This window comes from Podarcis pityusensis, assembly GCF_964106645.2.
Source record: "Podarcis pityusensis genome assembly, chromosome: 16".
NCBI classification, from domain to species: Eukaryota; Metazoa; Chordata; class Lepidosauria; order Squamata; family Lacertidae; genus Podarcis; species Podarcis pityusensis.
This window is the reverse complement of record NC_138041.1, coordinates 1,675,852-1,747,940: the sequence shown is the minus strand read 5'-3', so window position 1 is coordinate 1,747,940 and position 72,089 is coordinate 1,675,852. Positions and strand designations below refer to the sequence as shown.

At 43.5% G+C, this 72,089-nt stretch overlaps 2 protein-coding genes and 1 pseudogene across 3 annotated transcripts in view; all 3 read left to right on the top strand.

Moving 5' to 3' along the window:
- Positions 1–2,074: 2,074 nt before the first annotated feature.
- LOC308465819 (uncharacterized protein) lies at positions 2,075–8,797 on the top strand (the record flags this gene model as incomplete). Its single annotated transcript, XM_080986112.1, has 5 exons — positions 2,075–2,138; positions 2,252–2,338; positions 3,630–3,932; positions 5,525–5,673; positions 6,824–8,797. The coding sequence occupies 5 exons, from the start codon at positions 2,075–2,077 to the stop codon at positions 7,016–7,018; spliced, it is 798 nt and encodes a 265-aa protein (XP_080842238.1). The 3' UTR covers positions 7,019–8,797.
- A 3,207-nt stretch (positions 8,798–12,004) lies between these two features.
- Positions 12,005–21,459, top strand: LOC308464798 (vomeronasal type-2 receptor 26-like; annotated as a pseudogene). The gene is made up of 6 exons: positions 12,005–12,207; positions 13,271–13,562; positions 14,507–15,361; positions 18,081–18,308; positions 19,282–19,408; positions 20,575–21,459. The product of its transcript is annotated as a vomeronasal type-2 receptor 26-like (transcript).
- Positions 21,460–58,355: 36,896 nt separating this feature from the next.
- LOC308464797 (vomeronasal type-2 receptor 26-like) overlaps positions 58,356–72,089 on the top strand; it is a gene marked incomplete at both ends in the record, with an annotated part of 14,652 nt that continues 918 nt past the window's right edge. The window contains 5 exons of the mRNA XM_080984387.1: positions 58,356–58,570; positions 59,788–60,079; positions 62,569–63,432; positions 70,395–70,622; positions 71,800–71,926. Of these exons, the coding sequence (XP_080840513.1) occupies positions 58,356–58,570; positions 59,788–60,079; positions 62,569–63,432; positions 70,395–70,622; positions 71,800–71,926 (1,726 nt within the window). The remainder of the gene's footprint in view (positions 58,571–59,787; positions 60,080–62,568; positions 63,433–70,394; positions 70,623–71,799; positions 71,927–72,089) is intronic.

Below are 72,089 nucleotides of genomic sequence, written 5' to 3'. Positions count from 1 at the left end.
GCCCTTTTCTGGAGATGCCATCAGGGGTTGAGCCTGTAAACTTCATCCATTGAGCTATGGCCCTCACCCCTTCTCCTCCCCATCTCCCTCCCCCATTCACATAAATAAAGACAAATGAATTTGTAAAAAATAAATATTGCAGGAAGATACTCACACTCTGTCCACCACTGCTCTCTCTCTCTCTCTAAAAAAGAAGCTGTTCAAACTAGCACCCTTCTTTTCTTCTAGCTACAAAGAATGTGATTTGAGGTGTGGCCTTCAAGGAAGCAGCTCTGAGCGGATTGCGGACTCAGCTACATTCGTCACAATAATGTGATTTGAATGCGTTTTAAACATGCAACAGCAGATGGCGCCAGAAAGCAAGTATTGCTTGAAATTGGATTTCTCGTTGTATTTCTTTTCTTTTGATAAAAACGATCCAATTTCTGACTCCAGCATTTCTCCGATGAAAGTAGTGACGTCCCATTCCATAATGATAATTTTACAATTTATACCCCACACATCTTACCAGGTTGCCTTAATTCACAAAGTCATTGGGTCCAGGATACCGTAAGAGCTTCCTGAACCCTTATCTTTGAGGTCTTGGGGGGGGGGTCTCTTGTTCGTGCCCCCCCAATGGCTCAGAAACACAACTTGTCTCCGCCATCGGCCATTTGCATCCAGTACTGTGGGCTGATTCTGTGGAATTCCGTCCTGGCTGAGAGCAGACAGGCTCCCTCCCTCCCTCCCTGGTGAGGAACTTTTATTTCAGCAAGGTCCCATTCCCCCCATTTTCATAGTTAGTTTTAAGAGACATCACCTTGCCAACAAAGGTCTGAATAGTTAAAGCTATGGTTTTCCCAGTAGTGATGTATGGAAGTGAGAGCTGGACCATAAAGAAGTCTGATCGCCGAAGAATTGATGCTTTTGAATTCTGGTGCTGGAGGAGACTCTTGAGAGTCCCATGGACTGCAAGAAGATCAAACCTCTCCATTCTGAAGGAAATCAGCCCTGGGTGCTGACTGGAAGGACAGATCCTGAAGCTGAGGCTCCAAGACTTTGGCCACCGCATGAGAAGAGAAGAATCCCTGGAAAAGACCCTTTGGTCAAACTCATGCTAGTAGCTTTGAGAACACTGTCCCACCATGTCGTCCTCTGTCGTCCCCTTTTCCTTGTGTCCTCCATCTTTCCCAACATCAGGGTCTTTTCCAGGGAGTCTTCTCTTCTCATGAGGTGGCCAAAGTCTTGGAGTCCCAGCTTTAGGATCTGTCCTTCCAGTGAGCATTCAGGGCTGATTTCCTTCAGAATGGAGAGGTTTGATCTTAGTGGCAGTTAAAAAAAATAAAATCTCGATCATTAAAATATAACCTAAAATTATCATTTAAAACCTTAATCATTTTGGAAGTACAGCTTGTTCCCTAAGTTTTATGGCAATCGCACAGAATTTGGCCACCCTTAGCATAATCTCTAGATCCTTGTCCTCTACCAGGAGTTTTAGACATTTAAGTTAGGACCCATTTGGAGATTTTTGTATAACAGGAGTGATAAATACTGAGTGTCTATCCCCGTAGAAACGGCAGCGTAACGAGACATGAGAGACAGTTTCTACCTCCATCAAGCCGAGGGGCAGACTCGTTCCATGTATGGTTTACCCTCGAATCTGCCCTGCAATAAGGCAGATACATGAATAAGTGATAATGCCAGAGGTTAAAACAGGACAGAAACATACATAGTGTCACTGAATAGGACTAGCGAGAGAGAGCGCACAGATCTAAAGAACTCATTTTGTTCATAGGATAGCGAGCCTGACTATAATTTAGGTGTTATTTAATCTTGACTCATACTTTTAAATACTTGTAAAGTGATTTTATGGGAGAGCAAGTATGTCACATGGTTCATTTTTATGGCTTCCCAGTCATTAGCCTTACATTTATTTGCAACGGCTTGGCGGATGTTTCTCCGTTGGCACCTGTTCTGTGTTGTAGTTTGCAGATAGCAAAGGGGTGGACTGCAACTGGGGTAAGCCAACCTCTCTTTCCCCCTCCCCTCTCCAGGAAACACTGAAAGCTCACTTCATTCCCAGAGAGAACCGGCCATGAAAGTCACTTACAGAAGCTTCCTAATCCTTCTTGACTTCCATCTGATCTTCTCCGCCTTTGGTAAATCCTTCAGCACTGGCAGGGAGGGAGGGAGAAATTCAGTTCGCAAAAGCAATAGGGGACCTGAAACAGAGCCCTGAACAATATTTCCCACCCTCTTTGTCTCCCTAAAGGCACTTTAAGTCAAGCAGCAGAGAATCCAATCCATCGGGTGAAGAGAGTCCAGGGAGGAAGAGTGGACGTCATTCATCCCAGAAATGGTAAGCTTTGTGAGTCCAGAGATGGGGAAATTGGAGAATCTAGATATCATCTACTGGATATCAGGAGGAGATTGTTAAGGACATGTCAAGGGTGGGGGGAAATTTCAGCTGCAAGCACACACAGTAGTTAAACTATGGAACTCATTCCCAGAGGTGACTGTGATGGCCACCTACCTTCACCACTCCATACTTGGTGGCAGTAATGCTTCTGGACACCAGTTGCTGGAAACCACAGGAGGGGAGAGTGCTGTTGCGCTTGTCGGTTTCCCAAAGTGTGAGGACAGTATGTTGGACTAGATGGGCCACTGGTCTGATCCAGCAGACTCTTCTTATGTCAAGGAGTGACTGAAGATTTCAGGCACTGGTTTGGACATCAGTTTGTGGTTGTGATGGCCTGGGACTCGGGCTCGGACTAGGAACCAGAGGAGTCTCAGTCCGCACCAGTTCCTTTGTCTCAGGCGGCATCTGGACCAAGTCTGGGGCCTGATCCTGCACAGGTTCCGCTGCAACAAACACCAGCTGGGCCAAGTCAGGGGCCTGAGTCTGCCCTGGCTTCAGATGCGGGGATGACCTCGTTGCCTTCAGCTGGACCATCACTTACAGCTGTTCCACTACTGGTTGGGTCAGGGGGGCTGTGGCAGCCCCTGGGTCTAGTAACCCACTGACATCTCCTGAGCTGCAGAGTCTAAGGTCTGGGAGAAGAAGAGACCTGAGTACTCGCAGAAGGAGTGCTCACCTTCGGGTGAGACAGGGAGGTGAGTCACTGGGGGATCAGGACCGGCCGTTACCCTGACAAAGATAAAAGGCTGTCGGACCCCGCCCCAGGTTGTGTGAGCAATATTGCTGTTTGCCAGAACCTGCCTGTGATCCTGTACCTGACCTTGCCTGGTTTCCTGCCTCGTGTCCTGCCTTGGCCCTGTTGAACTGACTCCTTGCAGAACCCATGGATTCGGGACCAGACCTGGACCGCGTTGCTTGGGTTAACCCCCTGGGCCCAGCACAGTGGTGGATCTGATCACACATTCTGAGGCCCACGTTTCTTCCAGGCCAAAGGCAAAATTTGGCAGAGCAACAAATGTGCCTTCTACCTTTGTTGAAGGAAACATCCCAGAAAGGCAAAAGGCACTTGTGTGGGGGCATGGAGCAGAGGGTGTACATGGGTGCAGACTTGAAAGAGTCTCAAGGGCCAACTAGAGAGAACGAGGGCATGAGGTCCCCTTTCACTGCCTTACACAGTTAGTGGCAGCCACTGAAGCACAAACTTCATGTAACTTTTGTTTGTATTGAACAGAGCCAGTGCCAGCGCCTCAGATACTCCCCAAAAACATCTCCAAGACTCCAGAAGGCTGCAATGTGACCCTGCAGTGCATTGCATCCACAGAAGAAAAGTTTGTTATCTCCTGGGGAAAAGGGAATCCCCCAAGGACCTTAGCTGGAGGTTCAAGTGAATACCAGCTTTCCCACAACGGTAGGGATCTCCACGTCTCCTGGCGAAAAGGTTCCAATGACTCCACGTTCACCTGCATGGTCAGCAGTTCTTCAGATCAAAAGGAAACCTCAATTGACATGCTCGAAATCTGCGCAAGTGATAGAGGTGAGAAATTGAGTCTCTCTCTCTCTCTCTCTCTCTCTCTCTCTCTCTCTCACACACACACACAAACACATTTCTGAGAGGTGTTGCTTGGGGTGGTGAATACTTGGGGTATCTCTAAAAAGCAGGGAAACAAGAATAACTGTGTGGGCACACAGAGCATTTGTGGTTTTTGAAACTAAATGGAAACAGGAATGGAAAAGCTCCATACTTCTGCTGGAAGTTGTAACAAGCACAGAAAAGACCCACCATTTCTCAGCTACTCAGGAAACTGCCTTACATGACGTCAAACCATCTAGTTCACTATTGTCTACACTGACTGGTAGTGGATTTGCAAGGTTTAAGGCTGAGAATCACTCCCAGCCCTTTTCTGGAGATGCCAATCAGGGGTTGAGCCTGTGAACTTCATCCATTGAGCTATGGCCCTCACCCCTTCTCCTCCCCATCTCCCTCCCCATTCACGTAAATAAAGACAAATGAATTTGTAGTGATAAATATTGCAGGAAGATACTCACACTTTCTGTCCGCCACTGCTCTCTCTCTGGAAAAAAACTAAGCTGTTCAAACTAACACCCACACCCTTCTTTTTTCTAGTTACAAAGGAAGTGATTTGAGGTGTGGCCTTCAAGGAAGTGGCTCTGGGCAGGCAGTGAATAATAGAAGGGAGGCGGAGTCAGCTCCTGCCTCCATTGAAAGTATCTGGTTGGCCAGTGAGAGGCATGCAGTTGGACTGGATGGGCCCCCTGTGGCCTCTTCTTCTGTTCTTCTGGAACCTCCAGGGTCTGATCTACACCCATGACCTTTAACATTAAGGAAGGGTTTGTTGAAACAAAATATTTAAAAAATCCTTCCAGTAGCACCTTTTGTTCTTGTTGTTGTTTAGTCGTTTAGTCATGTCCGCCTCCTCGTGACCCCCTGGACCAGAGCACGCCAGGCACTCCTGTCTTCCACTGTCTCCCGCAGTTTGGTCAAACTCATGCTGGTAGCACTGTCCCACCATCTGGTCCTCTGTCATCCCCTTCTCCTTGTGCCCTCCATCTTTCCCAACATCAAGGTCTTTTCCAGGGAGGCTTCTCTTCTCATGAGGTGGCCAAAGTCTTGGAGCCTCAGCTTCAGGATCTGTCCTTCCAGTGAGCACTCAGGGCTGATTTCCTTCAGAATGGAGAGGTTTGATCTTCTTGCAGTCCATGGGACTCTCAAGAGTCTCCTCCAGCACCATAATTCAAAAGCATCAATTCTTCGGCGATCAGACTTCTTTATGGTCCAGCTCTCACTTCCATACATCACTACTGGGAAAACCAGAGCTTTAACTATACGGACCTTAGTAGCACCTTAGGGACCAACTAAGTTTGTTATTGGTATGAGCTTTCATGTGCATGCACACTTCTTCAGATACACAAAAGCTTATACCCAGCTTATGCACATGAAAGCTTATACACAGAACAAACTTACTTGGTTTCTAAGGTGCTACTGGACAATTTTCAGTTTTGACAATGTGGTATTGCCAAGTCTTTTTTATCGCTTATTCCACAATCTTTTTTATGCTGTAGTTTTCATTAAAGTATATTCCAAGAGACTCTTATTGTACATTGCAGGTGGCCTTGGACAAATTATACGTTGGGAGTTCATGTTAATTCTTCTTCTCCCCGTCGTTGCCTGTTTATTGGTGGTCACAATAATCATAGTGAAGAAAAGAAAATCCAGGAAAAGAGAGAGAGATGGAGCCACCTATGTTGATCCCCAGGTGAGATGTGCAACCTCTATTAAGTCTGACTCCTGTCCTTGCTCAGGGCTGGGACATCTGCTTGTTTGCACCTGTTCCTCATCCTCCTGACTCCCAGCTTCCACTTTTCCTCACCTCTCCTCCTCCTCTGGACTGTGCCCTGTCTCCCACCACCACCAACCTGGGTCCAAACTGTCCTCTCCTGAACTTTCCTTGGAGGCCACTTGGTCAGGCAATCTCCAGCACTCCTCCTTATCTATCCCTACAATCGTATGGATCTGTGCAGCCTACTAGCAATTAAGAAATATATGGAATTTGTCAGGTTTTTGTCAGTCCAATAGGTAAAAAAGGTAAAGGACCCCTGGACGGTTAAGTCCAGTCAAAGACGACTATGGGATTGTGGGGCTCATCTTGCTTTCAGGCTGAGGGAGCCAGTGTTTGTTCACAGACAGCTTTCCAGGGCATGTGGCCAGCATAACTAATCTGCTTCTGGCGCAACAGAACACCATGACAGAAACCAGAGCACACAGAAACACCGTTTACCTTCCTGTTACAGCAGTACCTATTTATCTACTTGCACTGGTGTGCTTTCGAACTGCTAGGTTGGCAGGAGCTGGGACAGAGCAATGGGAACTCACCCCACTGTGGGGATTCGAACCGCCAACCTTCTGACTGGCAAGCCCATGAGGCTCAGTAGTTTAGACCACAGTGCCACCCACGTCCAATAATGTTGTTTGAAGGATAGGGGGCCCAGATGTTGCCACAACTGCCAGAACAGATGACCCTGCTTCTCTGCATCCCAAGGCAGTTGAAACCAATGACATGTGCAGTGGGAAAGGAGGGGTCCAGGTAAGCACAGTAAATGATTCCAATACAGCAATTATGCATTCTGAACTTTCAGCAGTTTATAAGCCAACCTTCAGATGTGGAACAACGTCGCCTATGCAGATGGGTGATCTAGCAGTCAGTAGAAGCAAACTCCCCAAATACTTGAACTAAGCAGTATAGTTAAGCTGTCTGCCCTTCTCAGATCAAACTGGGCCTGGCCAGGGCTTAATCCACATCCAGGGTTTAGGTGGCCTCCAGTGCTCAGAAACTCTTTTAGGAGCTGCACCCCAGAGTCTACTGCATTGTGTTGTTTAGCTGTTTCTCTTTCTCTCTGAACCTGCAGGTTGACTGGAACAGAGAGGGCTGTTCAGTGAGGCCATCCTGTGAATCCCGAGAACGAGGCCTTGTGTGTTGTCCCCTACACAACGGTTTCGGCAGGAATCGCGAGGATCGTTGGGACTATGGGATGCACTGGTCGTTCGGGGACGAAGGGGGCCCTGAGTTATGCTGCTGCTTTGGGGTTCGAATGGGTCCCTAGCGGAACCTCCAAGCATCCCTATTTTCCAGCAACAGTCCTCGATTTACAGAAGCCATCCCAGTTTCTGATTTGATCCTGGAATGTGCGGCTTTTCCATAGGATGTCCCTATTTTCATCAGAGAAATGTTGGAGAGTATGGAGTTATGTGACTCCTGAGGCAAGGAGATAAGTAAATGTACAGCCTCTAGAAGACATCTGAAGTCAGCCCTGCATAGGGATGTTTGTTAAAGTTTAATGTTTTTTTATGTTTATATATATATTAGAACCCACCCAGAGTTGCTGGGGCAACCCAGTCAGATGGGTGGGATAGAAATGAATGAATGAATGAATGAATGAGAAAGATGTCCCTGTTTTCATCAGAGAAAATGTTGGAAGGTGTGCCCTAGAGCCAGAGCTGATAGTCTTTCAGTGGACCTTCAGAAAAGAAACTCCTGGAAAGCCCCCATTGCCTACAGAAACATTGGTATAAAAAGGTTCCAGACCAGGCTGAAGAATGAAGAGAGTGGCTTTCCTCTGAATCACTGCTAATCACCCATCCTGTTGCCAATGAAGCAAAACATCACCATGGATATTTGAATGGTTTTGGGCAGGGCCATTTAACCAATATTTTCTGCTCCAAGGTGAGTTGTTACACCAACCACTGCTCCCCCATGTTTTGCCACTTGCAGGTGGAATTACAAAGTAGCAATCAAAATCTAAACATATACCGTTCAACAACTTTTCCTGCTTTTTTGTAAATTCTAACCCCCTGAAAGTACTAAGAACCAAATAAAACGTTTAGGTAAATGTCTTTTGGTTGGGAATTTCAAAGCTGAGAAGCATCCAACTATAACTCCTGGATGTCACATTTTAGATTGCCGTGTCCCATTATTCCCAAAGATCACAACTTTTCTCTTGTCTTTTTTTCCACGCTCTTGCTTCATGAAGGCAACGAGATATGAACCAAGCCTAACTCTGCTAAAATGCACAAAGCATCCAGCAAGCCCCTTGCGTTATTTCTTCAGCGACCTGTGTAAAGACTAGGCTTAATTTTCATGCTTTTGTGGTGTAATCAGATGATGAAAGTATTGTCGGGGAAATAGTGTGGTTCAAGCCCAATACCTGTAGAATCCAGACACCACTCTGTGTCCCATGTGCATCATTGCGCCTAGAAGCTAATCTTCCCTCGGTAGAATTATGGATCTGGTGTAGGACACTTAACTATTGGCTTCGCCTAAACTCAAATCGCCCCGGTCTAATATCCCTAGTGCTGCAAGATTGTCACTAGAGCGCCTGAACTAAAATTGTCTAGCAAAAACTTCACTCTTGTGGTTTATCACCACAACAGCTACTCACTTTGGGTTTTAGTAAAGCAAACAGTCTCATTTGTCAGCGCCTAAATGATATCGAGCATCAGAACAACTTGGCCACAATAAGGAAATTTTGCCCATGGTATGACTTTTTCCCACCTTCCCATTTCGACTCTCTGGCACCATATCTGCATAACCTAGCAATTCTAAAATATAGGCACATTTTTACCCTCACAAGATTGAATGGATTGCCCTCGGCTGTACTAGAGGGACAATTCCAACAGATTCCACACGAAAAATGCTTATGTCCCTGTGGAGATGGCACTTGCAAATCGGTGGTACATGCCCTTCTGGCTTGCACTCTTTATAAAGACTTGAGGAATGAGATTATCACCCCTCTTTTATTGTCCATTCCAGCCACTGCCACAGTGTCCTTTCTCTTGGCAGATCAGGAAGAGCAGGTGACAGGAAAGGTTGCAAGGTTTTTAGCTGGGGCATTCAGAATAAGAGCCACTATTTGACTGTTGATTAAAAACCCTAAACTGTATTTTATATAATTGACTTTTTATTTCTATTCTGTGTATGTCGTATTGTCTTTTATTGCTGTGGCCGATGGCTGACACAAATAAAGATTCATTCATTCAGACACCAAATGTCAGCAAGCCTCCAGACTCACTAAGATTTGCTTTTACTAAGCTCTGTTTTCAAGCTATGCCCTCCGTTGTCCTAGATGGACAATATAAGAAACAAGATTTACCAACTATCGAAGAATGGCAGATGAAGATAATGGACTATATGGAACTTGCCGAACTGACTGGGAGACTCCGAGACCAGAGAGAAGAGACGGTGAAAGAAGACTGGAAGAAGTTTAAGGAATATTTGAAGGGAAAAAAATTAAATCTTAGAATAGCTTTGGATGTGGAAATAGGCTGTAGGGTTAGAAGTAGAAGATAGTGTATTTTAAAATAGTGTTATTCGTAAGTGATAAAATGTGAAGTTATTTTAAGTGTGATAAAAAAAGGTGGTTAGAAACTATGATATATGTAAACTGCTAAAGATGAAGTAAAATGAAAATCAGATAGGGGGGACTTGGGGAAGCCCACTTAACAATGTTTAGAAAAATAAGGATATGACAAGAATTTGTTTGTATTGTTTGTTTTTCTGTTTGTGTTCTTTATTTGTGTTATAAAATGAATAAAAAAATTTGAGGGGGGGAGATGGACAATATAACAGGGTACTACTATACAAAGACTGACTCTGTATATGTGGGCAACCGCAGGTAGAAGACACCTTGTACTATTTTCTATATGGCTCAGTATACATTGGACCCATGAGGCAATTCCCCACCCTACCATCCATGCAAGAAGGATGTCTCTCCTTGGCAGAGAAGGTCCTATGGCTTCTTAGCAATGCAAATGCTTCAGTGACTCCCAGAGTTGCCCTTTTTGCTCTGGTGGCCAAAAAGATCACAAAGAAGACCTTGGGCAATATAGCATTGAACTGTAAGGGAGACACAGAGATCTAAATAGAGACTATTATTTTTGGCTTGACACCCCTTTTGCTGGTATTTCTTTTTGATTCAGATTTGTCATGGCCAGTGGCTAGTACAATAAAGTTATTCGGATTGGGCTGGAAATGTCAGCAACACAACCTCAACCGGCAAGTAGTTGAAGGGTGGCACAGCAAATATAAAAGCTGCACAAGCAGTTATACCCTTACAATCAAGTGGGAGCAAAGGATCAGTTATGTCTGTGTATGTCAATGCTTCCTTCCACTAGTTTATACTGCTTTAATCATGAGGCATGTCAACTTTCTTATCTTTGCCTTCCTCCTTCTTTCTCAACAGTTAAAGCAACAGCTCCTTTGCATGTTTTGTTCTGTCCCCCTTTCATGGTTCTCTTGCAAACACAAGCTTCACATTCCAACCTTCACTTGCTCAGCCCTTCTCACACAAATTTCAATTTAAAAAAAATATTTTATTTTATTCTCCTTCCACAGTATCACTCTCATCTCTCCTGACCTCTAAATTTATACTTTGCTTCCGTCTTTTATTGTGGACTAGATTATCCCCATCATTGTAGCTACATGTTTCCTGTTCAGTGCCTCACATGCTTTTTTCATCATACTGATACCTTGTCACAGTAATCCGTATGATTGCCTTTCCACAACAATCCATGCTCTGGTAACCTTCCAATTAGATTTCCATAGCACCCTCTTTTTGAGGCTACCTTTGAAGACAAACTGGAAGTTGCAGCTATTGTCAAATGTGTCTGCTAGCATTTTATGTTTGGTGAGGTGCAACCATATAACTGTTAGAATTCCTGCTCCATGATTGCAGTTATGGGATTGTTGTCTATCACATGAAGGTGTATGTTTTGACTCCACAGAGTGGGAAGTGATGGAAACAGGATATTTGTGTTACTGTGTTCCGTCAAGTCGGACTATTGACCTTTGTTCTTTCTGTTTGCTGTCTGATGCTAGAGAGAGAGGGAGCCATGTTGCAGTGCTCCGTGTGTGTTTATATGTAAATAAAGTAGATTAGCCAAAATGCTGAGTTGCAGAGGTCTGCTATGTGAACTGCGAAGACTCTGCAGATCCCTAAGTGTGCCGATGTCTGTTGGCATCGGTCGCTGTGATGTTTGCACTGAAGAAAGCTTTTGAAGCTCCCGAACAATCGAGCAGGAGGGAGAGAACATGCCAGTTGGGTCCTACTCAAGTGTAGGACGAGCTCCTGACTATGCACTGATTGCATATACATTAGCAACATCCAGTGCTTTTTTTTTTTTCTTTAAAAAAATGTTTAGGGTACTCTCATTTTTCTACACATATTGAAATACCGCCAAACAACGAGGCCAAGCTTAGATTCAAAAAATGTTTAGGGGTATGTGTACCCATCATTCCAAGTACTGATTGTAGCATGTAAAGCTGTAATCGTTTTGATATCTATATATCAAGTTTAACTCCCTTTATGGGCATGCCAATCAGTTAAGACTGGAAGAAGCCTTTCTTGTTTTCCCAATGTCTGGAGAAGCTCGTTCTGAGGTGAAATAGGATGTGGCCTTCTCTGTGGTGCTGTCTAGGTTGTGGAAATCCCCACCAAATATATTACTGGCATGAACACTGGTTATTTTTTTAGTATTAAATTTCACACAGCTCTTTGCAGAGTTTGGACAATCTTCTGTCTTGAAGTAATGAGCCTGTGATTTCAGCACCAACAAGGCTGAACTAGAACAGACAAATTGGCTCAATTTGCGACATGCACCTACAAATACAGATGTCTCATTATCTTGAGAATCTTTTCTTGATGTCAGTCATTGCACTGTCAGGAGGAGGTCTGGGAGCAAATTTTGCTGAGGTGTGATAAGCATATTTTCTTCAGCAACGTCTCATAGAAACAGCAAGAGATTATTATCTACCCTATAATTTTATGACTGGTGATTATTATCCTCTGTCTTCTTCAGCAAAGCAACAGAACTAAAGGATATTTATAATATCCCCTGCATCACTCCAAGTTGGAGCTAGAGATATCGCCACTCAGTCAGTCTGATCACTGAGACACAGTCTGAAACTTAGATAAACCAGGCCACCGCTTATATAAGGATGTGCTATTCAACATCGGAATCAGAGAAGGATAATGTATTGGCAAGTGTATTGGAATGCAGAAGGGGTTGTTTTATGCAAGATAGTGGCGTTTGTAATGTTGGTGCTGGTGTTTTTGCCTCAAGTGGTATCTAAGGTTCCCAGCATCAAATGTGATGTCAGTGACCCTCTTTCTATTCTCCACAAGCATTACCAATCAGGAGACCTCATTATTGCTGGTATTATGTCTCATATATACAGATTCTCCAACTCTATAAGTTTCAGAGAACGTCCCTCTAATGACCTCTTTGATGGCACCCTGTAAGTTTCCTTCAATGTTTTTCCATGACAAGTTTGTCCTTATTAAGTCCAGTGGATAGGTGGAGTTCACAGCCAATCCATCTTTCCTTTCTTTAATGAATGGCACACCTTCCCTAACTAAATACCACATCATCTCCATCGTGTTCCCGTTTTTATTATAGTAATTCCAGACAAGGATCCAGTATCACAAGCCTCCTTCTGGAAGAATTTTCTAATTAAAAAGAGCTAGCAAATGTTAGTCCTGCTCCAGCCCTACTCATCTAGGTGTTAGATCAGCGAGTGGCCCTTGGCGGGGTGGGGTGGGGGACTGTTATAAAATATTTCATTTCAGTGCTCATTGGCTTTGGGGGAAGAATATTAGGTTACCCCAGATTGTTAATTTTTGCAGCTGGACATGGTCACTGATAGCCAATTGCACAAAATGCCATAAAATAAATGAAGTGGCGACCACCCTTGTGAGCCACCTTAATTTCTACCCATTTGGTAAAAAAGCCTATCCACAGAACCTATTTATGGGATAGCAATGCTTCTAGAGGAGTAACAGTGCTCTGATTTTTGTGTTATCAACTGTGCCTGCATCTGAGCTCTAACTGCTTTGTCAAAGACTGTATATTTCCATTTCTTTGCCATTTAACTATAACTTCTACATTTTCCCTGTGTGTGCGCGCTCACACAAGCTATATACATCACACATACTATTGGCATCCATTCTACTCACATTCTACTCACCTCCTACCCCCACCCCACCAATTTCCCTATGTCTGAAATGTTTGCAAATGTGTACAAAATCCCGAAATAATAATATTTTTGTTCAAAAAGGGGGAGGATGTTAAATTCTAGATATATCGGTCCCATTTTAGAAAGAACACAAAGTAATTCGACTCTCCAGAATTTGGGGAGAAATGTTACAATCCTATAGAGAAACTGGAATGAAGAGAATTTCTTTTAGAGATCCTTCTGTTAACTGCTAACTTTCAAAGCAGAAACTGGTAGTGCTCTTGTAAACAAATATGACAAATATCCCCCTCTGCATGACAGCATTTCTTTATATTTCTGATTACAGGTCAATGATTCAGATCTACCAACATATTCTAGCCTCAATATTTGCTGTAAAGGAGCTTAACGGAAATCCTAAGATTTTGCCTAATCTCACCCTGGGCGTCCATATCTACAATAGCTATTTCAATCCAAGATGGACCTATCAAGCCTCACTGGAGGTCTTCTCCACCCAGGGCAGATTCATTCCTAACTACAAATGTGATACTATCAACAACCCAGTAGCTGTCATTGGGGGACCCACCTCTGAAGTTTGTCTCCACATGGCAGACATCCTGTGCATTTACAAGATTCCACAGGTAATACATGTGTGTGGAACTGGAGAGTTTATGAGAGCATCAGCCACATCCCTTGGTTTCAGATATTGATTTGTACATTGAAGATAGGAATTGCTTCCAAAATACCATATTTAACAGTGGAAGATTTGACAGGTTTTCCCTTTAAATGTTTGAAGGGGTGAATCTTTATTGAGAGAATACAGTGGTTGGGAGCATTTGGGGGGTTGTTGGTGTGTGTGTGTTATAGTGCTTTGCGAAGACTTGTTGACGCACTTGTGGCCATGCTTATGGTTGCACTAGCATACCAGTATCTAGTCTTATCTGCAAGATCTGCCATTAGATCCCAATGTACTTTCTGTCCACCTCGCTATAAGACCTATAGGATTACCCAATATAGGATTAGCCAATGTGGTGTCTTCCACTTATGAAAAGCATGTAGGTTATGGGTGATAGCCAATTAAGTCAGACAAAGGATCACCTCTGTGTATGACTTGTGCTATATGTCAGAAACACTTAACATTCCATCGGCAAACAATCAAAGGAATCTCCAAAGAAGATTCCTTTAACACGATCTGGTCTCCCTTTTTCTCTTTTATTGAAGAAGAACAGGATATTTTAATGCCACCATCATCACTGAGGTTTCTGTGGAGGGGACATATTCCTTGGAAATACCTGGTATTGTAACTGTATTGTAACTTTTGAATAAATGTGTTTTTTTAAAAAAAAAATAGAAACATTTAAGTTAACTAAGATCAGTTATTTTTGAATTCAGAAGGCTGTATTTCCTTAAAATGAATACAATCCTTAGATCAGGCACAGCCAAAATGTTTGCCCTCTAAAAATTGTGGACTACAATTCTCACAGTCTCTGACCATTGGCCATGTTGACTGGGACTTATGGGAACTGGAGTCCAAAAACATCCCATCTAACCCTAAATTACACTGATTTCCCCCTATTTTCCTTAGTTCATCTATGGCACTGCTCCAGTGGTAAATAAGAAAAGTCAGACTGTCCTCTACCACCAGATGTTTCCAGATGTGGATCATCAATATAAAAGGATTCTTCAGTTACTGCTTCATTTCAGGTGGACATGGATTGGGGTGGTATCTGCACATGACAACGGAGAGAAATTCATACATACAGTGGTTCCCATGTTTGCTCAGAGAGACATCTGCTTTGACTTCATTTTATCAATGCCCCAAATATCTTACTCCAATGACTTTGATAAGAAAATTGATGAGTTGATTAAAACATGCAATGTTATCAGGAATAGCACTGTTAATGCAATGATCGTTCATGGTGAAATTGATACCATGGTAGGTTTGAGAATGTTGCCTGTTTATACTGACTGGGGTAGATCAACAAATGACAAAGGTAAAATCTGGATTATGACATCCCAGATGGGTTTCACATCAGTTTCCTTTCAAAGAAATTGGGACATAGATTTCCTTCATGGTTCTATCTCCATTGCCGTTCACTCTAAGGAGGTAATAGGATTCCAGAAATTTCTTCAGATGATAAAACCTTCTTCAGGAAACCAATATGCCTTTATCAGAGAGTTTTGGGGAGACACATTTGAATGTTCTTTCCTCAATCCCATGACAGACATAGACAATGGAAAAATCTGCACTGGAAGGGAGAAACTGGAGACTCTGCCTGCCTCTGTTTTTGAAATGAGCATGACAGGCCACAGCTACAGTGTTTACACTGCTGTCTTTGCTGTGGCACATGCATTGCATGCCATGCATTCATCAAGGTTCAAGCACAGAGCAATGGTGGATAAAGGAAGAATGAAGATTCTGAGTCAACAGCTGTGGAAGGTAATGTTCTGAGCACACTAAGAATGTAGGAAAGTAAGAGCATAGAATCATAGAATTATAGAGTTTGTAGAGACCTGAAGAGTCATCTAGTCTAACACCCAGGAATCTCAGCTAAAGCTTCCGGGTTAGCGCGATCGGCTAATGGCGGATTCCCTCCGAGCTCCGGAGGGAATCGGCTTGACAGGGGCTGGGTCTTGCCGTGCCGGCGACACGGGGACCCTCAAAAACCACGGGCATAGGAGCCCGTGGACATGGTGACTCGGCGGGCATCGTTAAGCGCCCTCCCGACTCGCGAAGGAGCCTTTTTAAAGGCTACGGAACGGGTGCCGGGGAGCGGCGTGGTGCTGTGAGTCTTCTGCTTCCCCTGCCGAGCGAAGCCGCATGCCATTTGTCGGAGAGAGCTGACTTCTTCCTATTAAAATTTGGACTTAAAATCAAGAACAACAACCCGTGAGTAATTGGGAAATTGGATTACAAATAATTTGATTATGAATTTGGCACGAGCGGGGGAGGTGAAAAAAAGGGAAGTCCGCCCCCCCCTTATTGTAAACAGTTTGAAGCAAGGAGCTGTCAACTAAGGTTGCGTGAAGAATTGGGGTAATTCGATAAAAGATATAAATTCCACAGATTTAAAGGACTAAGCTAGTGTGCCGGAGGACAAAAGTTTAATTATTTGGACTAAGTACCACCTTTCTCAAGCCCGGGAGTAACCCGTGAAAAGAGCCTGCAGAGGATTTATAGAAAGCTTTTGACAGCTGTCAAATTAGCTGTCAAAGCCGGAAAAATCAAAGCTTAAATTCTAACCGGCTATACTGCTACAAAATATTGAAAGTAAAGAAAGACTGATACAAATAAACTTGATTTTTGGATTGGAAGGGAAAAGAAATACTAAGTAACTAGAATCCCTCTAGAGGGGATTCTTGGATATTACAAGAATGGAACTAGGTCGGGAAATACGAGCTGACTTGCAAGAGCTTATTTTTCTCATGGGAAAGCTGCAAGAGAGGATAGAGCAAGGCCATGTTTTGTCTACAAGTCCTACGAAACCGAAGTCAACAGAAAATATACTTACTGAGTTGGAAAGGGACTTGATGCTCAAAACACAGGCAGCTGGACAAGAAAAGAAACCAAAGACTAAGACATCAGCTGAACAGGAGGAGCAGAAAGAAGGGGTGGCTGAAAAGTTACAGAAGATAAAAGAGAGCCGGAGACCTGCCAAGAAGAATTCCAATTCGACTAAGATGAAAACTGGATTATTTGGGACATATAGACTTAAGAAACAGAGTTGGAGCTCCACCTCTAAACAAGTAGGCCTTGCTGGAAGAAATATGGTTAACATGGAGAAGGTACTTCCCCGACCTGGGGCGTTCAATATGAAAGATTTTCGGAGAAGCCGGCGGAAAGGGACTGAGAGAGATCCGAGAGCCTCGGACGTAAGGTCACCAGGCTAAAAAGATGGACTAATTGGACTTTGGTTTGGGACTGAAACCGGGAAGAGAAGGGTGGGGTTTAGAAGTCCAAAGGGGGCCTGATTTTTATTTTGCAGTGTAAAATTATATGCTCTTTATTATTATAAGAATGGGGAATCTGTGGATGGGAATTAGGGACAATCTTAGGGAAGGTATCTTATTATTTGTTTTTATATCTCTTTTTTTTTATCTTTTTTTATGTATGATTAAGGTATATATTCTAAAAATTGCTAAATAATCTAAATTAATGGATAATAATGAATTAAGGTTTAAAATTATTATAAAGAATCACATTAGTAATTTATGGTTAAGTAAATTAATAAATTATGATTAGGACATTAAGGATAAAAACTTGCTTGAATAAACAATCGGAGTTGGAATACAATAAGGGGAGGCGTGGGGAAGTCATGAAAAGAAGTTATTGAAAATGAGACTTAAAAGGTGGAATTCTTTTTTTTTTTTTATGTCGTGTTTTGTGTTATTTTTGTGTGTGTTTTTGTTTTGTTCTTTTTTTGTAACCTTTTGAAACTTTAATAAAGATTATTTTTTAAAAAAAAAAAAGGAATCTCAGCTAAAGCATCGATGACAGATGGCCATCCAACCTCTGCTTAAAAATCTCCAAGGAAGGAGAGTCCACAACTTCCCAAGGGAGACCATTCCACAACTGAACAGCCCTTGCTGTCAGAAAGTTCTTCCTGATGTTTAGTCAGAATCTCCTTTAATGTAACTTGAAGTCATTTGTTCAGGTCCTACCCTCCAGAAAAGGAGAAAACAACCTTGCTCCATTTTCCATTAGACAGCCGTTAAGATACTTGAAGATGGCCATCAGTCTCCTCTTTTCCAGGCTAAACATCCCCAACTCCCTCAATCTGGGACAACTCCCTCAATCAGGCAGGAGAAAGCAATCTTGCTGCATCTTCCATGTGACAATCCTTCAATTATTTGAAGATGACTATCATATCTGCTCCCAGTCTCTTTTCCAGGCTAGACATGTCTAGCTCCTTCAACCGTTCCTCATAAGGGTTGGTTTAGAGACCATGGATCAATCTGTTCCTGTCTATTCCTTCTGCTGACGGGCAGAGGGCAGGAATCATTCTATGCATGTCTACTTGACATATTTTTTGTTTCTAAATCTTAATGTAAATTTGAATTTGGTTTAGTCATTCTTAGGGCAAACTTTTCGTTAGATAGATTCATTGAAATCCCCATGATTTCCTCATGAATTGCTATTTCTTTCCTTGCCAATTTAGCTCAACCAGTTTGTAAGAAGCATCTCATTTAATACTAGTGCTGGAGGAAAAGTATCCTTCAATGAAAATGGTGAGATAGAGGCTGGATTTGATATTATGAATTGGCTCACGTTCCCAAACCAGTCTTTCTGCAGAGTCAAAGTTGGAAGCATAGACCCCATGGCCCCTCAAGAAGAAGTGCTCACTATTTCTGAGGAAGCCATTGTGTGGCCCAACAGGTTTAACCAGGTAAGGTCCATTCATGTATTGGGGGCTATTCATTAGTCCCATCTCCAATTTTCAACAGTTCAGATATTGGCATAGCTCTGCTCATCTATAGCTTTAGTGTACACATGGGGACATGGGTGCAGAGGTCTTCTTTGCTGTGTCAGTTGGGTGATGTCACCCATCCAAACCCTTCTTTTCATCAAATAAAATATTCTCCTTGGAAAACTTTAATATTTAAAGAATTTGTAGACATTTGTCCTGAAAGGTTGTAATCAAGGATTATACTACAAGGAATACATTGAACATACTTCTAAACATCACCAAGAAATGTAGAAGTATAAACACAAAAAATGAATAAAAATAGGCTTAAAATTATAAGCAAACTATAACCAAGCAAAAAAAACCAATTTCATCGGAGGGACAGGAAATTATAGTAACCCGCATTTCAATGTGTTCCAAAATATGAGATGGTGCATAGAGTTCCCATTTTTTATCCTATGGATAAGTATTACCAGTAGTACAAAAGGTTCTATGAAGCCTCTGCATTCTAAATTCCAGATTTATTGCTATTTTGGAAACCTAACATAAACTCAACACATTTCCACATGGATACCAGTATAACGAGATGAGATATAAATGTTGGAGTTCAATAATGTTTACACATTTATTAAAGAGTCAAAGGTGTTTGCATTGAAGATCTGATTTTATTAAACTGCCTCAACCTCACCTCCAAAGTGAGTGTTAACCACCTGGCATGAGGCAATAGATACACGACCCCCATCATACCCCATAGGAATAACCCAACCACACTCTGAGCCCTATAAGAGTTGTTCCAGTTATTGCTGGTTCCTCATGACCCTCACATTGAAATATGTGCTTAGAGAAGACTGGCCAAATCTCCAACCCCAAAGATGGTTCGCCTTTCATGGGATAGGGGGTAACACGGCAGAATTTCACCATCTAGTAAACATCCTCCTCTTTCATCTGTGGACAGGCACAGCCTCTTTCTCTTTGTAATGACAATTGCCCCATGGGTTATCGTAAGGCAAAGAAGGAAGGGATGCCATTTTGCTGCTATGATTGCCTTCCATGTCCAGAAGGGAAGATTTCCAACCAAACAGGTAAGGAAGTCATGTCCAGAGTCTATGGACACTAATGGGGTCACTAGCCATCAATTGGAAAGGTTATGTAGAATTTTATGTAGAATTTAAGGATGGTTAGAATCAAAGGGTTAGAAGGGCCATCCAGTCTAACCACCTGTGGTCAATAACAACAACAACAACAACAACAACAACAACAACAACAACAAGAATAATAATAATAATAATAATAATAATAATAATAATAATAATAATAAATTGATTGTTTTCTACCTCACCCATCTGGCTGGGTTCCCCAAGCCACTCTGTGCAGCTCCCAACAGAATATTAAAAACATGATAAAACATCAAACATTAAAAACTTCGCTAACAGGGTTGCTTTGAGGTGTCTTCTAAAAGTCAGATAGTCATTTATTTCCTTGACATCTGATGGGAGGGCATTCCACAGGGCGGGCGCCACTATCGAGAAAGCCCTCTGCCTGGTTAATGATATGAGGGCAGCACCTTACATTTGTCATTACGTAGATAAAAATAGGATTCACAGCCCCACATGTGCCAATCATTATGTTGGAGGTGGGGGGCAAGGACATGAACCACACACAAAATGGAGATAGAAAAGTCTGCTTTGGGAATGCTACATTTTTCAGAACTTCAAAATCCCTTTAAAAATAGCTGCACAGGCAACCTCCCAGACAAGACCAATAAGGACAGAATATGCTAAGTGCTGTTGGAATGCAAACTGACATGTTGGGAGAAGTGGAATGAAAACAGGATAAGAGAGGGAGTGGAAGGGTATCCTGTACTTTCAGGAGGTGTTTTTTTCCACCTAAGAAAGAGAGAGATGATGACAGAAATGGAAAGGAAGAGAATGACGGCTGAAAGTGTATAAGCTAAAACAGAAAGGAAAATAGAAATATTCTGCATACTTCTAACTGATAATATCTTTGAAGAGAAGCCACGCTCGGTCATAGGACTCAGCTTCTAAAATGGAGGTGGGCATAAAGACCCAGGTGGCCCATGGAACATCCCATAGTTTGGTATCTTACAAATTGCATGAGGAGACCACTTAATTCTTTGCCAGATTTGAACCTGTAAAGTCTCATTCATATTGTTGTAATGCTGTCTTGATAATTTTAGTGCAATGCACATAACGCTGTCATGTACAGAAACCAAACTTTTCTTTTTCAGACATGGACGACTGCTTTCCATGTCCACAAGATCATTATCCAAACCTAGAACAGGATTCGTGCATTCCAAAATGCATCAGTTTTTTGTCTTATACAGAGCCTTTGGGGATCAGTCTGGCCACTTTGGCTCTTTCGTTTTCCTTCATCACAGCTTTGGTGCTGTGCATCTTCATTAAGCACCGGGACACTCCCATCATCAAAGCCAATAACCGGAGCCTCACCTTCTCCCTCCTCATTTCCATCTCCCTCTCCTTCCTTTGCTCACTGCTCTTCATAGGCCAGCCTGACAAGGTGACCTGTCTCCTTCGACAAACTGCTTTTGGCATCATCTTTTCAGTGGCAGTTTCTGGCCAAGACAACCATCGTGGTTCTTGCTTTCACGGTCACAAAACCCACGAGGAAATGGGTGGGGAAAAGACAAACTTTCTCCATTGTTTGTTCCTGCTCTTTTATTCAAGCCACTCTTTGTGGTGTGTGGCTGACAACTTCTCCCCCATTCCCAGATTTAGACATGCACTCAATGACTAAAGAAATCCTTCTGGAATGTAATGATGGCTCAGTCACCATGTTCTACTGTGTCTTAGGCTACATGGGCGTACTAGCTATGGTCAGCTTCACTGTAGCTTTCTTAGCCAGGAAGTTGCCTGACAGTTTTAATGAGGCCAAATTCATCACCTTCAGCATGCTGGTCTTTTGTAGTGTTTGGCTGTCCTTTGTTCCCACCTATCTGAGCACAAAAGGGAAATACATGGTGGCTGTGGAGATCTTCTCCATCTTAGCTTCCAGTGCTGGCTTACTGGGGTGTATATTCTTCCCAAAATGCTACATTATTGTGCTTAGGCCTGAACTGAACAGCAAGCAGCAGCTGAGAAGAATAAAGCATTGAGGCATCTAATATTCTGTGGCCCTCATCCCTTGGTCAGGAGGAAACAGAGGAACTTCACATAGCTGCAAGAAACATGTTTGAGTGAATTTATTTGGGAGTCATCACATCACATTTTAACTTTAAAGGATGTCTGCATTGCTGTTGCATGAGTTGTGGCCACATTGAAAATGTGTTGTGCTAAATAGATGAGTATTTAACAAGGAGACCTCTGTGGCAAGAGAATAAAATTGAGCAAACTGCAGTGCTGAAAGATCTTCTGTCATTTTAATACAGTAATTATTTTCTCCCCCATATGTTTGCATTTGTTGAACTCCGCAATCAGGAATAAATGTATATACACACTGAAGTGTTTTCTCTCTCTCTGCTTCTATGATACAAACTGATTGGGTCTGTGATATTCTTTCTAGGGAGAGTGGGGAATTTGATTTGGTTTACGCTGAAAGCCCAGTGCACCTAATTTGCACTTTCCTGAAGTCTCAGGTAGTGTCAGAGGCTAGAAGTGCCTTTCAGCAACTGTAATTGGTTCAATAACTTATAATGGCAATGGCACCCACCTGAGAGGTGCTGGAACTGAGTTCCAGCTGTAAAAAAAAAACCCTGGTTGTGAGAATAAAACATGGGGAAGGTACACAGAACACATATGCTACCTGGAATTCCTGGGAGGAAAGGTGGGCTACCAAAGCAACAAGTATATAAATCGGTCAGGTGCTTGGATGACTTTTTCCATATTCTAGTTAACTGCATGACTGTGGACCTGGATAGCTCAGTTGGTTAGAGTGTGGCACTGATAATGCCAAGGTTGCAGGAATGACCCCCACATGGAACAGCTGCATATTCCTCTCTTGTAGGGGGTTGGATTAGATGATCCTCAGGGCCCCTTCCAACAGTTCTATGTGTCTATGGTTCACATTTCAATTTTGAAGTATTGTAGGTATAAAAAAGTGAGTCAGGTGGTAGCTTTTAATGCCACATAAAAATACAGATCTTGTAAATCTATTTTATACTATTTCCCTCTCCTTAAGGTCTCATTTTTAAGGTGTTTTTCTTTTGCTCACTCTTTTGAAACCTATACAAGTATAGGCTTCTGCATCTCTAGCTGTGAGAGTGAGCAGGACGTAACAGAACTGAGATGTGCTAGAGAACAAATCAGTCCATTTAACATCCATATCACAAGCAGTCTGGAGATTACAGCCACCGCACTGAAATTTGTCTGTGAGCTCCATTGCACATGTGTATCTGTTGTCTCTACTGGTTTTCATTTCTTCTCAGAAGTTGCACATTCCCTCCACTTTTGATCACCTGCCAGTAGCCACAGCATAAAGATCAAGGTCTTCCTAAACCCCAAACTGGCTATCTCTGCTGACAGTTATGTTGCATCTACATGCTATTCTCTCGACAGCAGCACCATGAAATATGATATTAATGCTCTCGTTGTGTGATTCAGCAGGATGGTGGATCTATCGGTATGCTCAGTAGATGCACATCTTGATCATTCTCCAGACTGCAAATCTAGTGAATTGACTACATGTTACTGGTGCCTGATACTATGGGTTGTATCCAACATTAGTCATACTCAGAGTAGACCCATTGAATTCATGGACCTAAATTAGTTATTCCATTAATGTAAATGGGTCTGCTCTAAACATTACTAACTTTGAATACAACCCTGTGCGTTTCTTGCTAATATATTCAATTCTTATCTAACCATACTGGTTACTCAATGGCCACTGAAGTTTTCACCTGGATTTCCAAAAGTATTTCTTTCTTTAAAAACCTTCTAAATATGAGACTTTTTATGTAGACTTTGCAAAAAAGTCATTTGTGGTTGATTAGTCTTATTCCAGGCTCACTTGTTTTCTGGGGGGCTTTTCAGTTGCTCTTGGTTATTACAAGCTGATGCCTCTCTTGCTGTCCATGTGATGAAGACCACAGAAGACCTGCTGAGATCAGATAAACATGTTGTCCTCAATGTCTCATAGAATCTGTGATTCTAAATAGGCAATTATTGTTCTTCCTAACTATCAAATTAAACATGATGACTCCTACTTTTCCACAAAGTCCCAAGGGCTTCAGTACTAATCACCAGCAAAACCATGCACAGAAGGAGGTATGTTATTAATAAACCTTGTATCATTCCATGCTGGGGCTAGAGAGAGTCAGGGCTCTTGTCAGTTTGATCATTGATACTTTATCTTGTGCAGTTTGAGCTGTGCATAGACCAACTGTGTCTCCATTCAAGCCATGCTTGAAGATAATGAGTATGAATGGGTGTGGAGAAGAATTTTTTTCTTGCAAGTTAGTGGCATCTGTAGTATTAGTACTAGTGTTTTTGCCTCAGGTAGTGTGCAAGATTCCAGATGTCAAATGTGGCATCAGTGACCCTCTTCCTATTCTTCATAAGTTCCACCATCCAGGAGATCTCACCATTGCTGGCATCGTGTCTATGATGTACATGTTTTCCAAACCAATAACGTTCATAGAATGTCCCTCAATGGACCTCTTTGATGGAACTTTGTAAGATTTTCAAACTTTCCATTATACGGATCACCAATGTGGCACCTGTGGGATATGCATGCACCCCCAGAGATCTTCCCTGGTGCCCACAGGGTTCCCCCCTTGCTCCACTGAAATTAATCTTGAAAGATGCCTTGTATTATAGACGATAGAATAGGTTGCCCTGTGTGTTTGGTGTGTGTTTCAAGTTTGCAAATGGGACTATGGCTCTCCAAAGCTTGGTTTGCCTGATATATTAAATAGCCTGTCCTATGAATCCCATGGAGGTTTGTGGGCTTTCCATGAGTGTCTGTTCGGCCACTATGTGTCTGAGCTCTGGAAAAGATGGATCTAAGGTTAAAACCTCTAAAAACTGTGATTACCATCAAAGGAGTGATTCAACTAATGGTGTTGCAGGGACATCCAGTGGTGATCTTAACTTCCACCTGCCTCTGATTTTCTTGGACACAAAATATTGAAATAATTGGCATTCAATACATTAAAATTTGCCTTAAAAATAGTTTGCTATCCAACAACCAGCTTCTACAGATTATAAATTGCCACAGTCCAAAATGATCATCGATATTTGGAAGCACAATTATTTAAAAAGGGGAGATGCTACCCTTACTAGTAAACTAGCTAAATTATTGAGTCATAAAACTCATATTATATTTCAAGGAGAAGCAGCTCAGATGAAACATTAGCCCATGTTCTCTCATGATGTTTAACACCCCCCCCCCCAAAATAAGGACATAAGATCCCAATTAATCTCCCCAGAACTTTCTCTATTCTATCAAAACTTAGCTAAATTTTGTATTTTGTTTTTAATGCCAACCTCCAACCCTAAGATCACAGAAAAATTATATAGAAATATAGAAATAGAACCTCTAAGTGGTTTACAAGGAAATAAGGTAGCGCAAAGTTCACTATTGTAGCCATCAAAACTAGGCCACTGTTCTTAAATTGAAGGTGAGGTATGCATGGAGAAAAATGGTCCATTTTTAACTATTTCTGATAGTTCAAGGATTCTGCTCACTCTCATTTTATAAGGTGCAATTTGTGTGCATGGATATGTTTTTAGAAATGAGACAATGTCAAATTCTGAATCCACCGGTGCCATTCTGAAAACCAACGCTAAGAAATTTGAATGTCCAAAAGGCGACTTTCAATGAGAACTTTGCAAACAGGTTCTCTCAAAATAGTATTGGGTGGCTGAGCCCATGTGACAAAAAGCCAACTGTGCATGACAACGTTTCTTCATCCTTGGGATGGAAATAATTTGTGAATCCTCCAATCCTCTCATTTCAGGGTCATGCTACAGATCTACCAGCATGTCCTGGCACTGATATTTGCTGTAGAAGAGATCAATGAAAATCCCAAGATGTTGCCTAATCTCACCCTCGGCTTCCATATCTACAATATTTATTTCAATCCAAGATGGACCTATCAGGCCTCAATGGAGGTCTTCTCCACCCAGGGCAGATTCATCCCTAACTACAAATGTGATAATGTCAACAATCCAGTAGCTGTCATTGGGGGGCCCATCTCTGAAGTTTGTCTCCACATGGCAGATATCCTGCGCATCTACAAAATCCCACAGGTATGGCAGGCACTAGAGCATGGGAGTATAACAACTAATTTTCACTTGTGTTTTGGTGATTCGAAGTATTTTTAGGTGGTTTTCAAGGTCAGTTTGTACATTCAGAAAAATTAAGTACTGAATATATCCTTGTCTTCAGAATACAGATTATTTTAATGTGTTGAGCGATCAGTAGAGAAGGGAATTAAATGTTTAAATGTAAAAGGGGAAAGGATCAGCCTGATGTTCTCACAGACATTGAGTCTGAAGAGGTCCACTCCTCCTGGGAAAGCTCCACTACTTAACTTATAAGTTAGCTATATATGTCAGTCCCAAGAAACCTGTCTTAAGGACTTACATTTCCTCTTTGCCTTGTATATTTCAAACTCAGAGGAGGGATATGGAAGGAACTGTAGGTTTTCTCCAGGGTAAAACTGTAAATAAGCAGCAATGTTTGTTAATGTACAAAGAAGTACAAAGTTCTCTTTGCTTATCTTGTACACCTTCATATTATGAAGGTGAAGTTCACAGGGGAAATGAAGGTCTGATGTTTTTGAGGAAGGTATCCTTCAACACTTTTTCAGAATGGGAGAGTAAAGGCAAGAATGAAAGAACAAATTTTTAAGAATAGTTTTATTAAATTTTTTTTAAGAAATGTGATTCTGCAAACTGCAATGTTGCAGAATAAGTGATTCTGCAAACTGCAATGTTTTCAGACAAGATCTGATGACATTATAAATAACGTATATACACTTATAGATCACTGTCAGACAAATCCAGACATAAAATAAACCCAAAACAAATAAACCACAGGTATGTGAAGGCTTTAAAAGTAGCAACTAGAACCATTTATAGCATAGAAATGATAGTTAAACAAGACAAGCTTGCAAAAAAATGACCCTCATTTTACCAAGTAGAAGCAATTAAAGTATTCAAATATCCTGAGTCCTTGGCCATGTTCCTCCTTGCTTGGAAATGAAATCAAGTCAAACTAAATTAATATGGTTCTATTTTGTAATCTAATATTAAGTGTTGCTTTTGACCCTACTCTCTCTAAGCATAGCTGGGGAAGCATAGCAGAAATGGGGAACATTTTCCAGCCCAAGGACCACATTCCCTCCTGAGCAACCTTTTGAGAGCTCTGCAATTGATGGTTGAGGTGAGAGGCAAAAGTGGTAGTGCAATGAATGTAAATGTTACCTTTGTACAGTAGGATAAGTCTTTTTACAGGCACCCCTCTGAATCTTCCTTCCAGACCTCTGCTGAAGGTGTGTAGCAGAGCTAGTGGGGTGGTTGTTACAGGGCTAGCTTGAGAGCATTGGCAGGTCACACTGTCCAAAGCAGGGTCTGAGGTGTCCTAATCCTGGTGTACATGAATACTCATCCTCTTTGTACCTCACAAACACATGAAATTCTCAGCAGCATTCAATAAACGCAGACTTCTTAATCAAGGTTAAAATCTTCTTTAATGTTTGGCATACAACTTCAACAGAATGAAACGACACAGAATTATCCCTCCCCCTTTAATTTTGGAAATTTCCTGCTCTTTTGTCCTCCTTTCATTTCTTCAGCTCATATATGGCTCTGCTCCAGTGACCAAGCAGACAACCCAGAGAGTTTTCTACCACCAGATGTTCCCAGATGTGGCTCATCAGTATAAAGGGATTCTCCAACTACTGCTGCATTTCAGGTGGACGTGGGTTGGGGTGCTGTCTGTGAGCGATGCCAATGGAGAGACATTTGTAAGCAACATACTTCCCCAGTTTGTCAAGAGAGGGATTTGCTTTGATTTCATTGAAAGATTTCCAGTAATGACTAACTCCAATGACATTGCTGTCATAGTGTCAGAAGGCATGGAAACAAGCAATATTGTCAAGAGAAGCACTGCTGATGCGGTGATCATTCAGGGGGAAATTGATACCATTATAATTTTGAGAATGTTTCACGAGTATTCACAACTTGAGGACACATCAGTAAAAGGAAAAGATAAAGTCTGGATTATGACAACTCAGATGGATTTCACATCAGTTCCCTTCCAAAGGACTTGGGACATAGGCTTATTCCATGGTTCTATAGTCTTTGCTGTCCACTCAAAGGAAGTGTCAGCTTTCCAGACATTTCTCCAGATGAGAAACCCAACTTCAGACAAAGAATATGACTTTATCAAGGCATTTTGGGAAGAAGCATTTAAATGTTCTTCCCCAAGACCTATGGTCAACAGGCGGGATGGTGAGATCTGCAGTGGGAAGGAGAAGCTGGAGACTCTGCCTGCCTCTGTTTTTGAAATGAGCATGACAGGCCACAGCTACAGTGTTTACACTGCTGTCTTTGCTGTGGCACATGCATTGCATGCCATGCATTCATCGAGGTTCAAGCACAGAGCATTGGTGGATGAGGGAAGAATGAAGCTTCTGAGTCAACAGCTGTGGAAGGTAATGTCTTGAGGAAACTTATGCAGGAAGAACCACCATATCTGGGAGAACAAAAAGTGGAATCCAGACAGTGTACAAAGCTGTCTATCAAGGCTATTTTGCATCTAAAAGCCAAATCACTAAAGAAATTGAATGCATCACTTGGCATTGCATTCCTTTTAAAAACTGTGAATAATAGTTGCTAGGATTTTAGCAGTGGTTCAGAGGGAATTTGATCATTTCTTCATATCGATGGAAGCCAGCGTGTGTGCGTGGGTGTGTGTCTATGTAATAACTTTCATTAGAAGTGTCACACAGGAAGAAAGGATTTTAGGCTAATCCTGGCTTCCTGTCCTCCAACTTTTCTGTCAACTCCAAGTGTCATCACACAGTTTTGCTCTTAGTCCTGTCATAGATTCCATTTTGTTAAGTTTATCTAGGAAACAGGAATAAACAGAGGAAGGCCAATTATATTGAATCAGACCATCAGTCTGTCTAGCTCAATCTTGTTTACACTGGCTGGCAGCTCCTTGGGACATTGCCAGACCTACCTGGAGATGTCAGAGACTGGACCTGGGATGCGCTGCATGCAAAGCACATGCTCATCACCGAGTTTGTCTTTCCCTATGTAGGGATTGTTTATAGCGCACCCATGCTTTTAAGTAGGATCTAGAGATGGATGTGTACACCCTCCCCTTACTTATTCTTTTCCTCAGCCTTCAAGAGCCAGCTCCAAAACAGTTACTGGTCTATCCCCCCCTTCACAATATGCTTTATTCATATGAGTTGAATCCTGAGGAGCAAGTTGAACTCAAGAACTACCAGATGCTGCTAGATATAAAGGCTATGTTCTACCTCCACAGTTGGAGTCTGTATGCCTCTGACTACTAACTGTTGAGAACCACACTGAGGACAATATTTTTCCTCCCAGGATTTCCATGGTTGGTCAGTGTGAGAACATGATGCTAGGCTAGGTGGGCCATCCTCTGGTATATGCACTCTGTTCCGGCTCCCAAGCTTTCCATGGATACCTGGTTGGTCAGTGTGAGAGCATGATGCTAAGCTTTGTCGATCATCCTCTGGTATATGTGAGGTTCCACCAAAATACAGATTCATTACCCATATCCTTTAACACCTCAATCTTCTTGTTCTTATATTTCCTTCCAAAATTTAGCTCAACCACTTTGTAAGAAGCGCCTCATTTAACAGCAGTTCTGGTGAAACAATTTCCTTCAATAAAAATGGAGAGTTAGAAACAGGATTTGATATCACCAACTGGGTGACATTCCCAAACCAGTCCTTTCTGAGAGCCAGAGTTGGAAAGATAGACCCCATGGCACCACGGGAAGAAACATTCACCATTTCAGAGAATGCTATTGTGTGGCCCAAGAGCTTTAATCAGGTAAAGGGCATTCAGGTGGTGCTATAGTCAAACATTCTGTGGTTCACAGGTCGCTCTGGGAACCTTGGATTGAATTTTTTTGGTCAAATGTTTTCAGCAAGCATGTCAAGCTGGTAGAAATTTATAATAAGAAAGAAAGAAAGAAAGAAAGAAAGAAAGAAAGGGAGGGAGGGAGGGAGGGAGGGAGGGAGGGAGGGAGGGAGGGTCAAGAAGTCTATTAGAGCACCCTTTGCAAATGTAAGTTTGGATGAACTGGGTTCTGCAAAAGTTGATAGACAAGTGATAAATTATCTGATTCAGGTATAATCTAGCAGGTGCAGAAAAGGGAGGCTTGCTCCAGATTGCAAAATGAAACAAAATCCTCCTTGATTCAAAATAACCAGTGAGGTACAAACTTGCAAAAATTAAAACATTCTTTTCTTTCATGTATGGACAGGCACAGCCCCTTTCTGTATGCAATGACAATTGCCACCCAGGGTATCAGAAGGCCAAGAAGGAAGGGAAGCCATTTTGCTGCTATGATTGCATTCCATGTCCGGAAGGGAAGATCTCAAACCAGAAGGGTAAGAAATATCATGCACACAGTTTGTCAGGGATATTGACATCAGGATATACAGAGAGTCATTTCCCTTGTGTCAAAAGAGTGGTTCACAATTCTACAATGGTGGTGGTAGCTGCTGATATGAATGAAGATGCAGTCTGATAAACTGACATGTAATCAGCATAGCCCAGTCCAAGAAGCCAAACCCTGATGACGCCACCTGCACAGCCAGTTGTTTACCTCCAGTATTTTCCTCTCTCTTCCTGGGCCATGACCTTCAACAGGAAGGAGTTAGGAAAAGACCACCTGTGTCTCAAGGCCCTTCAGCTTCCTGCCCCAAGTCGCACAGCCCCCTGCTATACATTGAAGGTTGTTGCGGCAGTATTGTTAGTACCCACATGGATCAGAAGGAAAGGGTTGTGGTGAGTGGGCTTTACAAGACTTGGCAATTTCTCTGCCACATTGTGAATCTTTGCACCTGGAAGACACCACACATGATACATAAATTCCATTCATGAATTGCTTCCTGTAAAACAGCTTAAAGCAATCTAACAATAAAATATCAACAATGGAATGCCACAATTTTCAAAAGGTAATGTCAGAGTGACACAGACCAAACTCATTCATTCGTTTTAAAGACTTATGCCCCACCTTTCAGTCTATTGCCTCTTGAGGTGAAATGCAAAAGAACAGGAAGCTACACGTACTCATCCCAGACCCAGCTGTTGGGATATAGTTCCATTCTACCTTAAAAGGAACAGGCATGACTGTTGTGTGTCACATGCCTGTTTGCATTTCCAGCACAGTCTGCTGAGAACTTATGTCTGTATATTGCTTTTGCTTTGCTGCTGTTTTGCTGGAGGCGAAGGGAAGCAGACATGTTTTTTCCTTTGTCCCTGAATTATGCTGAAAAAACACCTGTAAATAATGCTTACACATGTCTCTGTCTGCCACTTCTGTTGTGAGGATTTATTCACTCTGCTGATAAGAGTGTGCATAGCTTCTGAACGTTTCGGAGGCTCGTGTCGCTGATTGATGCTGTTCTGGGAACTGGAGTTCTCCTGGCTGCTGGCCGGTGGCTGGAGCCAGCTGGGGGCCTGCCAAATTCCCCCGTCTCCTCGGCAGCATCCCAACACCAGCAGCTCAAAATCTTCTATGTGATTGATTGAGCCAAAGTGTGCTTTCTTGCAGCTCTGCAGCACAAAGAAATTGATAATTGGTGCTGTCAACTGCCTTTGTATAGTTGGTGCAGAATGTTCTTGCTGACAGGGAAAGGGTTAACAGTGGTCCCTGCAGCTGATCCTTCAGCAGTCAGTGGAGACGGCAAGGCTGCCCTTCCCCAGACCAAGAGGAGAAGTAGTTTGTTCCAAATAATAATAGATTTGATTATTTCAGAGCTGATGTTTTCTTTTCCAGACACAGAAAACTGTTTCCAGTGTCCAGAAGATCAGTTTCCAAATGACGACCAGGATTCATGTATTCCAAAATACATAACCTTCCTGACGTATGAAGAACCTTTGGGAATCACTTTGACCAGTTCTGCTCTTTCCTTGTCTTTCATCACAGCTTTGGTGCTGGGAATCTTCATTATGCACAGGGACACTCCCATAGTCAAAGCCAACAACCGGAGCCTCACCTACCTTCTCCTTCTCTCCCTCCTTCTCTCCTTTCTTTGTGTTTTGCTATTCATTGGCCAGCCTGAAAGTCTTACCTGTCTTCTTCAACAAACCGCATTTGGCATAATCTTTTCAGTGGCAATTTCTTGTGTGTTGGCCAAAACCATCATTGTAGTTCTGGCTTTCATGGCCACCAAACCAGGGAGCAGGATGAGGATGTGGGCAGGAAGAAGACTGTCCATTTCCATTGTTCTTTCCTGTTCCCTTACACAAGTCGCCATTTGCATTGTGTGGCTGGCAATATCTCCTCCGTTCCCAGATTTAGACATGCATTCAGTGACCAAAGAGATTGTATTGCAATGTAATGAAGGATCATCCTTCATGTTCTATTGTGCTCTGGGCTTTATGGGCTTCCTGGCCATGTTCAGCTTCATCATGGCATTCCTAGCCCGGACGTTGCCTGACAGTTTTAATGAAGCCAAGTTCATCACCTTCAGCATGTTGGTCTTTTGTAGCGTTTGGCTTTCCTTTGTCCCAACGTACTTGAGCACCAAAGGAAAATACATGGTGGCTGTCAAGATCTTCTCCATCTTGGCCTCCAGCTTTGGGATACTTGGCTGCATATTTTCCCCAAAATGTTATATTATTATATTGAGGCCTGAGTTGAATAACAAGGAGCAGTTAAGAAGAAGGAATCATTGAAGCCACTAAAATTCTATGACTTTAGAAAAGCCATGAATAAACTTTTGGACTTGGTTCATTTTGAGATGTCTTCCTGTTTTCTTTGTTGTAAGACACTTGGAGCCTGATTGTTTTTGTAGAAGAGCAGCTTACAAATAAAATTATGACTGACTGAATGATCATACTTTCTACAAGTCTTCCCAGGACAGATGTTATGCTAACCAGTCTATAATTTTCAGGACCTTAAGGCCTGAATAATAATAATAAATTTTATTTATATCCTGCCCTCCCTGGCCCAAGTCGGGCTCAGGGCGGCTAACATCAGATATTTAACATTAGTATATAATCAAACAATAATTAAATTACCTCCTAAAAACAGGTCAAAATCACTTTAGAATCTAATTAGATGGCTTTCCGCAGGGTTAGGGTTGGGAACAGTAAATGTTCATCAGGCCCAACTGTTTACGCTGATCTTATATGGGCCTGTGAGAACACTGGGAGGCCTCTTTCATATTAGTTCTTATACAAAGAGAAAAGGGGAGTCAGGCTGAGACCTGACCAAAGGCCTTGCGGAACAACTCTGTCTTGCAGGCCCTGTGGAAAGATGTCAAATCCCGCAGGGCCCTGATCTCTTGTGACAGAGCGTTCCACCAGGCTGGGGTTGAAGAAGTCAAACTCTTCTTAAGTAAGCATGGAAGTTTCTACAGTGCATCACTGGGCAGGCAATGAATAGTCTCTGGCAGACCTTATAAGGTGGGCAACCTCTGGCATGGGAAGAGGTGGAGAGTCTGCTGAGTTGATCCCTGTTCTCCAGGCGTCTCATTACAAATGAACAGAAGTCAGGACTGCAGAGAATACAAAGTTAGGGCTGGTTCTCAAGGCTATTAAACTCCCTCCACACACAATATTTTTTCAAGGGGATTTCAAACATCATATTATTAATAGGGAATCTTTTGAAACTTTTCTGCTACTTTTGAACTCTGGAAAATACCCACAAAATACCCTCATTCTCTCCATTCATATAGACCTCTGGGACCTGCACAGAGCAGGCAGCCCAACTTCACTTTCAAGTATAATGCATCTAGCATATTGTTTGCTTAATGGTCCCTGATAGTGCAAAGCTGAGAATGTAAACATCATCGGCCCCTAACTACTATAGTTACATCCATCTAGTTTCTTGCTACAAATTGCATCACCTGAACCCATTAATTTCCATAACACAACTAGGTGATGACATAAACTGGATAATTGCAGCCATCACATCTATGTGCCTGTAAACCATAATAATGTGATTATTACCCTTGTAATTATTAACATAAGAACAGAAGACACTTCTCCCCACATAAGGGTACTATGAGATGCACTATTATTAACGAAAATAGGAGGATCCTACTAATATCCCTTGTACATTTCCAAGATATGACGAGATAGCCAGTGCTTGGTCAGTCTGATAACAGAGACTTTATCCTGCACCATCTGAGCCACAAATCAGCCCCTAGTGTCTCCTTAAGTCAGGCTGTGCAGGCTTCAGTACAGGACTCAGCAAAGGAGAATGTGGAGGTGGGAGAATTTATGTACAAGAAGAATTATTTCATGCAAGATAGTTGGATTTGTACTATGGCTGCCAGTGCTTTTGCCTCAGGTGACATGCAAGATTCCTAATATTGAGTGCAGCATCAGTAATCCCCTTCCTATTCTTCACAAGTACTACCAGCCAGGAGATCTCATCATTGCTGGTATTATGTCTCAGATCTACATATTCTTCAACTCAATAGACTTCGAAAAATGTCCTTCTAGTGACCTCTTTGATGACATTGTGTAAGATTTGTTTTCTAAAATCCTCTGGTACCACATATTTATTATATTTTCCCTGGAAGAGCCAGGCCCATAGATCAGTGTTAGATCCAGTGAATGGGAGTGTTAGATCCAGTGAATGGGAGAAGAATGGCAGCTCAACATTCCCTGCCTTTGTCAAATAATTGCATCGTACCAGTAGCTAAGCTACATTAATCATCACCTTCCTTTTGTCTTTTTAGTTGTGGCAGCCATGAATCTAACATCCCAAGCCTATTTCCCTCAGCAGCTTAAGAAGCAATTCAAAGCCAGGATCTGCAAGGTGGATCAGCCTGGGCTCAGCCAGCTGAAACCCCTCATCTCAGATCAGACAGAGATATAGTGATGTAAGTCTCCCATTCCAGCTAATTGGGAGCTCATCTGGCTCATACAAGGCCAGGGTAAGCCCCCAAAAGGGGAGATGTCCCAGGGGCTTGGCAGTGTTGGGGCAGGTGGAGATCTATTCCATACTCTATTGGGTTTCCTTCAAATGACCTAGCATCCCAGTGGAAGCAACATTAGCAAAAGGGATTGTGTGAGTCAAACTCTTTTTAAAAAAGGCTTAGTTCCCCAGTTTAGGGCTGGAATCTGTGTGTGCTAATGTTCCTCCAGATTGCCCTAGACTGAGATAGATTGATCTGTAAAATATTATTAGCTCACCTGAAGTGTAGCAGATGTCCCATCCAGAAGGAAACACACTGTGGCACAACATGTACATAACTATTATTTCAGGATCATGACTCAGCTCTACCAACATATCCTGGCATTAGTATTTGCTGTAAAGGAGATCAATGTAAACCCCCAAATCTTACCCAACCTCACCCTGGGCTTCCACATCTATAACAGTCAGTTCAGTCCAAGCTGGACCTATCGTGTCTCCTTGGAACTCCTCTCTACATATGGCAGATACATCCCCAACTACAAGTGTGACCTCCAGAATAACCCCGTAGCAGTCATTGGAGGCTCTAACTCTGAAGTCTGTCTCCACATGGCAACTATACTGAGCATCTACAAGATTCCACAGGTAAAATTCTCCCAGCGCACCTCTCATGATGTCAAACTACCCAGACCATTGGGTCTTCTTCTGAGGCAAAGGCATGGCACTTTGCAAGTTCTGATGATCAGCTGTACCTTTACAACTGTCACTGTGTTTATCCTTTTTCATTTGTTTTTCCCTTTGCTCTTTTCCCTTATTGCTTAATATATGATAACTGCCATGGAAATAAATGGTGAAGAGCTGGACAGATATCTTAATATAAATACTTGTGTCCAATTGTGCTGATCTATGCTTGAAGCAAACTGGCTACGGGACTAGAGTAAATATACCAGTGTGGTGTCCTTCAGATGTGATTGAAATCCAACTTTCATCAGCCCCAGACAGCGTGGTCAGTGCTCATAGATTATGGGAGTTCTAATCCAACAACAGAATATGGTGGAAGACCTGCTATGCCAGTGTAATGTAAGACATGGGACAACCATGAAAGGCAAATGCATGCAATTGTTTGAGTAGACTGGCACAACCCTCTTTCAGTATATACTTTCTGCCACTATAGTTTCACAAGTGAGGACAAAGTGAATTCCTTTGCTAGGTTTAGAGCAGAGCTTTCCAAACTGTGTGTCACAACATGTTGGTGTGTCGCTGTGTCACACGAATGCACCCCACACTCCTCCCAGGGCTGAAAAAGGGTTAGTTTAACCTCCGGTTTGCTAGTAAAATTGAATTACTAGGTCATGAAATGATGCATCTCTTAAAAAGTGTGTCACCAACATGAAAAGTTTGGAAAGCTCTGGTTTAGAAAATTGGTCAGCATACTTATACCTCTGAATTCCACCACTTTCTCTTAAGCTTGAGAAAAACTGAAAAACTCCCAGGTTGTCAGCACTCAACAACAACAGCAACAAATCTGAAATCTAGGTTGGATTTTAACTGCTGCCAATACAAGTTAAAAAGTAAACCACCTCACCCTTTTTTAAAAGCATCTCATCTTGTCATTTCCTACCTTTCATTTAGCTCATCTATGGCTCTGCTCCAGTGGGGAAAATGAAAACTGAAGCTGCTTTCTACCACCAAATGTTCCCAAATCTAGACCATCAATATGAAGGGATTCTCAAGTTATTGCTACATTTCAGGTGGACATGGACTGGTTTGTTGACTGTGAATGACGAGAATGGAGACAGGTTTATACAGAGCGTGGTTCCAAAATTTATCCTGAGAGGAATCTGCTTTGATTTCATGGAAAGATTTCCAACAATTACATATTCTAGCAGTGTTACAGACGTGGTTACAGATGCGCTCAAAACATTTAATATTGCCATGAGAAGTACTGTCAATGTGTTGCTCATTCATGGTGAAATTGATTCCATGACACTTTTGAGAGCAGTTCCTGAAATGTCAGAATATGAAGGTATTCCAATGAAGGCTAAAGGGAAAGTTTGGATCACGACAGTCCAGATGGATTTCACATCACTTCCTTTTCAAAGAGATAAGGACATTGACTTCCTCCATGGTGCTCTATCCTTCACAATTCACTCAAAGGAGGTCTTGGGATTCCAGGAATTTTTTCAGATGAGAAATCCCATCTTGGAAAAAGAAGATGGCTTTATGAAGGTGTACTGGGAAAAGGCATTTGCGTGCTATTTCCCTGACTCTGGGGAAAATATGCAGGATGGCAAAATTTGCACAGGGGAGGAGAAGCTGGAGACTCTTCCGGGGTCTATTTTTCAAGCGAGCATGACTGGCCACAGCTACAGCATCTACAATGCAGTCTATGCTGTGGCACATGCCTTGCATGCCGTACACTCATCTCAGTTCAAACACAGAACAGTCGTGGGTGGAGGATGGCTGAAGTTTTGGAATCAACAGGTGTGGAAGGTAATATCAGGAGCGCAATAATGCAGGAATGCTCCCCATACCCTTGGAAATAATAAAAAGGGGAAGAATCCAGAGTGTTTGAAAAGCTTCTGTTCTCACCAACAGTGGTTAGCTTCTTTTTTTCTATATAACAATTTTCATTAATTTTTACATATACTATCATTACATCACATTATGTTTTCATTAACACACTTTTTGGCTGCAATGAGCCTATGACCTCCCTCCTTCTCGACTAGTGGTCTACCACGTTAAATTTTGTTTTTTGCTATATCCTCTATTCCCTAATCGTGTTATATCTTCACCTAACTTTTTAACTTACTCAACCTGAATAGGTAATAATTTTATTTTTATTATTATTAGTGGTTAGCATCTAAAGACCAAATTACATGTATTGTTGAAAACATGATTCACTGTTTTATGAATCTGTTTTACATCTGTCAGTAGAAGCTGCCAGGGAGCTCAGTGAGGACTCATCCTGAATGGGGATAGGCCTTTCATCTCACTAATAGGAGATTGCAACAGGAGTTTTATTCAATGCCAAATGGCAGCTGCTGCAGAATGTCTTTTGTATGATTGTTTTTCATGAAAAGATGCATCATATAAAATCTTGCTGAAATTAAGCAAATTCCCCAAGCAGTAAAGGTAAAGGTAAAGGTACCCCTGCCCATACGGGCCAGTTGTGTCCGACTCTAGGGTTGTGCGCCCATCTCACTTAAGAGGCCGGGGGCCAGCGCTGTCCGGAGACACTTTCAGGTCACGTGGCCAGCATGACGAAGCTGCTCTGGCGAGCCGGCACCAGCGCAGCACACGGAAACGCCGTTAACCTTCCCGCTATAAAGCGGTACCTATTTATCTACTTGCACTTAGGGGTGCTTTCGAACGGCTAGGTGGGCAGGAGCTGGGACCGAAAGACGGGAGCTCACCCCACCATGGGGATTCGAACCTCCAACCATGCGATCGGCAAGCCCTAGGTGCTGAGGTTTTACCCACAGCGCCACCCGCGTCCCTCCCCAAGCAGTGGTAGTAATATAATATACTAAGAAAGCATATACAGAAGGTCAGTTGTCTGCATTCACTTACTTGAGGACATAAGAAGATCCTGCAGGATCAGGCCAATGACCCATCTACTCCAACATCCTCTTCTCACAATGTCCAGCCAGATGCCCATAGGACCTGATTGCAACAGGGCTCACCCCAATTTTGATTCCTAGAAAAGAGGCATCCTGCCTTCAACCATGGAAGCAGAACATGGACATGATGGCCAGCAGCCATTGACAGCCTTATCCCCTGTGAATTCTTCAAACCTCTTTAAAAATCCCTTCAGTTGGTGGAGCTTAACCCTCCTTTATTCTAAACAAAAATGTAGTAACAAGCCTTACTTGTTCATAAGATGTATAGGCTGCTTGGTTGTTAAGCATTCTTCTTGATGGAATGAAGGTAATGACAAAGAAGATGGTGGAGATGTGGGGCTTTTAGTGCTTGATAACTACAATTGCATATACTACTGGTCTTTATAAATCCTTTGTTGAAGGACCCATTCCTCATATCCCTCAAGTGGGAAAGCTCATCATCAACCTGCTATATCTGTTATATTTGGGGATGCAGGTGGCGCTGTAGACTAAACCACTGAGCCTCTTGGGCTTGCCGATCAAAAGGTCAGCAGTTCGAGTCCGTGCGACAGGGTGAGCTCCCGTTGCTCTGTCCCAGTTTCTGCCAACCTGGCAGTTCAAAAGCATACCAGTGCAAGTAGATAAATAGGTACTGCTGTGGTGGGAAGGCAAACAGCGTTTCCATGGGCTCTGGCTTCCGTAAAGGTGTTTTGTTGTGCCAAAAGCAGTTTAGTCATGCTGGCCACATGACCTGGAAAGCTATCTGTGGACAAACGATGGCTGCCTCGGCCTGAAGCGAAACGAGCACTACACCCCATAGTCGCTGCACTTAACCATCCAGGGGTCCTTTACCTTTACCTATATAGTTATTAATTCCCCTTCTATTCCCCTTCTCTTTCCCCCTCCTGAATTTAGCTCAGCCACTGGGTGAGAAGTAGCGTCTTTAATAATAGTGCTGGGGAAAAAGTTTATTTCAACCAAAATGGAGAACTGGAGTCTGCATTTGATATAATGAACTGGGTGACATTCGCAAACCAGTCCATTCTTCAAGTAAGAGTTGGCGGGATAGACCCACAAGCCGTCTTGGGCAAACAGTTCACCATTCATGAGGATGCAATTGTGTGGCCCAGCAGATTTAACCAGGTACAGTTCAGGCCCATTTTTGTGGGCTCTATCTAAAAAGTGTCATGGCAAAACATCTGTCTGTAGTCATCTTCCTTTGCATCTTCATTTACACCCTGGCAGGTAGGCTCACACCCTTTGGAGCATGCCACAAACTGTGCTATTGCTAATCGTGTCCGCCATGTTTGCATGTTGCGTGGCAGATGTGAACATGTTTGTTTACATATGCACATGGCTATCTATTTATAGGGACTTGGTGCAGTGAAGACCCTGCTCATACAGTTGTCCTAATTGCATGGACCACATAAGGCATACAACTCTATGAGAACTAGTGCATGATGCTATTTAGTGCTTTGCTGTTCGTTGTGTTTTTACCCTCTTGTGCTATTCTTGCATTTTTACTTTATTCTGTATATTGTAAGATGCCTTCAGGTTGTTTTGCATCAAAGTGATAAAGGAAATAAATAAGTTTAATGGTAATCATGATATGATGAGGTGTTTCTAGACACTGTTTTTCTTACGTTCCATTCAATATACATATCAACACGGGAAGATGCTTTATAACCAGCCAGACAACTGACCCATCTAGCTCAGTATAGTTGACATTGACTGGCAACTGTTCTCTGGGGCTCAAGACCAAGGTCTTTCTGAACCCTAACTGGAGATGCCTGGGATTGAACCCAGGAGCTTCTGCATGCAAAGCAGATATTCTGCTGTTGAGTTATGGCCCTTCCCAGAAGGCAAGAGTGAGGAACCTTCAGCTCTCCAGATTTTTCTGAACTGCAACACCCATATTCCCAGCAAGCATTGCCAAGACCTGAAGGTCCCCCACACCTGTCCTAAGGGATGCAGATGTTGGAGTCAGTCTGGGGACACCATGTTTATAGCATATATGTTTCTATGATTTTATGTACAGGCACGGCCCCTTTCTCTTTGTAATGACAATTGCCATTTGGGTTATAGTCGAACCAAGAAGGAAGGGGAGCCATTCTGCTGCTATGATTGCCTTCCCTGTCCAGAAGGGAAGATCTCAAACCAGAAGGGTAAGTAGTATAATGGTACACTTTCACAAATGACTTAATCTCAAGATGTTTAACTATCTCTTTGCACATGCTGTGTTATTTAATTTTACTTTGCATGGGTAGTGCAAAGTGACCCAGCTTTGTCTTGTGGCCCAGCTACTCCCCTATCTGGACAGGGATAGCCTAACTACTGTTGTCTATGCTCTGGTAACCTCAAGGTTAGATTACTGCAATGTGTTATACGTAGGGCTGCCTCTGAAGATGGTTCGGAAACTTCAGCTAGTGCAGAATTCAGCAGCCAGGTTGCTCAAGGGAACAAGACGGTTTGAACATATTACACCAATCCTGGTCCAACTGCACTGGCTACCTATGAGTTTCCGGGCCCAATTCAAAGTGCTGGTTTTGACCTATAAAGCCTTAAATGGCTCAGGACCGCAATACCTCAAGGACCACCTCTTCCCATATGAACCTACCTGGACCCTGAGATCATCTTCCGAGGCCCTCCTTCGTGTGCCGCCTCCTTGAGAGGCCAGGAGGGTGGTCACATGAGAACGGGTCTTCTCTGCAGTGGCTCCCCATCTATGGAATGTTCTCCCCCCTTTTTTACAGAACTGGATGAAATTTCCAGGGATAGTATCCACTTCTGATTGGAATCCACAACTAGGTTCTATGCCTACTATCTCTGAGTACAGTATCCTGAATATATAATTGCATACGAAAGACAGACATATGTTTGTCATACATCTACCAAGAACACATCTTTCTAGGTTTTGTAGAATTAATATTGGCTACCCCAACTAGTGATTATTATTATTTCTTTATTCTTGATTATTCCGCTGTGAACAGGGCTTCCGTATTTCAAACCTTATGTTTTCTTTTCCAGACATGGATGACTGTTTGCAATGTCCAGAGGATCAGTATCCAAATAATGCCCAGGATTCATGCATTCCAAAAGTCATAAGTTTCCTGTCTTACGAAGAAGCTTTGGGGATGACTCTGGCAATATTGGCTCTTTCCTTTTCATTCATTACAGCTTTAGTGCTTGGCATCTTTGTTAAGCACCAGGGCACTCCCATTGTCAAAGCCAACAACCGGAATCTCACCTACACTCTCCTCATGTTCCTCCTTCTTGCCTTCCTTTGTGCTTTGCTGTTCATTGGCCAACCAAAAACACTGACATGTCTCCTTCGACAAACTGCTTTTGGCATTATCTTCACGGCAGCTGTGTCTTGTGTTCTGGCCAAAACCACCATTGTCGTTCTAGCTTTCATGGCCACCATGCCTGGATCCCGAATGAGGAAATGGTTGGGGAAGAGACTGGCTGTTTCCATTGTTCTTGGCTCCTCTCTGATTCAAACCACTATTTGCACGGTGTGGCTCTCAACCTCTACCCCATTCCCAGATTTCAACATGCACTCAGTTGTTAAAGAAATTATACTAGAATGTAATGAGGGCTCAGTCGCCTTGTTTTACTGCGTCCTGGGCTTCATGGGTTTGCTTGCCACTGTCAGCTTCTGTGTTGCTTTCTTAGCCCGTAAGTTGCCGGATAGTTTTAATGAAGCCAAGTTTATCACCTTCAGTATGTTGGTCTTTTGCAGTGTTTGGTTGACCTTTGTCCCAACCTATCTCAGCACAAGGGGGAAATATATGGTTGCCGTGGAGATTTTCTCCATCTTGGCCTCCAGTGCTGGGTTACTGGTTTGTATCTTTTCTCCAAAGCTCTATATCATCCTGTTGAGACCTGAGCTGAACAACAAGGAACAGCTAAGAAGAACAAAACAATGAAATATTCTAAATTATTTGGCCATTTTAAATTAGCAATGTGTAAGTGACAGGTATTTAACCAGGGAGAAATAACTCATTCCTGTGGCCTTTTATACTGAGGGGGAGTGTATTGGTTTTGTTATTGTGGTATGTATTTTTATGTTTTTATACTGTAAACTGCCCTGTGATCTTCGGATGAAGGGTAGTCTAGGAATCTAATAAAGAAAAATAATACACATGAGCTAAATTGTGCTGTAATTTATTGGACTGAGACCTATGTTGCTGTTGCATTCTTTATTATTTATTTAGTGTAGATAAAATGCAATGTGAACTGCGGTTTGGATCTAGACTTACTCATATTTAGAATAGACTGTTTGAAAGAAGTGAAACATAGAATAGTCTCATTGATGTACAATATTTATGTTTAATTGACTTCTCAATATCCAGACAAAAGAAAATATATGTGAGATACTGGGCTGGATTCAGACTCATAATAGTACTTATCTTCAAGTGAAATAGGCTAAACTACTAAAACTGTCTGGATCAAAACCTTATATTTTTAATCAACAGAAGCAACTGTATACTTATTGCACTTCCAGAAAAAATAATCCATAATTGTTGCTATAATAGCTTGTGTGGAGAAAAGGTGAGTATTTGTCAGTCTGTTTAAGTTTTGTACTTTGGAAAAGATTTACATGACTTCTGCTGATGTCAGTGTTGAAGTTTGAGACATGCGTCGCAGGCCTGAGTTGCTTAAGGCCTGAGCCACAGCAGAGGGATTTGCATTGCCTTATCCAAAACATTGAAAGAAAGTAATGTGAATCATTTTTATAACCCGATCAGCCCAAGTGAACCTTTCCTCCTCTGGAGACAAGTCGGGATGTTTCTTTGCTATGTAACCAATGTAATGGAAATCACTGTATCCTGCTCAGTACTCAGTGTGTATGAGAAGGAAATAGGGGCAAAAGTCTGGATCACAACAGCTTTCCATGAAATCAGCTTGGACTTCTTGATTTCTCCTAATGACTCGCAGTATCTTCAGGGTTCTCTCTCTTTTGCAGTGAAGACCACAACAAGGAGCACCAAACATGATTACTATGAAATATAGTCCAAACATCTCCAGGTTTTTTTTAAGGGAAGCATTTTGGTGTTCATGTTCATGTGTTATCCGTGAAAGGCTGGATCAGCTGGAGACAGGAGGAGAAACTGGAGATGTTGAAATTCTACTCTTTTGTATCTATTTTAAAATGTTATTTTCTATTTGTTGCAGCTTGCCATAACCTCGTGGTGAAGGGCGGGTAATTAATTTAAAAAATAAAACACATCTGCAGAGTGGGTCATAGAGGTAGAGTCTCCACTCTGGTCTGTTTCCAGGCCTTGCCCACTTTATCCAGACAGAGCCCATGTGCCAGACATCTATTCAGTGGGCATGGTGGCACAAGAAGGTCTATTGACTGTCTCCCCCCCAGATGCAGTGACACCACAAAGAAGGACCAAATGTGGTTTTTCATTTGAATTCGAAAACATTCAAGTTTTCAAAATAAGGGTCCATTTGGAACTTCTGCAAAAGTTAATTCCACTTCAGTGATTAAATATAGTTCAAACCAGTTACATGCCTGTGCTGTTTTTCATTTTAAGACCTCAGTTGTGAACACATTTGTAACTATAACAAGTTAAAACTTCCTTCCACTGAGGATTGTCCAGAGAAGATTTCAGCTGAGATGTGAAAAACATGTTTTCTTTTGCAATATTGCAGAGAAACAATGAATCAGATCAAGTTCTTAACAGACCTGCAATTATCAAATTAATCACCATTATTTGTACTTCTTCCCCCCATCCTTGGAGCGGTCTACTGGTCCCATGCAAAATAACAATCAAAGACTAAGGGATGTTATTAATATCTAAGAGTCACTCAGAGCTGGGCCTATAGACATAGCTCTGAATGGCCACCTATTCTTTATTCTGTATTTTTTGCCCTTGAATCAGCTGGGTGAGTGATCATTCAAATTCCGCTGAATAAGAATCACAGAGCAGATGGCTTGGTGTCTACCATTAAACTCTCTGCAAGATGGTAGTATTTGGGGTGGTGGTGTTCCTACTGCTGTCCCAGGGGATATGCAAGCTTGCTCCTCTTCCTCAATGTTCTGTCAATGAACCTGTTCCTATTATTCACAAATATTATCAGTCGGGAGACCTCATCATCGCTGGCATTGTTTCTCAGATCTACATATCTTCAAGCACCATATCCTTTGAACAACATCCGGCTCTGGAAATTTCTGATGACCACATGTATGTTGCTTTAAAGCCATATCATAATGTTTTAATGATACTTTTCCCAGATATGCTGTCCTTTTGTATGGGATTTGGGAGGAAACTGTTGCTTTATTGATTGTCTTTAGGGTCAGCTAGTTAGTTTGGGGGATTATTTTTGTGGATATCTGAAATCTCAATCTCTCTTTGTCATGTGAGGATGAGCAAACTACAGATTAATCATTTTCTCGTTACATGGTAGTCTGGACAGCATATTGCTTTCAATTGTACTTCATAGAGATGATCACTATCTCTCCACTTTGATGCTAAACATTTGGGACTTTTCTTGGAACTAATATAAAGAGGGATACTATATGTAATGTCTTAAGTTTCAATGAAATATTTCAGGGTATGTTCATCAACATTAAAGCCATAACAGATGTTGTGAGAGCTGCTGATTTCCAAGAGTTTAGGAAGAGTGATGCTCTGAGGAGTCTTGACAAAAGAAAATAGCCATAGCAATAAAGTAAAATATACTGAAGTTAGACATAAAAACTGAATTATACATAATACATTTTAGAGGTTTACATCAATAATAAAAAATAGATCTTAATCTCATTGCCTTCACTGAGAACCTTGCAGTTTTTGCTGTTCATTGAAGTGGCATGCCTGGATAGGGCTTAAGGAGTAGGCACTAATGCAGCCGTGGAAAGACAGGTCAGAGTATCATATAATGTTCTCTTCCTTCCCAATGGCCTGTATAGTTGTGCTGCAAATTTCTATTGCTGCTGCTGCTTCTGTTTGCAACACAATGACTGTATGTTTGTACATGAGATGATGTTTGAAGTTGGAGGTCATTGTTTAAAATACTTGGACCTTGGCCTTAAAAACTATTTATGTGCAATATATGTGCAACTAACTTATACACTGAACTGAAATGTTGTGAACGTGATGAACTGAAGCCGATGGTGTAAAATGTAACACATGACTCTCACCATATGACACTTGATAAAGGGTCCTGACTCAGAACTACCAGCACATCCTGGCCTTGGCATTTGCTGTGAAGGAGATCAATGCCAACCCCCAAATCTTGCGCAATGTCACTCTTGGATTCCACATCTATAACAGTCATTTCAGTGCCAGCTGGACCTATCAAGCCTCCATAGAACTTCTCTCTAGACGGGCCAAGTTCATCCCTAACTACAAGTGCGATGTTGAGAATACTCCAGTAGCAGTCATCGGGGGACCAAACTCTAATGTCTGTTTTCACATGGCAACTATCCTGTGCATGTACAAGATGCCACAAGTAAGACGTGTGTGGGGAACCTCTAAGTTGAACAAGTCATTTGAATGCCATTCACCTCCATCTTGATGCGTCTTGCAGATTAGAAAAGTTGTGAAAGAAATAGATAGACACATTCAGAATATTATTGAAATAAAATAAACCTTGGGGTTTATCCATCTATCTACCTTATTCATTTTTGTACCCAAAGTTACAAAAATTGATAAGGTCTCATGGTTCAGTTTTAAAAAAAATAAACCTTGTGGTCTATCTATATCATCTATTGATCGATCGATCATCTATATCTATCTATATCTATCTATCATCTATCTATCTATCTATCTATCTATCTATCTATCTATCATCTGTCATCTATCTATCTGTCATCTATCTATCTCTATCTATCTATCTATCATCTATCTATCTATCTAATCTATCATCTATCTCTCTATATCTATCTATCTGTCATCTATCTATCTGTCATCTATCTATCATCTATCTATCTACCTTACTCATTTTTGTACCAAAGTCATAAAAATTGACAAGGTCTCATGGCTCAGTGACCCAAGGTAATATCCTACTATTTGTCCTTCTTTGATGGACCATTAGCTAAATTTTCCCAGGCCACCTAAATATAGCATGAATTCAGTTCAAGAGATTTTTTACCCATCTAATATATTGACTGTGAAAGTTTTCCCTGGCTTATATAGTCATGTAGTTACCAGAGTGGTGGTAGGTGAGGAATGGGGTGAGCCGGACCACAGGTCAGATATATTATCTAAGATTATATATCTGATTCATTACATCCATATCAATCTTTCTTTAAAGATGTTTAGTACTGGATTGGTTTTGGTATTCAAGGGTAAAACAATTTGAGGGGGAAAGCACAATTTGTCATGTCTCTATACTCACAAAGTGAGAAATGTTTCTCTTCTCAAAATTAGTTCATATATGGCTCTTCTCCAGTCATGAATAATGAAACTCAGGCTGTCTTCTTCCACCGGATGTTCCCAAATGGAGCCTTTCAGTACAAGGGAATTCTCCACTTACTTCTGCATTTCTCATGGACGTGGATTGGAGTTGTTTCCCAGGATGACGACAACACAGAGAGCTTTATAGAGAACATACTTCCTCTGCTTTCCCAGGGTGGCATCTGCTTCGACTTCATAGAAAAATTCCCCAAACTAACTTCTTCCAGTGGCTTTGGAGACATGGTAGGAGAAGGCTTAAAGACACTGAATGTCATTATGTCAAGTACTGCCCATGTTGTGCTTGTGCATGGAGAAATTCAGACCATGATGGTTTTGAGAGTCATGCCCCAAATTGCAGATATGGAGAATATGCCATGGAGGACAATAGCTAAAATTTGTATTATGACAGCCCAGATGGATTTCACATCATTCCCCTTCCAAAGAGATTGGGACATACATTTTCTCCATGGTGCTTTGTCCCTTTCAGTTCATTCAAAGGAGGTGCTGCTTTTCCACACATTTCTTCAGAACAGAAACCCTGCTTCAGTAGAAGAAGATGGCTTCATCAGGGAGTTCTGGGAAGAATCATTTGAATGTTCATTTCCCAGTTCTGCGGCACACAAGATGGACTGGAAAAGGTGTTCTGGGAATGAGAGGCTGGAGCTGCTTCCTGTTTCTGTGTTTGAAATGGGCATGACTGCTCATAGTTACAGCGTCTACAATGCTGTCTATGCAATAGCACATAGTTTGCATGTCAGCTATTTATCACAATTCAAATACACAAGAATATCACGCTGTGGAAGGTGGACGATTCTGAAGGCACAACAGTGGCAGGTGATGGCCTGAACATAATGGCCTGATCAGATGGAAGACACCACCACCTATTTCGTGCAACAGCATTGCTTAGATCAGGGGTTGTCAACCTGGTCCCTACCGCCCACTAGTGGGCGTTTCAGGATTCTAGGTGGGCAGTAGGGGGTTCTAAGGTACAAGACTAATCCTCCTTCCAACGAGCACTGGTGGATGGTAAGGAAATTTTACCAACAAGAAAGATACATTAGAAGCAGTAGGTATAAAAGGTTGACTACCCCTGGCTTAGAGGGTTCAGAAATTTGCATTATTATTAAGGATAGAGTTCTGGCATTTAAATGGTGGTTGAAGAAATGACTTTCTTCTAAAAAAAACACAAAACCCTGCCCACTGCAACTTATAAAAAGCTGAACAGTGGTTTGACTATAACTAGTGATGGTAAAGCTTTGTAATGGAAATATTTTAAAGCTCATAATGAATTTATGTATGATTTGTGGGATGTAGTTACCAGAAAAGGAGAGGGGTTTTTTTTCCAGCTTCCCACCCCTTTGCTTCGAAATGTAATTCGACCATAGGAGAGTGGTCTGTACTTCCGTGAGCAGTCTGGTATTCACCCCCCTCCCCCGGGCTAATTGACTTATTTAGAAGAAATTATCATATAGTCACCCCAGATGCATTTTTGAGTAAAAATGGAGCTCATCTGAAATTTTAGGTGACTTATTGTTACTATTGATGCCATTGGCCTGTATAAAGACTTTTAAGGGAACACAATCTGAACACTCCAAGTAAAAAATTTTATCACCATATTTCATAGTTCCATCTTTTGCACCTTTACACACTTACGATTTCCCTTCCTCATAATTTAGCTCCACCGTATTCTCAGAAGTATTTCATTTAACAACAGTGTGGGGGAAATGGTGTCATTTGATCAAAATGGGGAATTGGCTGCTGGCTTTGACATTATAAACTGGGTCACATTCCCAAACCAGACCTTCTTCAGGGTTAAAGTTGGAAAGATTGACCCTCCGACTCTCCAAGATAAGAAAGATGCTCTGACCTCCCTGGACAACGTCTTCACCATTCATGAGGATCTCATCATCTGGCCCAAACAATTTAACCAGGTGCAGTCCTTGCATATTTCAGGCTGTATTGATTAATTTCCTCAATAGTCAAGAAGTGAGTTATCTAGATACTCAAATGGTTGTAGTTCACTGTCCCCAGTGAAATCATGCTTTTGAACCAAAACATTCACCTTGCATAATGCTGGAACTTCATTGCTATGCAATGTCCTTTGGCCTTTTCATTGTTCTAGTCAAAGGTTGCTGGTAGTAGAGAAAATCTGCAGACTGTTCAACCACCCATCTAAAGCCATCCTGGACTCTCACTGGTGTGGCCGAAGAGCACTTTTGCAATCCTCTATCCTTTCAATGTTCCCCTCTTTCACAGTAGAGATTTAGATGAGTTCCTATGCTGGTATAAATCTCATTCCAATTTGGGGATATTTCAGAGGGTGAAGGTGGCTTTTAATTCATTGGGTCAAATCCATTCCCTGATCTTTCCTGGCACATCTCTCAATGGCCCAGACATGCCCTCTGGAACTGATGTTATTACACAAACCCACTGTGAAGCCTTTTCTTAAATGGATAGAGAAGACTGAGATAAAGTTTCCATAATAAAGGATCTCAATATAAGCACATTGTTATTTCTTTTATGCACAGTCACAGCCGCTTTCCATGTGTAATGACCACTGCCATCCAGGTTATAGTAGGACCAAGAAAGAAGGGGAGCCATTTTGCTGCTATGATTGCTTTCCATGTCCAGAAGGGAAAATCTCAAACTGGAAAGGTAAGAAATTTCATATAGATAGTTAATCCAATCCGTAGCTCATCAAATTGAACAGCTATGACCTTGCTTATCCACATCAGTTTTTAAAAGCAAACAGAATCTAATTACCACCCTTTTCTCTGTACAAGACAATATAGCACATCATCACCCACTCGGATGATGCTTCAAGGAGATTTGCAACTCCAGTTTTCAAAATGTGAATATAAACATATAAATATTTTTAAAACTGCACATGCACAGAAATGTGATATAGAAAGTATGAAGTCTGAGGTGTATGAATATCTAAAACACTTTCAAACTTTCTGAAAATGCATTTTTAAAAATATTTCATCATCCCCTTATGGCCTGAACATACCCCTGTATCTGGGAACAGGGATATATACTGTACCATTCCTACTGCAAGATTAACTTTGATATTTTTCTTCTACCAACACTGTTGCAAAGGAAGAAATAAATGAATTATTGCACGGTGCAAGTGCTGAGATTCTCATTTATGCATGCTATGTTCTTTGTATTCTGATTCCAGATATGGATGACTGTATTCAATGTCCAGGAGATCAATATCCAAACATTGGTCGGGATACATGTCTTCCAAAAACCATCAGCTTCCTTTCTCACAAAGAACCTCTGGGGATCAGCTTGGACATTGTTGCTCTCTCCTTTTCTTGCATCACAGCTCTTGTGCTTGGAATCTTTATGAAGAACAAGGACACACCCATAGTCAGAGCGAACAACAGGGGCCTCACCTACACTCTCCTCCTCGCCCTCCTGCTCTCCTTCCTTTCTGCTTTGCTGTTCATTGGACAACCGGAGGTTGTGACCTGCCTCCTTCGACAAATACTTTTTAGCATAATCTTCTCCGTGGCAGTTTCTTGCTTATTGGCCAAAACCACCATTGTGGTGCTAGCTTTCATGGCCACGAAGCCAGGGTCCAGGATAAGGAAATGGGTGGGGAAACAATTAGCCATCTCCATAGTCCTATCCTGCTCCCTGATTCAAGCCACAATCTGTAGTGTATGGCTGGCAACCACTCCCCCATTCCCAGACTTTGACAAACACTCAATGCCAAAAGAAATTGTGCTTGAATGCAACGAAGGGTCAACTGTCATGCTTTACTGTGTGTTGGGCTTCCTGTGTCTCCTGGCCGTTGTCAGCTTCATGGTGGCCTTCTTAGCTAGAAAGTTGCCAGACAGTTTCAATGAAGCCAAGTTCATCACCTTCAGCATGTTGATCTTTTGCACAGTATGGCTGTCCTTTGTTCCCACGTATCTGAGTACCAAGGGGAAGTACATGGTGGCCGTGGAGATCTTCTCCATTTTGTCCTCCAGTTTTGGATTACTGAGCTGCATCTTTTCCCCAAAATGCTATGTCATTTTAATGAGACCTGATCTGAATAGCAAAGAGCAGCTCAACATAAGAAAGAATTAAAATAATTAATAAGTCTGTTCAATTCTATATGGCACGTTTAAATAAATCGTTGAAATTAAATCACGTGTTACTCAATAGTGTGACATTAGGATTGAGACACCCCCTTCTGGATCCTTTCTATTCGTGGAATGGGGATAATGTTGAACATTGGGGAACTTTAATAAATATAGACTCATACAATTGAAGAGTTGGACAGGGTCTAATGTAGTAATCACAGCAAAAGGATCCCTGACAGATGTTCATCCAAACTTGGGTTAAGAATGAAGGGCATCACAGGAAACCTCAATTCTGACCTCTGATTGAGTTAAATATAACAACAACAACTTTTTTATTTCTACCCTGCCCACCTGGCTGGGTTTTCCCAGCTACTCCGGGTGGCTTTCAACAGAACCTTAAAAACAGAATAAAACTTCAAACGTTAAAAACTACCCTAAACAGGGCTGCCTTCAGATGTCTCCTGATACTCGGATAGTTGTTTATTCCCTTGTCATCTGATAGGAGGGAGTTCCACAGGGCAGGCCCTACTCCCGAGAAGGCCCTCTGCCTGGTTCCCTGCAACCTCACTTCTCGCTGTGTGTGGGCTGAACGATGGGGGTGGAGATGCCCCTTCAGGTCTACTGGGCCGAGGCCATTTAGGGCTCTGAAGGTCAGCACCAACACTTTGAATTGTGCTCAGAAACGTACTGGGAGCCAATGGGCGGCCACTCCCAGTCTAGCTGCCGCATTCTGGATTAGTTGCAGTTTCCAGGTCACCTTCAAAGGCAGCCCCACATAGAGTGCATTGCAGTTGTCCAAGCAGGAGGTAACTAGAACATTCACCACAGGCGAGACAGTCTGCGGGCAGGTAAGGTCTCACCCTGTATACCAGATGGAGCTGGTAGACAGCTGCCCTGGACACAGAATTAACCTGAGGCTCCATGGACAGCTGTGAGTCCAAAATGACTCCCAGGCTGCGTACCTGGTCCTTCGGGGCACAGTTACCCCATTCAGGACCAGGGAGTCCCCCACAGCCACCCACCCCCTGTGACTGCAAAACAGTACTTCTGTCTTGTCAGGATTCAACCTCAATCCTCTAAACCCCTGCAACCTTGCAGAACAATTTCAGTGGAAACAGTCTCAGGAGGCTTGATAAAAGTTCAAAGCTGGGCTCCTGTGTCATTCCTGTCTGAATCAGTTTGGTTCCCTAGCTGAGATGTGTGCATGTCATAGTGTGTATCTGGGGTCCCTAGCGCCTTTCGCAAGGAGTTGTGTTATCGCTCCCCCCAAAATCAACTATGGGGGTCTTGCGTGTGCACTGCTCAATTGGGCCCTCCTAATAGTGCCAATTCATAACCGAGTCTCACGTCCCAAGGAGGGAATCATTTCCTCCCCATCCTTAGTTGGTGAGCCACAGCTTGAGGCTCTGTGACAAGCCCAGAGGGATGGAGGAATGTGTCCCTATTAGATTTAGTAAAGATTTCGCCCATACTTTGATGAGCAAATTGTTTTGAGTTTTATTCACCGTTCCTCTGACTTTTTATATTTTAACAAATAAACATTTTACTCCACTTATATCTCCAAGTCTTATTTTGGGTGTGGGGGCAATGTCAGTGATGTGCTAAACATATTTTTTGTGTGCAATGTTACTGAGGGAAATTATTTCTCCTACTATTATCATCCAGTTCATAGAAATAACTGATTCTTCTCCAAATCCCAGGAAAATTCAAGTAGCCACATGCCAACGATGAACAAAGACTCAATGAAGCTGTTAATATCCCCTGTTATATTCAAGCTTGGGCTGACCCTTGGTGTTCTCTCAGTCTGATCAATTACTCCTTACACTGCAAAGATCTGGCATTTCTTGCCGTTCCAGTGAGACCTGAAGAGTTACAACAGATCCATAGCATCAAATGTGTCCTGTTCACCCATCAGAGCTTTCATGTCTTTAGAATGCTTTTGCATTAACGTTATTGTCCATGCCTTTTTGCCTCCACAGGGATAGATATGCCTTGTTCGAAATTTTGCACCTCTAGGTGATGCTTTGACTACGATAAGGGAAATGTGATTTTCTGATGCGATCTGATAGAAAACCTACAACTCAAAACTGGTAATTATCTCTCCTCTGATTATCAAGTTAATCATAGTCACTTCGGCTTCTTCTCTCCATCCCAGGGGAATCATACAGCAGCCACATACAAACTGGGAACCAAGGCTAGAAGATGCAATGAATAGCCCCTGTGCCATTCAAGGCTGCTAGACTCAAGGCACTCTCAGACTGATCACTGATTTCTTTGCACTGAACAGACCAAATTTGCATGGATGTTCCAGTGAGAATTTTCCTAATCAGGAATGCTCTGTTGATAATGTGCAAAGAGGTTAATTGTTTCGTAAAACCGTACATTCCAGATGGTGCTATATCCAGTATTAATATCAGTGTTGCTGCTTCCTATGTGTGCAAGCCTCCTATTCCTCAGTGTCCTATCAGGGACCCACTTCCAATTCTTCACCAATATTATCAGTCTGGAGATGTCATCATTGCTGGCATTATGTCGCAAATCTATATAGCTTCGAGTATATTGACCTTCAAGAACCCTCCCTCTCCTGAACTTTTCGATCATACTTTGTAAGGAATTGCATTGTGGGGGGGGGGTGGACTAGATGACTCTTGGGTCCCTTCCAGTTCTAAGATTCCATGTGTTGTGAGTATATTTATGCATTTACTGCATGGTGATAATGAACTGTGGTGGTGATTTCCTCTAATCTTCTCCTTTTTAGTACTTTGTAAGGGGTGGAGAAGATATGATATCTCAAAATGCCTTCTTCAAGCTGTGTCAACCTTCGCTTTGGAATTTTTGCCTATATGTTCCAGACATAGAAATTAGCCATTTCAACTTTATCACATTTACTCTGTTATGGCATTCTGGTTATTTTAAATGGAAGTCTCTGGGTTTCTAGGTTTCAGCTTTGGTTTTTATCAAATATGTGAGGAATCATTAATCGCTCAGACTTGGAATTAATAATAATAGTAGCACAGTTGCCAGAAACAATTGCTTACATTCTGTGAACAAAGAAACACATTCCTGCTTAAAATTGGATCCTAAGCCGTATTCTGTTGTGTGAAATAGCTATAAAACTTCCAAATATCATTGCAGCATCTCAGTAGAAGATTTGCTTTCTCTGTTTCAAATGGCTGTCATATGGCTGATTGCAATTAGAACAATAAAATTGTGGGGGGGGGGGATATAACTTGATTTTATGAAGTCTCTCTCATGCATGCTATATATTTGTATCCAGAGTCATTCATTGGATAATTCAGTCATGTGTTGTTGTTTTATATGTACAAAATTAAAGCACACTTCCCTTTCTGAGCTTTACCCAAACCAGTTTGGGGCTGGAGGGAGTGTTGTGCATTGTGCATAGACTGGGCTAGTTAGCAGCACCAAAAGTACTGTTCAGGGAAGCCAAATGTCCAGGTTTGTGTCTCAATATAGCCAGACGGTTCCCTGGGCTGTGGGGGATACAACCTATTTTTGCAAAGATGCACTGTTATGCCATTCCAGGCCATTGACACAACTCTACCAGCATATCCTGGCCTTGGCACTTGCAGTAAAGGAGATCAGTGAAAACCCCCAACTCTTACCCAATGTCACTCTTGGCTTCCGCATCTATAACAGCCATTTCAGTGCAAGGTGGATCTACCAAGCCTCCATGGAACTGCTCTCTGGACAAGGAACACTCATCCCTAACTATAAATGTGATGCTGGAAGCACTCCAATAGCAGTCATTGGTGGGCCAAACTCTGATTTATATATTCACATGGCCACAATCCTGTCCATGTACAAGATGGCCCAAGTAAGAACAAAACAATCATAACCACAATAGAATAGTATCTTTTTAGTATTGGACAAAGCATTTCAGCCCGTGTGTGTGTGTGTGTGTGTGTGTGTGTGTGTGTGTAGGCAATAGGGGATATATATGTTTGTGTGTTTGTGTGCATGTGTATCTGCAGTAGGTGATATTTTTTAACCTAGTTCTATAATTCCTGAAATGACAATTTATTCTTCATGCTCACCTATGTAGACAACATAGGAGGAAGAATTTCTAATTGGACAGAATATTGAAAATTAATATAAATCGTGCAATCAAATTCCCAAATATTTCCAAAATCATTTTGTAAAAATGAGTCCCTCCACTAAATTCCACAACCTGTTATCCAATCCGACCATGATTTCAAAAATATTTGAAATATAATAGCCATACCCCAACCTCTATGCCTTCTCCTTCATTTGTCTCAGTTTGGTTGGTCCCAATTGAGCATCCTTAATAGATCTCTGAAAGGGTGCATCAACTGAGCAACCTAATTCCATCCATTTAAAATATCTGTCCCCTTTCAATGTTTCTGGTTCGTTATATCTCATTTGGTGCTCATTTAAAGAAGCCCCCCACACATAATGCCTATATTTGGCATCTATGCCTTTTTTGTATACTTCTTGAAAAGAATAAGGGAGTAAGAGCTCTCTCCCAAATACCTAGGACAGCCAGCCCTAGCACACTACTATCTTAGGGCACAATGCTGAGCCCTAAGATGAAGACCCTGATGTTGGGAAGATGGAGGGCACAAGGAGAAGGGGACGACAGAGGATGAGATGGTTGGATAGTGTTCTTGATGCTACCAGCATGAGTTTGACCAAACACACACACTCTCTCTCTCTCTCTCTCTCTCTCTCTCTCTCTCTCCTATTTACTTATTTTTTCACTCTCTTCTTATTGCCTCTTTTCCTTTTGTTCTTTCATTGGAGTCCTATGTCTGGTGCCTTTATTAAGGTCCAGAGATTGTAAGCTCATGGAGATGGTAGATGGTTGATGGAGGACCCTGAGAGACAGGGTAATGTTGGCGAAATTTTAAAGGGGGTTCCTAGCCTGGAGGTTACCTTCACAGAAGCCCAACAGAAGAGGACGCAGACACCAAGTGAAGATATAGGCCTTTATTGAGTGGGACAGCCTCAAAAATAAGAAGGAGGCTGCAAAGAACCACATCCAAAGCAATGTTTTTTATATAATTTCAAATTACACACATGATTGCTATTCACTAATCGAAGGATCACAGCAATCTTAATAGATGCAACCCAATGTCATCATCCTGAACAAATCAAAACCATTTGGCGCTTCAGATCAACTCTCATCATAATATCATGTGATCACATATAGCCATATTTCCTTACTAAGACTTTGACTAATTTTCCTATTTGTTAAATATCTCCCAATATTCTTTTTTGTCTGGCTACAAAACAATTCAAGGTAAATCGTAATTTCCATAATTGCCATTTTTGCCTTAGTGTTCTGGAATGGACATTTGCTACGTACAGTACCTAAAAGCAGCTAGTACTGTACAGTAAAAGGTGGATAGGTCCAGGTCTTTTCAGTTTAGCTAGGCCATAGATTGAAAAGAAAATGGAACCACAACATGATGCAATATTACATTATTATTTTCTCCATCAGTAATGTTTGTCTCCCAGGGTGAGAGGAGAAAGTAACGGTTCCGGGTGAGAACTCAGGAGAGCTACACTCTGCTGTGGGTGGTAAGGGCTAAGAAGAGTCCACCCACAGAGGACTCTGTATTCTACCCATTCAATTTGTATTTTCTGTAGCCGCTATCACACTGTATTATGCAAAATAATAATAATAATCTCATTCTAAAAATAAGGATTCCTGAGACTTGAACTCTTTCTGTTGATCATCTCAACCAAACAAACCTTGAAACATTTAAAAAAGTATCCACATTTGAATATAATGATTTCAGTTGTTAGACTTATACTTATTTTTTTTAACTGTTCTTTATTGTTCATTTCATGTCTCAAGATAATTATATAACATTTAGGGGGGAAGATACAGCTAAGCATCCCAACACTGCAGGCCAAAATGGAGAAGATCTCCATAGCCACCAGGTTTTTTTCCCCTTTGGTGCTTAGATATGTTGGGACAAAAGATGCCCAAACACTGCAAAACACCAAAACACTTCCTAGCTTCCAAATTGGTCCTTACCGCCTACTGTGAAGGAGGAGCTACCAGGCTTTCAGGTGACATGGTGTCAACTGTCTGCTGTACTGTTTCTACCACTTCTGACTTCTGTCTCTGTTCAGAATTAGAACATATGCTGGCTTGCTCCTGTTCTTTTCTCCTGTTCCTCCTCCTCCTCCTGTTTGCCACCGCCGCACACCTGGGTCCATGCAATCTTCATCTGCTTCCTGCCTGGAAGCCTCTTGGGATGGAGGCCACCACCATTCCTCCTCCTCATCTGGCCAGTCCCTGACAGATATGCTATATCTGATGTGATATGTCTGATGTCAGCTGTGGGACAGATAATGAGTGGCTGGGCTGATGAGGGTTTGTAGATTCCATCAGCTGTCAGGAGCACCTACAAAGCCCTGTGCAAAGTGCTCTACAAGTGCTGGTGATGAGCTGATAGTTCAGGCTTGCAAATCAGCTTTCATGGTGCTATGGAAGCCCCAACAGTCAGCTGATCATGAAGGCTACCATAGCTCTGTGAGTACCAGCATGCAAGCCCCAATGATTAACTGACTGCAAGGGGTTGCAGAGTGCCATATTTGGAGATTTTCAACCCCAATGATCAGCTGATCATTCATGTGAGATAAATAGGTTCTCTGATGTCACTGCGATATCAGATGACTGAGAGATATGCTGCACCTAAAGATCCAGGACACCTTTCAGATCAAGTTCCCCATAAGATCACAAGATCAAACATGTTGTTTACAATATGGTCTCAGGCCTCAGAATTTGGTGGTGGTCAATCTAGTTAGAAAAATACAACCTACAGTTTTTCAGCACCAGAAAATAGAAATAAGAATATTTATGTAGTATTGCCTTACTTCTTTGGACATAACTTGTTCAGAATTGACTGCTATACAGTGGTACCTCAGGTTAAGTACTTAATTCGTTCTAGAGGTCTGTTCTTAACCTGAAACTGTTTTTAACCTGAAGCACCACTTTAGCTAATGGGGCCTCCTGCTGCTGCCGTGCCGCCGGAGCCCAATTTCTGTTCTTATCCTGAAGCAAAGTTCTTAACCTGAAGCACTATTTCTGGGTTAGCAGAGTATGTAACCTGAAGCCTCTGTAACCTGAAGCGTAGGTGACCTGAGGTACCACTGTATTGGAGTCTTGAACATTTTAAACCTCATTGAGAAAGAGCCTAAATCACTGAATTAACAGATTTCTAAATCTAAATTTGATTATTGAATTTTAATTTAAAATTATGGTATGTCCATAATTGTCCATATGGTGTTAGTTAATATAATAGATAATTGATAAGCTTGATAAACTGACTCAATTTAAAGGTTGTGCAAAGTTTTATTCTACCTCTTTAAATTATTGGCTGCAAAGCAGTTATTCTTTTATTATAAATTTTCTTCTTTCACACAGTTTTCTAGGTGACTTTTCTCTCTCATTTTGCTGAATCTCATTAAACTCTTATTCCTCCCTACTGAGGGGGACCAGCTGAGACTTTGGCTATGATGTAATAAACATCTCCCCACTGCACATCACCAAGAAGCAACAACCCAGCAAAGTTGATTAAGTAATTATCAAAGAAATCATGATCATTTCTTTGACTCTTTGGGGAGTTCCAGTAGCTGCATGAAAACGATGAATCAAGACTTGCAGATACTATTAATATCTCCTGTGATGTTCAGAGCTTGGCCTTACACCAAGGGCTCTGTCAGACTGATCATTGATACTTTTTCCTGCAAAAATCTGGCTTTCGTAACCATCCCAGTGAGACTTTGCCGCTCAGTATCACTCAGATGAAAATGGGCAAAGAGATGAATTGTTGCCTAAAAAATTCCTCTTGCTCCTACCATGCTCTGGGCAGGATGGTACTTTCCATGATCTTGGCATCAGTGCTGCTTCCTCCAGATGAGTGCAAGGCTGCTGTTGCTCCGTGTTCCATCAGTGACCCTCTTCCTATTCTTCACAAATATTTCCAGTCTGGAGATGTTGTTATTGCTGGCATTATGTCTCAAATCTATATAACTTCAAGCATAGCCTTCACTGAACTTCCTACACCTGAACTCTTTGATGACATTCTGTAAGGAAATGTGTGTGTGTGTGTGTGTGTGTGTGTGTGTGTGTGTGTGTGTGTATCCTTAAAAACCTTATCGTATATCTGTAATGAATATATTTCTGCATTTGACATATGATGAAGGTTATGCTCATTACACTAGTGGCCAAAATTGTGGAAAACTTTAGGAAAAGCTGTATTTCTAAGGTTTGGCAGCTCGTAACAACAGTACTAATGCCATGAAATTAAATATTATTAGAAAGATCGTCTAATGCAGAATATAATGCCACAAACTGTGCTGAATAGCCCTGACCTGAATCCAACTGAAAATCTGTGGAGCTGATTAAGAAACCATTTTAGTCAGAAGCAGCCAAGGAATAAAGCACAACTGATAGACGCAATAATGCAATCTCGGTTTCACATTATAACAACTGACAAACTGAAATCTTTGGTTTACTCCATGGGATGCCATTGTTGGGCTGTAATGTCAGCAAAAGAAATAATGAAAAGCTATGAAATACCTTTTATCATGGTTTTCTGTGTATAACATTTTTATTTGGGTATAACTGTTGATAGAATAAGGATAATTCAACACTGTTGCATTATATTATCATTCTAATGCTATATATATTTATGGTATTGATCTAAAAACTACTGATGTTGTGAGCCAGAGATACAGAAATACTTTCCAAAATGTTTTCATAATATTGGCCACGTGTGTATGAATTCCTACCACCCTTTTCCTTCCACGTAGTTCTGGTGTTTATGAGACATGGGGGCAGACCTGATAGCTCACACCCAGTTTGTGGTAAACTTTTTCTTCTTATACGGTAGGCTTATACCAATGTTCAGTTTTTTAAAAAAAATAATTGCAAGGCAGTAAGAAGATAACATCCCCATTCACTTTGTTAAGGCTTTCTGCTCATTTACCATGGTGAGCTAAGGATTTCTTATTGAATATTTGACTTTAATCCAAGCAAAGTCATAATTCATTCAGACTTAGAAGTGATTTTATTGTAAGCTTTTGGTAACCAGACTTCCTCCTCCTCCTCCTCTGTAGAACAGAACTAGTAGCAATCAGGGGCAGGCTGCCTATGCGGTGGCAGGAGTTAGATATTCAGCGCAGCAAAACATCCAGGTTTCAATATTGTGTTTCAATATATTCACACACTTTCCTTCACTGTGGGAATGAAATCCATTTTTGTGAATGTGAATTGTTATGCACTATGTCGCTCTCCATACAGACCAATGACACAACTCTACCAGCATATCCTGGCTTTGGCATTTGCTGTGAAAGAGATAAATGAAAATCCCCAAATATTGCCCAATATGTCTCTGGGTTTCCACATCTATAACAGCCATTTCAATCCAAGCTGGACCTACCAAGCAGCCATGGAACTTCTCTCCAGCCAAGAAAGACTCCTCCCCAACTACAAGTGTGATGTTCAGGAGACTCCAAAGGTGGTCATTGGGGGGGCAAACTCTGATTTACGTATCCACATGTCAACCATCCTGTCTATGTACAAGATGCCAAGAGTAAGAGTTCTGCATGGAACATGGGTCATCATGAAAGCCATTTACAGTTGCCTTTGACTAAATCTCATTGGGTTGCGTGCTGGTAATTGAATGGCAAAGTGGGCATAGGTTGGTATTTCTCAACCAAAAATGTAGGTTGTGGAAAATATGTCTGCTTCAGTTCCAGACATCCTTAAAAACTCAGGTGGAATAATTCTTCATTTGGACATTTTACTGCTGTTCAGGACTGTAATAAAACATCTGTGGCCTGTGGCACCACAACTGTATGTTTGCTATGCCTGCTGAAAAATCACTTATATCGAAATATTTTCCAAAATAACTTTAACATTTCCAAATCAACAGAGGTAAAGAATATGTGAATCCTTCAGATTAATCAATGTTGATCAAATTGAAATTGAAATCTGGATTTGCATTTAAGTGATATTCGATATCACTTTTTGGTATCACTTTTCCTCTTGTTCAGAAGACATCTGAAGGCACCCCTGTTTATGGAAGTTTTTTAATGTTTGATGATTTATCGTGTTTTTAATATTCTGTTGGAAGCCGCCCAGAGTGGTTGGGCAACCCAGTCAGATGGATGGCATACAAATAATATTGTTGTTGTTGTTTTAAAAAATATGCATTTAGCTGCTGTATGGGTCTTCCCTTGTAATGAATGAAAGCATCCAAGCTGGTTTTAGCCACCAAATGTTCTCACCTGGTGCTCAGCAACAGCTGCATTTCACATGGATGTGGATTGGCTTGGTTTATCTGATGGGTGGTAGTTGAGCATTATTTGTGCAAGGTTTGGGAAATCTGTTTTGATTTTATGGGGGGGGGATCCATAAACAAGCTCTTGCTGGTTAGTTCAGTGAAATTGTGGAGAATGGCCCTGAAATAGTTGTGATAGAAAGCACAGCCAAGTGGTGGGAATGTTGAAAATCACACCAGTATGGTAGTGAGAACGTGGCTCAATACTGCAGAAACAGATGATGTACCAATACTAACCATGGCAAAAGTTTGGAATTAGAACAGTCCAGATGGATTTCATATCATAACCTATCCAAAGGTGGTGGGAAATAGCTTTCCTACATGGTTCTCTATCCTTCGCAGTTGACACAAGGAATCATCTAGGGTTCCAGAATTTATTCAGACGAGAAACCTTACATGCAGCAGGGGGAGAAAGCTTTATCAGGCTTTTCTTTGAACAAGCATTTACCAGTTATTTCCTTTACTTTTCTTTAGATGTGAAAAGCAGCCAATTCTTCCTTAAACCTAAACTGCAAAATTGCTATATTTGATGTGAAGTCATTAATAGCCAAGTATTTCCCAAATCTGTAGATTCTAAATTTATTTCTGTTTAGATTTTTAAACAGAAATAATGAAAAAGGCAAATCCTCCTGGTTAATATACAGTAGTACCTTGGGTTACAAGAACCTTTTAATGAGGGTGAAAGTGGAGAGCGCAAAATATGGTCTGAAGCTCAACATCAAAAAAATGAAGATCATGGCCACTGGTCCCATCACCTCCTGGCAAACAGAAGGGGAAGAAATGGAGGCAGTGAGAGATTTTACTTTCTTGGGCTCCATGATCACTGCAGATGGTGACAGCAGTCACAAAATTAAAAGACGCCTGCTCCTTGGGAGAAAGGCGATGGCAAACCTAGACAGCATCTTAAAAAGCAGAGACATCACCTTGCCAACAAAGGTCCGTATAGTTAAAGCCATGGTTTTCCCAGTAGTGATGTATGGAAGTGAGAGCTGGACCATCAAGAAGGCTGATCGCCAAAGAATTGATGCTTTTGAATTCTGGTGCTGGAGGAGACTCTTGAGAGTCCCATGGACTGCAAGAAGATCAAAGTGATCCATTCTGAAGGAAATCAGCCCTGAGTGCTCACTGGAAAGACAGGTCATGAAGCTGAGGCTCCAATACTTTGGCCACCTCATGAGAAGAGAAGACTCCCTGGAAAAGACCCTGATGTTGGGAAAGATTGAGGGCACAAGGAGAAGGGGACGACAGAGGACGAGATGGTTGGACAGTGTTCTCGAAGCTACCAACATGAGTTTGACCAAACTGCGGGAGGCAGTGGAAGACAGGAGTGCCTGGCGTGCTCTGGTCCAGGGGGTCATGAAGAGTCGGACACGACTAAACGACTAAACAACAACAACCTCGGGTTACAGATACTTCACGTTACAGATGCTTCAGGTTACAGACGCCGCTAACCCAGAAATAGTACCTTGGGTTAAGAACTTTGTTTCAGGATGAGAACAGAAATCGTGCTCCGGTGGCGTGGCGGCAGCAGGAGGCCCCATTAGCTAAAGTGGTACCTCAGGTTAAGAACAGTTTCAGGTTAAGAACGGACCTCCGGAACGAATTAAGTTCTTAACCCAGGGTACCACTGTATACCAATTAAATAGAGATTGAAATCTGGTTTTGAGTCTAATTGGTGTTTTGATATCATCATTTGTTATCATCTTTCCTTCCTTTATTTTAACAATGACCCTCTTCAGCTCATATATGGATCTTCTCCTTTGACGACTAATGACATTCAAGCCCTTTTTACCCACTGGATATTCCCAGATGGGACTCAGCAATACGAGGGAATCCTCCAGTTACTGCTGCATTTCCATTGGATGTGGATCGGTGTGCTTTTTCAACTCCATGATGACACTGGAGAGAGAGTTGTACAAAATGTTCTCCCCATGTTTGCCCAGAAGGGTATCTGCTTTGATTTCATAGAAAGTTTCCCTAAGGTTACCTCTTCTGGTGAGTTTGATGAAATGGTGGAAGAAGGTTCGAAAACAATCAGCATTATTGTGGGAAGCACTGCCAATGCTGTGGTTGTGCACGGTGAAATTCAAACAATTATGGTAATGAGAATGATACCCAAACTTGCAGAAACAAATGATGTGCCAATACAAGGAAATACAAAAGTCTGGATTATGACAGCCCAGATGGATTTCACCTCATTTCCCATTCAAAGAGGTTGGGACATCACATTCCTCCATGGGGCTCTATCCTTTGCAGTTCACTCTAAGGATCTTCCAGGGTTCCATAAATTTATTCAGATGAGAAACCCTACCTTGGAAAAAGAAGATGGCTTTCTCAGGGTTTTCTGGGAAGAGGCATTTAATTGTGGTTTCTCTGACCCTGCTTCAGAGAAGAAAGATGACAAATTCTGCACTGGGGAGGAGAATATTGAAAGCCTTCCTGGGTCTGTTTTTGAAACGAGCATGACAGCCCACAGCTACAGCATCTACAATGCAATTTATATTTTGGCACATGCTTTGCACACCATGCAGTCCACCAAGTTAAATTGCAGAGCAATGGCAGGTGGAGCGAGAGGGAAACTTACAGATCTTCAGCCATGGCAGGTAATGTTGTCTTCCAGTTAATACAGATGTCTGTAATCAATTCTGGAGCTCAGCCAAAGGGGGCACTTTTCTTGAATACCTCTGTCAGTAGGGGAAACTCACTGCGTGTCAAGGCCCTGAGCCCTCGCCCAGTTGTTGAATAATAAAACACATGGACACCAGTATTTTAGATTTGTGGTCTATGTTCTATGAAATTTAGGCCAAGACTAACTGTAATTCTTAAAAGAACTACATCTTACCTTCACAATGAACATTGCTACAATTGAAATTAGCCTTCACAAAACATTTAAATGAATATTGTGTTCCACAATGTCGAACTTTTGTATATCCTCATGAGCAGGGCTTTTTTCAGCCATAACTCAGGGGAACTCAGTTCTCTCCCCTCTCCAGGGGGCACCATTGCTATTCCAAGGGAACGAGGGAGGTGTTTGTGGTGAGTTCCAGCACCTCTTTTTCTAGAAAATAAAGGTACCCCTGCCCGTACGGGCCAGTTGTGTCCGACTCTAGGTTGCGTGCTCAGCTCGCTCAAGAGGCCGTGAGCCGGCGCCATCTGAGGACACTTCCGGGTCACGTGGCCAGCGTGATGAAGCTGTGTCTGGTGAGCCAGCACCAGCGCAGCACACAGAAACGCCGTTGTGCTGGTCCCGGGGGGGGAAGGTACTAATACCGTAGCCGAAGTTCAGTCCAGAGTCACTAGCAGGGTAGACAATCACTAGATGAGACGCGAGGTCCGAAACAGGGAGCCAGGCGGGGGAGCAGGAACGCTGGTAGGGCAGCAGCAGGAAGCCAGGCGGGTAACAGGAACACTGGTAGAGCAGAAGCAGGGAGCCAGGCGGGGAACAGGAACACTGGTGGGTCAGCAGCGGGCAGCTGGGCGAGGAACAGGAACACCGGAGAGTCAGGAGCAGGAAGCCGGGCGTGGAACAGGCACACTGGGAGTGCAGATCTAGGTCTGGGTAAAGCAGGTACTCCACAACAACGTTGCTCCCGCAACCTGGGACCGGGCTGCCTGACCTTTATCTTCTTCTAAGGCCGGGGGCGGTCCCGGCCCCCAGGAGCCCCGCCTCTCTTGGCCTTAAGGCGAGCACTCCTCCTGGGAGAGACCAGTTCCCTTCGCCTCTCTGCCCTAAGCCTCTGCAGTTCAGGAGAGGCCGAAGGGTTACTGGGCCCCGGGGGAGGCTCACCTGTAGCCACTGAGTCCTCCAGCACCTCTGGGGCCAGAATGGTCTCACCTGGTGCCTGCCCCTGAGGATCTGGCACAGGTGCAGGCTCCTCAGCATCTAGGCCTTGCCCCAGTTCAGCCGGCCCTGGAGGCGGGGACTCCTGTGCCGGCTGGGATTCCTCCGGTTCACTCTCAGACTCGGAATCCCAGGCCATCACACCATCCCCCCCTCCCAGCCCCCCCCCCTCAATTGAGGGTCCGGACCCGGCTTGTTGGGGTACACCGCATGAAACTCTCGGAGGCAGGCAGGCGCGTGGACGTTGGTCGCTGGTTCCCAGGAACGGTCCTCCGGCCCATACCCCTTCCAGTCTATGAGATACTGCAGCTTTCCCCTGCGGTATCGGGAGTCCAGAATGCGTTCCACCTCGTACTCAGGCTCTCCCTGAACCAAAACTGGCTGCGGTCGGGGACGGTTCGGGTGGAACTCGTCGGGTGGGGCCACCGGACTCAGAAGGGACCTGTGGAATACCGGGTGAACCTTCAGGGTTGCTGGCAACCGGAGACAGAATGCCACCGGCGAGACCTGGTGCACGATGGGAAACGGGCCGGTGAAACGGGCGTCCAGCTTCCGCGAAGGTCGAGAAGGGTGGAGGTGGCGAGTGGAGAGCCATACCAGGTCACCGACGTGGAGTTCCGGCCCCACCTGGCGGTGGCGGTCGGCCTGGACCTTGTACGCCTCCTTGGCCTGGCGCAGCTGCTCCATCAACAGCTGTTGCTGGGACTGGAGCTCCTGAAGCCACTCTGTCACCGCAGGGACCGCAGATGCCGGCAGCACATCCGGGAACAACCGTGGATGAAAACCGTAGCTGGCCTGGAACGGGGTCTGCTGGGTGGACGCATTCACCGCGTTGTTATAAGCGAACTCCGCCAAGGCTAGGTGGTCGACCCAGTCATCCTGCTGGTAGCTGCAGTAACACCGGAGGTACTGCTCCAGCACCGCGTTCGCCCGTTCCGTCTGGCCATCAGTCTGTGGGTGGTAAGCAGATGAGAGACAGACCTCTGTTCCGAGGGCCTGGTGCAAAGAACGCCAAAACCGGGACGTGAACTGAACGCCACGGTCGGACACCACACGCTCAGGTAGACCATGCAGGCGGAAGACATGCTGAAGGTACAGCTGAGCGGTTTCCTTAGCTGAGGGTACGGATGGGCAGGGGGCACAGTGCACCATCTTCGTGAAATGGTCGGAGAAAACTAGAAGGCAGGTGTAGCTCCGAGACGGGGGTAGCTCCACTACAAAGTCCAGAGAAACTGTGTGCCAAGGACGTGGTGGAACCGGCAACGGCTGAAGAAGGCCGGGGGGTCGCCCGGTAGGCCCCTTGGCCCGCCTGCAGACATCACAACCAGCGACGTAGCGAGCCACATCAGCCTTCAGACGGGGCCACCAAAACTCACGGCTTACCAGATGGGTGGTCCGATACCACCCAAAGTGCCCCGCTGCTGGAGCATCATGGGTCATCCGGAGAACCTCAGCCCGCAGCGGCCCTGGTGGGATGTACAGGCGCCCGTGGTGCAGCAGAAGACCCTGATGCAAGACCAGCCCTGGATACTGAGGGCATGACCCTTCGGCCAGTTCCCGGAGTCGTTCCTGGGCCCAAGCGTCGACCCGCTGCTGTTCCCGCACCCGAGCCTGCAGTGGCTCAACCTCCTGGGTGGCCAGGAATGCAGCTGGTGGTAGAATCGTGGTGGGTACTGCTTGCTGTACCGTGTCTGCGTTGTCTTCAGGTTTCCGGGACAGGGCATCCGCCTTCTGGTTTTGGGAGCTAGGGATGTAGCGGATCCGGAACTGGAACCGGGAAAAGAACAACGCCCACCGGATCTGCCTTTGGTTCAGCTTGCGGGTGGTCTGGAGGTACTCCAGGTTCCGGTGGTCGGTTCTCACCTCCACCGGGTGTCGTGCCCCCTCAAGATGGTGGCGCCAAACCTCAAAGGCCACCTTGATGGCCAGTAGTTCCCGCTCCCACACGGTATAGTTACGCTCCGCTGGAAGGAGCTGGCGGGAATAAAAGGCGCAGGGTAAGAGTGGCGCTTCCGGTCCGCACTGCTGAGACAAGACGGCACCGAGAGCCGTACTGGAGGCGTCAGTCTCTACCACAAAGGGTCGAGAAGGATCCGGATGCTGCAAGATTGGCGCTCTCTGGAAACAGGCCTTCAACCCTTGAAATGCCTCCTCTGCCTCCTTGTCCCAGGAAAACGGCGTCTTGGGGCGCAGTAGCCGGGTCAACGGGGTGGTGCGATGAGCATAATCCGCAATGAAGGTCCGGTAATAGTTGGCGAACCCCAGGAAACGCTGTAGGTCCTTGCGGTTCCGAGGTGCCGCCCATTCTCGAACCGCTGCCACCTTCCCAGGATCCATCTGCACCCCACCTGGTGAGAGTCGGTGACCCAGGAAGTCCACTGACCGCTGATGGAACTCGCACTTGCTGAGCTTTGCATACAAACGGTGCTCGCGCAAGCGCTGCAGCACGGTCCGGACATGACCCTCGTGGCGCGCCGGGTCACGGGAGTAAACCAGAATGTCATCCAGGTACACCACCACGTACTTGTCTAGCAAGTCCTGGAACACGTGGTTGATGTACCGTTGAAACACAGCAGGCGCGTTGCACAAACCGAAGGGCATAACCAGGTATTCGAACTGCCCGTACCGGGTCCCGAATGCTGTCTTCCACTCATCCCCGGCTCGGATCAGAATCAAATTGTAGGCACCCCGGAGGTCTAGCTTGGTGAACACCTGCGCCCCTTGCACCCGCTCCAGCAACTCCGAAATAAGGGGCAAGGGGTACCGGTCTGGGATGGTAATTTTGTTCAGGGCCCGGTAATCATGGCAAAGGCGGAGCTCCCCACATTTCTTTTTAACAAAGAGCACTGGCGCAGCAGTGGGCGAGGTCGAAGGCCTAATGAACCCACGCTCCAGGTTCTTGCGCAAGAAGTCCTGCAAAGCCTCGCGCTCTGGCTCTGTTAAAGAGTATAAGCGACTCACCGGTAGGGGCGCTCCGGGCTGGAGGTCTATGCCGCAGTCAAAGGACCGATGCGGCGGCAGCTGGTCGGCCCCCCGTTCCTCGAACACGTCGTGATAGTCCCGGTACTCAGCGGGGAGCGTTGCAGCAGCCTCCTCAGTGGGCGCAGCTGCTAGCATTTCAGTCTCAGCAGGAGAACTTGGGTCTGGGAAGTGTACAGTCCGTTTGACCCAGTCAATCTGCACATTGTGAGCCTCCAGCCAGTCCATCCCAAGCACCAGGGGGAACCGGGGCATGGAGGCAATATCCAAAGTTCGCATCTCACGGTGCTGCTGGAGGCACAGGACCAGGGGCTGAGTCTCCTGAGTAACAGCACCCGAACGCAGGAGCCGCCCGTCGATTGCCTCCACCTGTACCGGTTCTGGCTTGTTCTGAAGTGGCACCCGATGATGGGCAGCAAAAGCAGCGTCCATATAGGAGCGGGTTGCCCCCGAATCCACTAGAGCATGGGTAAGAATCCAGGGTCCACCTGGAGGGTATAGACGTACCGGAACCATAAGGTGTTGTAGTTCAATTGGTGCGGCCCCATTCTGTGCTGTTTGGGACCCCAGGTAGCCAGGGCCATCAGCTACTGGGGTTGGCGGTTTCCCTGTGGCTGGCGTTTCTCAGGACAGGACCGGGCATAGTGTCCGCTTCCGCCACAATAGAGACATAAATTCCCCTCCCGACGCCGCGACTTCTCTGCGGGGGAGAGGCGTGGCCGCACTGCCCCAAGCTGCATAGGTTCCTCCAATGACTCAGCTGTGCCTGTGGGGCTGCTGGTAGAAACTGGTGCCGAGAACTGAAAGTGCCGGCGGCCCCGAGCCTGACGACGGTCCTCTAGCCGATCGTCTATCTGTAGACTCCGTTGAATGAGGGTGTCTAGCGTGGTGGGGCGTTCCATTGTGGCCAGCTGGTCCAGTATCTCGTCTGAAAGCCCCTCGAGATACTGGTCCCGAAGAGCAGAGTCATTCCAGGTCAAGTCCTGTGCCAGCAGCCGGAATTCCGTGGTGTATGCGGCCACCGTGGACTTGCCCTGTTTCAACCGCCGAATCACCCGGTTGGCTTGACTCCCCTTCTGGGGGTTGCCGAACGCGGCCTCCAACAGATTGCAAAACCCCACATAGTCCACCAGCAAGGGGGAGTCTTGCCTGAGCAGCGGCAACGCCCACTGGGCCGCCTGGTCCTTTAACAAACTAATCAAAAAGTGCACCTTGGTGCGGTCGTCAGGGAAGTTCCGGGCGCGCCCCTGAATATACAGCTTGGCCTGGGCAAGGAACATGGGAAAGCTGGCCGGGGCCCCATCAAATTTCTCAGGCAAGGCCACTGGGTACTTGCCAGGAGCCGGGGCGTCGGCCCCAGGAGCCGGCAGGGCGTCCAACCGCTGCTGAAGTGCCGTAACCGCGTTACTGAGCTGCTGCACGGTGTGCGTCAAGGCCTGGTTCTCCTGGGCTATTGCCAACAGTGTAGCCGCTTGGTCGGCCATGGCCTCTGACTCTTCCCGAACGCACCCCAACAAAGAGGGAGTGCGGGTGTGGCGGGAGCAAACTGTGCTGGTCCCGGGGGGGGGGAAGGTACTAATACCGTAGCCGAAGTTCAGTCCAGAGTCACTAGCAGGGTAGACAATCACTAGATGAGACGCGAGGTCCGAAACAGGGAGCCGGGCGGGGGAGCAGGAACGCTGGTAGGGCAGCAGCAGGAAGCCAGGCGGGTAACAGGAACACTGGTAGAGCAGAAGCAGGGAGCCAGGCGGGGAACAGGAACACTGGTGGGTCAGCAGCGGGCAGCTGGGCGAGGAACAGGAACACCAGAGAGTCAGGAGCAGGAAGCCGGGCGTGGAACAGGCACACTGGGAGTGCAGATCTAGGTCTGGGTAAAGCAGGTACTCCACAACGACGTTGCTCCCGCAACCTGGGACCGGGCTGCCTGACCTTTATCTTCTTCTAAGGCCGGGGGCGGTCCCGGCCCCCAGGAGCCCCGCCTCTCTTGGCCTTAAGGCGAGCACTCCTCCTGGGAGAGACCAGTTCCCTTCGCCTCTCTGCCCTAAGCCTCTGCAGTTCAGGAGAGGCCGAAGGGTTACTGGGCCCCGGGGGAGGCTCACCTGTAGCCACTGAGTCCTCCAGCACCTCTGGGGCCAGAATGGTCTCACCTGGTGCCTGCCCCTGAGGATCTGGCACAGGTGCAGGCTCCTCAGCATCTAGGCCTTGCCCCAGTTCAGCCGGCCCTGGAGGCGGGGACTCCTGTGCCGGCTGGGATTCCTCCGGTTCACTCTCAGACTCGGAATCCCAGGCCATCACAGCCGTTTACCTTCCCGCTATAAAGCGGCACCTATTTATCTACTTGCACTTAGGGGTGATTTCGAACTGCTAGGTGGGCAGGAGCTGGGACCGAACGACGGGCGCTCACCCCTCCGTGGGGATTCAAACCACCGACCATACGATCAGCAAGTCCTAGGCACTGAGGTTTTACCCACAGCGCCACCCGCGTCCCTTTTCTAGAAAATAGTACAGCTCATTAATTCGTTTTTCCTTTTTAGCTCCATCCATTTTGGATAAGCTTGATAAAGTGACTCATTAAAAGAGACGCATTAAAAACACAGAGAGAAAGACACTAACATACATCTTTTAAGGAGACCATGAACTATACCTCTTAAATGTTAAAGATAAACACTCTGTTTGTACAAATATTACTTATATTTAATTATTTTTGGCATCTTCATTTATTGCTTTTTTCCTCTTCAAACTTAGGTCCACCACTTTCTGGGAAGAGTTTCATTTAATAATAGTGCCGGGGAAGAAGTTTCCTTTGACCAAAATGGGAAATTAATAGCTGGATTTGATATAGTAAATTGGGTCACATTCCCAAATCAGTCATTTCTGAGAGCCAAAGTTGGAACAATGGACCCACAAGCTCCCCCAGAAAAGAGGTTAACCATTCATGATGATGGTATCATGTGGCCCAGCTGGTTCAACCAGGTACGAAGTTGTTCTGGATTTTCTCTAGTTTTTTGCTCAGTCCAAAATCTGCCTCACTGCAACACATTGAATCACCATCAATTATCAGACTAGATATATTAGAGAAAACACCTGTCTGTTCGAAAGAAAGCTATTGTGTTTCCAAGTCTCTTTGCAGAGGTATCTGAGCTGCAGAGTGTCACTAGTCCATTAAATTCAAAGTAGCCCAGTATGTCTTTTAATTAGAATATCCTTCCTTCCTTCCTCCTTTCTTTTTTCTTTCCTTCCTAGTATTTTGCATGCGCGCACACCACCAATCCATTCTGGAGTTATTTGGCCCCAAATCAAGTGGGGATAAGGCAATGTTTGATTAGGGTTCTTAAAACTCCAATTGAACATACTGTCAGAAATGCTCTCCACCTTTCTTTAGACCATACTTCAGACCCCTGCAGTCAGGATTGGACCATTTACTCAGAAGTTGGTGAGCAGAGGGCTCAATCCTCCTCAATTTGATGGCACCCCAGGTCCAGGAGCGGCAGCAAGATTGTGCGCAACCTCGCTGCTGCTCCCGGAGCTTGCGGGGCTGGGTGCTGGGGGCGGGGAAGCCCGAGCTTCCCCCGAGCCCAGCCTCCAGAACAGGCAGCTATCCGCAAGCCTGCCGAGCGCAGCAGGAACTCCCGCCGCACTCCGAAGGCTTGCGGATGGCTGCCTGAAGCCTGCATTCACTCCATAGGACGCACACACATTTCCCCTTCATTTTTGGAGGGGGAAAAGTGCGTCCTATAGAGCAAAAAATACGGTAAATTGTAGGGCACATGCAGGTGATGAAGAAGGTAACTCTAGAAACAAACAGCACTGAAAGATTGCATCAAGAGCCAATGTTTATGTCAAAAATGCTTGAACAATTTCTATAATGAGATATTGACCCAATAAGCTTTCACCTGAACATTTTCTATTTTGATAGAGATTAGCACTGCCATGCTAATATCAGTAGAAATTTAAATACTTACTAATATGGCTTTCATAAAGGGAAATGTACTGGAGTTCCAATGCTATAATTAGTGCTGGATTAAAGGTCATCTTTAGAAAAAAGCACAAACCTCTAGCAAGCTATTGCTTTACTCTCATGTTTACTATTAGAAGATAGGTCAGTGAGATGCAAACTCCTAAACAATTTCCTTCTTTCATTTATGAACAGGCACAACCCACTTCTCTGTGTAATGAGAATTGTCATGTAGGTTATAGAAAGAACAAGAAGGAAGGAAAGCCATTCTGCTGCTATGATTGCCTTCCGTGTCCAGAAGGGATGATCTCAAACAAGGAGGGTAAGGAATCCATCACAGGCTTTAATTTTACCTGTGCATCAGAAGCTCCTTTCTCTAGTGGGAAAACAGTATGGAAGTAGCAAATATACATTCTGGCATCTCTTAGATGCACTGTGCCAATTTGGGGAAAGAAGACCTTTTTAAAAAATAAGATTTGTTTCTT